Genomic DNA, 71,373 nt, shown 5'->3' with positions numbered 1-71,373 from the left:
CCATTCAGGACATAGGCATGGGCAAAGACTTCATGGCTAAAACACTAAAACCAATGGCAACAAAAGCCAAAATTGACAAATGGGATCTAACTAAAATAAAGAGCTTTTGCACAGCAAAAGAAACTATCATCAGAGTCAACAGGCAACCTATAGAATGGGAAAATTTTTTGCAATCTATCCATCAGACAAATGGCTAATATCCAGAATCTACAAGGAACTTAAGCAAATTTACAAGAAAAAAACAAACAACCCCGTCAAAAAGTGGGTGAAGGATACTAACAGACAACTCTCCATAAAAACCATTTATCCAGCCAACAAACATATGAAAAAATGTTCATCATCACTGGTCATTTGATTTGCATTTCTCTAATGCAAATCAAAACCACGGTGAGATACCATCTCATGCCAGTTAGAATGGTGATCATTAAAAAGTCAGGAAACAACAGATGCTGGAAAGGATGTGGAGAAATAGGAATGCTTTGACACTGTTGGTGGGAGTGTAAATTAGTTCAACCATTGTGGAAGACAGTGTGGCAATTCCTCAAGGATCTAGAACCAGAAATACCATTTGATCCAGCAATCCCATTACTGGGTATATATCCAAAGGATTATAAATCCTTCTACTATAAAGACACATGCACAAGTACGCTTATTGCAGCACTATTCACAACAGCAAAGACTTGGAACCAACCCAAATGCCCATCAATGATAGACTGGATAAAGCAAATGTGGCACATATACATCATGGAATACTATGCAGTCATAAAAAATAAGTTCATTTCCTTGGCAGGGACATGGATGAAGCTAGAAACCATCATTCTCAGCAAACTAACACAGGAACAGTAAACCAAAACACCACATAAGTGGGAGTTGAACAATGAGAACTCATGGTCACAGGTAGGGGAACACTACACATCAGGGCCTCTCGGGGTGTGGAGGGCTAGGAGAGGGGTAGCATTAGGAGAAATACCTAATGTAGATGACGGGTTGGTGGGTGCAGCAAACCACCATGGCATGTGTATACGTATGTAACAAAACTGCACGTTCTGCACATGTATCCCAGAACTTAAAGTGGAAAGAAAGAAAGAAAGAAAGAAAGAAAGAAAGAAAGAAAGAAAGAAAGAAAGAAAGAAAGAAAGAAAGAAAGAAAGAAAGAAAGAAAGAAAGATGGAAGGAAGGAAGGAAAGAAAGAAAGAAAGAAAGAGAGAGAGAAAGAAAGAGAAAGAAAGAAAGACAGAAAGAAAGAAAGAAAGAAAGAAAAGAAAAGAAAAGAAAAGAAAAGACAGTGGAGGGGAGGGGAGGGGAGGGCATAGGAGGTGAAGGGAAGGGAAGGGAAGGGAAGGGAGAAGAAAAGAAATACCCATAAAATAGGAAAGCTGGCTGGTCACAGGAGAAGCATGAAAATATCAAGCAGTGATTTCATATAGTAGCAAGAAAAGAGCTTGTAAAATTAGCTGCAAGAATAAGGATAAGCCTTGACCAATAAGATCCGAACAAGCAGGAAGGGGCTAAGCTGGCTGACACTGAATTGGTCAGACATGGCACTGGGTTTGACCCTTGCCCTACCCCAGGCCTAATTATACACCTATTATGACAGTAAGTCACACATCAGTGCCAGGACGGTTCTGAGAATACCCATATTTAGTATAAAAATAGTTAACACCTAGCCACGTGCAGTGGCTCATGCCTGTAATCCCAACATTTTGGGAACCTGAGGCAGGCGGATCACCTGGTGTCGGGAGTTTGAGACCACCCTGACCAACATGGAGAAATCTCGTCTCTACTAAAAATACAAAATTAGCCGAGTGTGGTGGTGCATGTCTGCAACCCCAGCTACTCCAGAGGCTGAGGCAGGAGTATTGCTTGAACCCAGGAGGCGGAGGTTGCAGTGAGCCAAGATCGCACCATTGCACTCCAGCCTGGGCAACAAGAGCGAAACTCCATCTCAAAACATACATACATACATACATACATACATACATACATACATACATACATACATAAATAGGTGACACCTCAGTTCTAAGAAAACTTCACCATTTTTTCTTAAAATCCTAATGATTATTTCAACTGCTCCTTAGAGATCCTATAAAATTAGAAACCCAAACTCTCTTGTACCTGACTCGCTCTCCTGAATAAGCCCTCTCTTGAGTGTGTTCCTTTGCTTTGCAATAGACACTTCTTGCCTTTTGCTTCATTCTGCCTACTTCCTAAACTCTTTCTTGCAGCGGTGACAAGAATGTGGACACTGGTTGGTGATTGAGTCTCTGGGCACCTGGAGACGACCTAAGCACTATGGCAATAGTCAGTCTAAAAATCACACAGGATATCACAATTCACTCTCTGGTTTTCTTGGGGGAAAAATCCAGTAACTTTGGCCCCATATCCCCAAGGGGCATCACTCAGCACAAACTGAGAAGCAGCAGTCCTACCGCTGAGTTGTAAGTATGTGGCTTTATTCCGGGGTTCTCTATTCCATTCCATTGGTCTATGTCTCGACCTTCATACTGGCATCACGCAGTTTTGCTTACTATTGCCTTACTGTATAAATTGAAGTCAGGTAATGTGATGCCTCCATATTTGTTCATTTTGCTTAGGATTGCTTTGGCTCTTCAGCCTCTTTTTCATCTCCATAAGAATCTCAGGATTCTTTTTTTAATCTTGTGAAAATGGTGTTTGTGTTTTGGTGTATGAAATTTTTAGACTGACGTTTTTAGATTGATGTTTGATGTTTGCAGTTTTTAGATTGCTTTGGGCAGTGTGGTCATTTTCACAATATTGTGTCTGTCAATCCATGAGCACGGGATGTTTTTCTACTTTTTTGTTGTCTATGATTTTTTTCAGCAGTGTCTTGTAGTTCATCTGATAGAGATCCTTTACCTAATGGTTAAGTGTATTCCTAGGTTGTTTTTGTTATTGTCACTGTTTTTGTTGTTGTTTTGCAACTATTGTGAAGGGATGGAGTTCTTGAATTGATTCTCAGCTTGCTTGTTGTTGGTATCAAACAGTGGTACTGATTTGTACATATTAATTTTGTACCTGAGGTTTAAGTGAATTCACTTATCGCATCTACGAGTCTTGGTGGAATCTTTCCGGTTTTCTAAGCACATATGATCACATCATTGGCAAACACAGGTAGTTTCACTTCCTTCTTTCCAATTTCACTAGACTTTATTCCTTTTGCTTAGCAGATTGCTCTGACAAAAATTTTCGGTCCTATGTTGATTACAAGTGGATAAAGTGAGCATTTTTGTCTGCTTGTAGTTCCTAGCAGGAATGCTTTCAACGTTTCTTCATTCAATATGATGTTGCATGTGGATTTGTCATTTTTGGCTTCTATTATTTTGATGTATGTTCTTTCTAGGCATAGTTTGTGTAAGTGTAGTCTATTATTTTACAAGCTCAGATTTGTATTCTGTTTTACCTGAGTGCATTGTGAGATTTGGCATCTATTTTACCTGATATAGGTACAGCTACTCTTGCTGTTTTTGGTTTCCATTGCATGGAATATCTTATTCTACCCCTTCACTTTCCACCTACATGTATGCTTATAGGTGAATTGAGTTTCTGGAAAACAGCATATAGTAGGGTCTTATTTTTTTACTCATTCAAAGACCCTATGCCTTTCACTTGCAGAATTGAGATAAATTATATTCATTGTTTTTATTGATAAAGGCTTAGTGCTCCCATTTCTTTTCTTGTTTTTTGGTTGTTTAGAGACTTCTCTCTTCCATCCTTTTCTTATTGTCTTTCTTTGTGTTTAAGTAGTTTTCTCTTCTGGAATACTTGGAATGTGACTCTTCTGGCCAGAAACCTCTGTGGCTGGGGGCACCTTTGCCAGAGTTTTGATGGGGTTCACTGGGTTCGTTCTGCCCATGCAGCCTGGTAGACTATGCTTGGCTCATGTTTCAGGCCTGGAGCACATGCCTATTAAGGGCGGGTCAGGGCTGGAGTGGTGAGGGGTGTGTGAGTGAGCAGGGGGTCTGGCCACTTTGGACGGTCACCAGCGCTGCTGCTGCAGCAGTGGGATGGGCAGCTCCAGGTGCCAGCATGTGTGCCAGATTTCTGCAAGGCTGCAAATGAATCAGGCACAGCACAAACAGCTTCAATGGTTGTCACTGGAATACACAGTGACACCAACACTGAAAGCTTCGAAATGCCAGGAACTGCAGAACCCCCAAAAGGGAGTCACAGCCCTGGCTCAGGAAGCTCCCACATCTGGGCTCCTGGAAGAGTAGTCGCTCTTCTCTTTTTCTCTTCACCTACAATTTGGTGAGCAAGGGGCATGTTTCAGCTTTATTTGTGTTATTGCTCTTTTACCCCACCATTAGGCGGGTCTCAAGTTTTTGTCCTGTGACCAGGAAGAGTGAAATATGCAGACAAGTGGAGGGTGAGTGAGATAAAGAGGAGCTTTATTGAGCAATAGAACAGCTCAGAGACCCACAGTGGGTAACTTCTTTCTGCAGCCAGGGCGTCCTGATGAGTGTTTAGCTCTGAGCAGAGAGGAGGCCCTGGGGTGGGTGACCCCTCCCTCCTGGCAGGTTATTCCATCATCACCACTGCTCTCAGTAGAGAGGAGGCCCTGGAGTGGGTTGCTGCTCTCTGCAGGAAAGTTATCTCATCATCTCTACAGCTCTCAGCAGAGAAAAGGACCCGGAGTGGGTTGCTTGTCTCTACAGGAAAATCATCCCAACAGTGGGTAGTTCCTCTCTGCCACTGGTCTTCCTAATGTTCTCCCTGAGTCTGGGATTTTTTTGACATCAGACAGGAGAAAGTATGCACTCATTGGGTCATAGGTGGCCATGAGCAGGCACAGAAAAGGCAACACATGTTCCCACTCTGGTCCATAGGACTGGTGGCCCAGCCCACGGGCTTCAGGCCCTCCTTGATCAGAAGGTGGAGCTTCACCAGTGACCCTCACCTTCCTGTCCAGGATTCTGTCTGCCTCCCACCACCAACCATGGAACCCAGGTCACTTGTACCAAGGAGCATCCAAAGACCAGTGCTGATCAGTCCGCAACACCCCTCAGCCTCCCTCCTACACTCATCAAAGCCCAAAGTCCAGAAGGTTCAAGACAGCAGTGGGATGGTGCATCAGCACCGACCCGAGTGTGCACAGACCCACCTGGGCTGTGACAGCATCCAGGCTTGACCACAACCACACTCCAAAAGTAGAGCAAGTGCCATGAGAGATGAGGCAGTGAGAGCGGACACCCCCAAGCTGCAGGAGAAGGGGGGATCTCCTGGACCCTCGAGAGTACTGGGGGACCTCATTTGGCAACTGTGACCTGGACAGCTTCAGTTGCGTCTTTGGAGCTACTGCCCTGCCAACTCAGGAGGACCAGGACTCCCTGTTGTCCCAGGCTCCCATCAGCTCTGAAGTGTACGCAGCTTTGGCTGTGCCCTCTCTCTGTGTTTCCCCACAGAGAGGACAGGTGAGATGCAGGTACACAGCAGCTCTGGCCAACCCCGCACAAACAAACCCAATGCTCCTGGGTGTGGTGTAATCAGCCCCAACTGCATTATCATCCAGGAGCTTGCAGGCTAACAGCAGGCAGTGAGCAGTGAAGTAGAGGCTGTGGTGGAGACTCCAGACCTGGGACAAGGTTCCATTTTGCCATGAGAGGGTGTGGGTGGCACAGTTGGCTGCCTCAGGGAAATGGAGCACAGGCCTGCCTCATGACCCAGTCAAGGGGGGTGCCTCCAGGAGTGGTTCATGGTTCCCAGGCCCAGCAATCGGGCTGGTCACCACTATGGGGGGCGGATCTCAGAAACACAGCATGGGGTGGATCCGCATAGAACCTCCCTTCAAGACCTGGGAGCTTGACACTGTTAGCAGGATGGGCACAGTGGCCAGATAGCTGGCCAGGTCCTTGAAGCAGGTGCCATTTCTGCTTCTCACCCTGGCCCCCTGATGGATGGCCCCAGCTATGCCTTCTGGGCCTGGCATCCGCACATCTTGTGCGAGCGTGGCACCACCCCATTCCTATCTTCTCCTTGGGGCCCCTCTCTGCCCGTCGCTTCACGCCTAACTGAGCTGCTCCCCTTGGGCAAAAAAGTAAGAAAAAAACTGATGACTGAAGAGAAGTAAAGAATGGGTGGAGATCATCTGTATGCCTGTTTTCCCAGCGCTTTGGGAGGCCAAGGTCGGTGGATCACTCGAAGCCAGGATCTTGAGACCAGGCTGATCAACATGGAAAAACCCCATCTCTATTAAAAATACAAAAATCAGCCAGTCTTGGTGGAACGTGCCTGCAGTCCCAGCTATTTGAGTGGTTGAGGCACAAGAATCACTTGAGCCCTGAAGGAAAGGATTGCAATGAGCCCACATTGCACCACTGCACTCCAGCCTAAATGACAAACTGAGACTTTGTCTCCAAAACAAAACAAAGAACAAGAATGGGTGGGAAATACTTAAAATGATCAAATTTTATTTGGTTGCTTTGATGTTCTACAGCTGAAACTCAATCACAGACAAAGTAGTATTTCATTACTTTTCTATCAGTAACTCAATAACTAGATATTTCTGGTGGATAAATTGCTACAACAAGTTAAAGTTTTCATTCAGGTGCTCTTTATTTCTGATATTCCTTGGTAACCATCCTTGCAGGGATAACATTCTCATCACTGTAGAACTTTAGCTTCTCTTTCTGACTCTGTAGGACACGGGTCCCTGAAGTTCTCATTGATGTCACCTCAACATTTTCCTCCAGCCTTGCCCCCTGCTGTTATGTTTTTTTCCCTCACACTGAGCACTTGCCTGTGCTTCCTTTAAGCTGCATGTGGCCTGGACACAGTCACTCATGCCAGTAATCCCAGCACTTTAGGAAGCTGAGGCAGGAGGACCCCATAAGCTCAGCAGAGGCAGGAGGATCCCAGAGCAACACAGAGAAACCCTGTCTCAAATTGTCTTTAATAAAAATTTTGGAATTATTAAAAAATGAAATAAATAAGAAAAGAGAAAAATAGTTTGCACCTACATAGTAGATTTTAGTGTCCAAGTGCCTGGAAGAGAACTTTGGATTTCTCTACCCCACTGGGCATGCCTTCCCTAGCAGCAAAGATGGAGCTCCAGTTCCTCAGATGGTGATGAGCCACAGGAAGGGCAGGGGGTGGGGCCAATGAAGATCCTCTTGGGCTGCCTGACTTCCCTCAGTGTATACATCAGCTCAGCCCGAAGTGGGGTGAAGATCTCCCAATTGATACGAACCAAGGAATTCAAACTCTCCTCAGGGGCAGGATATGTCTCCAGGCTTAACTTGCTCAGCCCACTGGTGTGGCGCAACAGGTCCTTCAGGGCGTCAACAGACATGCAATTTCTGCCAAAGTAGAAGGTGGTGAGCTGGGAGCAGTGGCTCAGGCCAGGCAGGATGGCACTGAGTTGGGAGTAGTGGATCTGACAGCCCTCCAACACGAGGGTCTCGAGAGAGGCAGCAATTTTCTCTGGCAGAGCTCCTAGGGGTTCAAGACTGATGCGGAACAGCAGCACGTAGCTGAGATTCAGATGCTTTAGGTAACCGAGGCTTGGGTACTGGGAGAGACACTTCACATCCTCTTCCAATAGGTTGCCACAAGTTAATTCCAAGTTCTCCAAGGGGTTCTGGAGGCACCTGTGGAGATCAAGAAGTTAGTTCTGGGCAATGGTACCAGTTAGATGAAGGTAGTGGGGAATAACCTCAAGGAAAATGGCTGCGTCAACCAAACACAAGTTTGTTGCCACCATCTGATGATGGTCCTCATGCAAGTTGCTGCATGATAAGGACCCTGATCATTCAGGGGCTGTCCCACTTTAGCCTCAGCCCTTTCACCATTGCTTGTGTGATTTGTTCAAGGCCATAAAATCTCTAAAGCCTTTTTTTTTCATCTTTTAGCAGAAAACTTCATCTCTGGGCCACAGGTACCCGGTGGGAGATGTGCACAAAGAACTCAACTGAGCAAGGTCTAGGGACATCAGCTAGGGCTACATGTCGGCAGGGGCTCCCTGACATGCCTGCATCTGCAAACCAACTGTCACTTTTTACCACTCTCATGCCTACTCCCTCACCTCCATCCCGGAAGCACGCATTTCCCATGTCAATTACCTTTCCTGGAGTTCAAAACAACCTTTTACAGACAGGTAATTAGAGACAGGATCATTTGTGATCACTAAGCTGGTGAGGACAGACCTTCTATTGTGAAATGGACAGGTTTGATGCACTTTCCTTCCTTTCATACCCTCCTCTATTATCTCTTTGACATCATATCAACTTGAAACACACTTTGTAACAGGAAATTCACACGTGCACCCCCAATAGAGCTGAAACCCCCACTAACTAGCTTGTACGTGATGTCCCTCTCTAGCTTCTACCCCAGGTGACCCCTCTGCCCTTATTGCAGTGATCCTGTGATAGCCACTTCAGGACATGGAACACTGAATGGGACAATGTGTTGACATTCTGGTATCCCCTTCACTGTGATGTTGCCACTGGCTGGCACACAGTACATGCCTTCTAGTGTTTGCTGTAACAGAACAAGTCTGTGCTGTGGTCTGCATACAAAGTGCACGATCCTTTCTCACCTGATCAGTTGTTCCAGGTGCCCACTGAAGAAGGTGATCAATTTTATTTTAAGCAACTGGAGGTGTTCCAGCCTGAGGAACACAGAGCTGAATTTGGCGACTAACCATCCCTGGAGTTCATTATCTGATGTGTAATGATGGCACCTGGAGAAAACGAGTTTGCCAAGAGTCTTCATCTCCTTCAGGTAACAACGAAGCTTTCTTATCAGATGTGGCCAGCAGGTGTTGTGAATTTCCAGCTCCTCAATACTATTCAGGTATATTATTTTCTTTTTTTTTATCATACTTTAAGTTTTAGGGTACATGTGCACATTATTTTCAATGACTTTCTGAGATATTTAATCGGCGTTAGATAATTGACCAGCTTCCTACAGCACAGGTGTACTAAACCTCTCCTTTGGTAAACCCACTGGAAGAGGTATCTCAGGCATTCATCCTGGGGTATTTCCTTGAGGCAGATGTCTATGAACACCTTTAAGGGCTGGTGCTCTCCCGTCCTTGGACAGTCCTCTGCTGTCTGCCTCTTACTCATGGCCTCTGTGGAGTAGGACAGGGCCCTGGATTCAGACCATATGGCCCAGAAATTCTCATCAACATCCCGCAAATCCAGCACTTGAAGTTTCCACCTCCTGTGGGTAAAGTAAGGGAGAGGCTCAGAATTTAGAAGGACTCATCCCTGACCTTTGCTTTCATTCTCATCCCATAAATCAGCTGCTCCTGTCCTCAGTGCTCCCTGTTCTCTTTGTCTTTTCTCAATCCCTTTTCCCTTAGGATTCTGACTGGTCCCCACTTCTATTCCCTTTACCTTCCACTGAGTAAAAGCCGGTTTCTGTTCCCACAGTGGACCCTGTATGGTGAGCAGTCCTTTCTCTGAGGATCTGGACAATGGCCAAAGCCTCCCTAAGCTTCCTCGCCAACACCATCAGAAGACTCTGGGCCACACTTGGGTTACTTCTCTGCCTGACCCTGCTGTTCTTTCCCTGGACACCTAAGCCCTATCTACCAGCCCTCCTGGGTCACCTCACCTGGGGCGATCCTTCTGTGTAAGCAGCATATGAAGCCCTTCCAGCAATGCTTTCAACGGCTCCAGATGAAGCGTCTTCATCAGCGATCCCAGAGGGAGGCAGGTGAAAGGCCAGGCCTGCACCATCACTGTCAGAGTCTGGAATTGTCTCCTGCTGAAGGCCTCCATGAAGAGTGGGAGATAGAGCACCCTGGGCAGCTCCTCCACAGCAGAGATGGCCAAGGCCTGGTCTCTTAGCAGGCTCTGCCCTGCCAGCTCCAGGAGTCTCAGTGGGGCCTGGATGCTCATCCTGATGGATCTGCAAGAAAAATCTCTAGAAGACAAATCCAGGGAAAATGTATCACTCTCAGGGCAAACACAATCACCTCATCTTCCCCTAGGACCAATATCATTGCTCTGGTAGAGGTAGAAAAATTACCACTTTACCCCAATTCCACTGTGCTTGGTGGCCTCAAATCTATACTTCTGCTTCTGCTGGTACCAGGAAGAATATCTTCCAAACACCAAGGAGGGAGGGGTCAAAGAGACCATTGACCCATTAATTTTCATCCTTCGCTCCACTGAATGCCTGAACCACTGGACAGTGCCACTGAGGATCCTGAAAGCCAAGCTCTACCTCTTTGAGGAAAAATTTCTTGTCACTTACCACCCTAAAGCATTGAGAATGAGAGTGTCCCGTGGGCCCAGACAGCCTCCATTCTCAGTTCACACCATGAACATGCTGGGGGAACACTAAAGGGACTCCCTAAAATCGATGTCATTATTTTTTATTTTGAAAATTTTCTACCAGAAATGGACCAGGTGCTGTGGCTCATATCTGTAATCCCAACACTGCTGGACACCAAGGCAGGCAGATCACTTGAGGTCAGGAGTTGGAGAACAGCCTGGGCCTACATAATGAAACCATGTCTCTACTAAATATACAAAAATTAAGAATCATTTGACTCCAGAAGGCAGAGGTTTCAGTGAGCCGACATCGCACCACTGCACTCCAGCCTGGGTGACAGAGTTGGACTCTGACTCAAAAATAAACAAATTGATAAATTAATTAATTTAAATATTACCCAGGTGTGGACATGCATGACTGTAATCCTAGCTACTCTGGAGGCAGAGGAAGGAGAATCACTTGAAGCCCAGAGGCAGAGTTTCCAGGGAGCCCAGCTCAGGGCCCTGCACTCCAGTCTGGGTGACACACTCAGAGTACATCGCAGAAAAAAACAAAATAATTCACTGGAACTGTAAAAGTGGTGTGATGGCATTCCACAGCATTTGGAAGGTATGTATAGAAATGCTAACTGTAGCTGGGCATGCTGGCTCACTCCTGTAATCCCAGCACTTTGGGAGTCTGAGGTGGGCAGATCTCCTGAGGTCAGGAGTTTGAGGACAGCATGGCCAACATGGCAAAACCCCGTGTCTACTAAAAATACAAAAATTAGCTGGGCATGGTGGTGAGTGCCTGTAATCCAAGCTACTCAGGAGGCTGAAGCAGGAGAATCACATGTAACTAGGAGGCAGAAATTTCAGTGAGCCAAACCACACCATGGCACTCCAGCCTGGGCAACAATAGGGAAACTCCATCTGAAAAAAAAAATTAACCAGAAACTGTAAAAGTGCTACCATGCTGTTCTAGAGCACTGTAACTCTAAGATGAAGGTTCCTATAGACATCACTTCCACATACTCACAATTACCCACTTTTGGACGGATCCTAGGGGCAAAAATATATCCCACGATCTGAGCAAAACTGCACTCTTGAGATTGCTGTGTGGGATACCTTTAAGGATTTTATGAAAATGAAAGCACACTTGGAGAATCAGAATAACACCAAGTCTATGAACTGTAATTGAAGGGCACAAAAACAAATAACTTCGAATGTCAAGAAATAAAAATTCATCTCACTGTAAATTTTTAATATATTTTTTAAAAACCTGCTTCGATAAGAATTTTAAAATGACAAAAACCAAGCACAAATCACAATCTGATGGATGAAGACAAAACTATATTTAGAGGAAAAATGAAAGCCTAAATCTGTTCATCTCATGAAACAGACAGAAAAATATTGTGTGCCACTTTGGGATGTGTGTCACCGTCCCTGACTGGCTGGCTGCTGATCAGATGGGCATGACCCTAAGCAGGTGGTGACTTATCAATGCTGGACTCACTTTGCAGAGTTCTGGGACCTCTCAGAGAACCAAGCAGTAGCTCCAGGTATGAGTGCTGTGGGTCTCTTCTGTGTACCCTCAGGAGATTTTATGGACCTTTCTAACCCCACCCTTCCCTTCTCAATCACCAGCTTCCAATCAGAAAGTGATACCTGATTAGATCTTGCAGTCACACCCAGTTAATCCTGATTGAGTTTTCAGCTTTCTTCTGACCAACTGATTGAATTAGACACAGATTTATGGAAGTAAAAGAATAAATAATAGAGTGAAAGTCCAAAACTCATTCGTTCATTTATTCCCCAAATACTGATGAAGTTTGGCTAATAGATGACTTTCATAGTGATACAGGGAAGGGATTAATCTGTTCCTGATATTAGACAAAAAAAAAAAAAAAAACCTTAAGGTGTCCTTATTGGAGGATGTTTGGCCACATCAAAATTGTCAAAATGTTTCAGAGCTACAACAGCCTGAAGAAGATAGTGATGTCATTCCCAAGAAAACAGAATAAAAAGCCGTGTATATCGAATGGTCACCTCGGTTTTATGCTATCTAACATAGCAGATCATATGCATATTCAGGTAGAAGAAAGGAACCCCTGAGGGTGTGATCGATCTCAAGACTAAGTCAAGGCTTCACTGAAGGAAATCAGGACAAAGTGACCAAGTGAGGTGCGGACTGAGCGGAATGAGACTAGGTTTTCTAATGGGAACCTGCAAAGGAAACAAGACAATGTAAAACATGGTGGTTATCTTGTGGGCATCTAGATGTCAGGACTGAAAGTCCTTTGTCAAGATTGAGTTTATTTATTGATTGTTTGATTTCCAGACTGGGCCACCATCTGTCACCCAGGCTGGAGTGCAGTGGCATGATTTCAGCTCACTGCAACCTCAACCTTCTGGGTTCAAGCGATTTTCTCACCTTGCCTCCCGAGTAGCTGGGAATTATGGGTGCGCTCCAACATGCCTCACTAATTTTTGTATTTTTAGTTGAGATGGGGTTTCACCATGTTGGCCCGGCTGGTCTCGAACTCTTGACCTCAAGTGATCTCCCCACCTCAGCCTCCCAAAGTGCTGGGATTACAGGCATCAGCCATCTCACACACCCTAGATTGAGTTGAGAAATTCAAAGGAGAATCATCAAAAGAGATAGGTCAGACTCTTAAACCATAACATTGGCTTTCAGAACACAGGGGGCAGGTATAGTCTTGGCCCTACTAGAAGGTAAAGGGTGTTTACCCACAAAAATGATGGGCTCCTCTCAGAAAACCAGCTTGCAAAGATGGAATCTGAGAATGTGAGCTGGAGCAGAGGCCAGAGAGAAGATCGGGGCCACACTTGGGAAGGGAAAGCAAGCAAGCTCAGGCCTCCACTCCCAGCCCTTTGGGAAGCCAAGAAAGGCAGAGTGCTAGAGCTCAGGAATTTGTGAGGAATATGGGCAACGTGATGAGACCCTGTCTCTAATACAAATACAAGATATTAGCCGGGGGGAGGCAGTGTGCACCTGTAGGCCAAGCTGCCCAAGAAGTTGAGGTGGGAGGATCACCTGAGCCCAGTGAGGCTTCTACTTCCCATGCCCCACTTTGTAAACCTGAGGCTGAGGGTGAACTCAGCACCAATAATGGTTGTGAGAATCTGTGTTCACTGAGCATCCACGAGGCACAACAGACGGCTGGTACCGATCATCCCGGACCTCAGCTCTTCCTCATGGAGAATCTAAGGCACGTTGCTATTTTCCCCATTTCTAACCTGATAAAACTGAGACTTGGCCAGAGAAAAACCTGCCCATGTTCTGGCAGCAAATGATTGGCAAACAGGCATGAGCCACCACGGTCAGCCAGAAAAAAGTACTTAATAAATTACCAGCTAACTAAATGCAACACTGCATTAGAAAGTGATAGACAGGCCAGGCTCCGTGGCTCATGCCTGCAATCCCAGCACTTTGAGAGGCTGAGGCAGGTGGATCACCTCAGGTCTGGAGTTCAAGACCAGCCTGACCAACATGGAGAAACCCCATCCCTACTAAAAATACAAAATTAGCCAGGTGTGGTGGCGCATGCCTGTAATCCCAGCAACTCAGGAGGCTGAGGCTGGAGATTCGCTTGAACCAAGAAGGTGGAGGTTGCAGTGAGTCAAGATCGTGCCATTGCACTTCGGCTTGGGCAACAAGAGTGAAACTCCATCTCAAAAAAAAAAAAAAGAAAGAAAACAATATAGTAATATATAATGGCCATTCCAGGAATGCCAGACAATCACAGAAAAATCTAAGTGTAATTCAGCATACTGACAAACTAAAGGGGGAAAAGCAAGGTTCCTACAAAATGCAGAAAGGAATTGAAGAAAAATCAAATTAAATTTATCATAGCATATTTTGGAAAATGAAATGTTGTATGTTGAAAACTTGCATTAAACATCAGATGTAATGGATAAACATTAGCTCCCTTCCTAGTGAGATATGAAACAAGGTAAGACCCTCAGCAACTTAGGATTTGAAGGCATGTAGGTATTTTGGTTAGTAGTAAAGACTCCAGATCCAGCAGATCCAGACTGTTTAATTTAGGTTCAAAACTGGCTCAGTACCATCCTGGCTAACACTCTCTACTAACACTCTCTCCCCATCTCTACTAAAAATACAAAAATTAGCCAGACATGGTGGCAGGCACCTGTAGTCACAGCTACTCGGGAGGCTGAGGCAGGAGAATGGAGTGAACCCGGGAGGCAGAGCTTGCAGTGAGCCGAGATCGTGCCACTGCACTCCAGCCTGGGCGACAGCACGAGACTCCATCCCAAAAAAAACAACTGGCTCAGTGGCCAATGGCTCTGTGGTCTTACCCAACTTACTTAACCTCTGTGTGCCTTAGCTCATTCACATATAAAATGGGATAATAGCAATATTGACTTCACAGAGTGTTATAAGTTAATCTATTTAAGTACTTCGAGCTGGATTTGACATAGGGCAAGCAAGGATATTTTTATTGTTATTATATTTGAAAAATATATTAGTTACAAACTTAGGTGAGAGACCAAGGTCTATGGTAAAAGTGATTATAAGCCTTCATACACCCCTGTTGTTCTGAAAATCTTAATTATAACAAGACCCGGTGGAGTGGCTCACGTCTGTAATCCCAGCACTTTGGGAGGCTGAGGTGGGCGGATCACCTGAGGTGAGGTGGGCGGATCACCTGAGGTCAGGAGTTCGAGACCAGCCTCACCAAAGTGGCAAAACTATCTCTCTATTAAGATACAAAAAATAGCTGGGCATGGTGGTGGACACCTGTAATCCCAGGTACTCGGTAGGCTGAGGCAGGAGAATCACTTGAATCCAGAAGGCAGAGTTTGCAGTGAACCAAGATGGAACTATTGCTCTCCAGCCTGGTGACAGAGTGAGACTCCATCTCCAAAAAAATAATTAATTATAACAGCATGTCCATTCGCTCTCCAAAGTGTCTAGGACTGGACAATTAATTGTCAGGCCTTCTTCTGTAGCACCCTACCCTATAGCATATATGTGGATTAATATAAATACACATACAAAGTTCAAGTATATATTCCATATACTTTCTATATACTTATATTCTAAGAGGTCACATGCAAATTCAAGGCTACGTCAAAGAGTAGAGTGGCTATCTATGGAAAGGGGAGTGGAAGTGAATCATGGTAATAAAAAATAGGTGTAGATATAGATATGAATATGTAGACATACACACACATAGCGGCAAGAAAAGGGAATGTCATGGACCAATGATGACAGTGAGCCATATAAAAAGGCTACAATTTTTGTGATTGTGTGTCCATTTTCAGGATGGGTTGTAGATTACCTTTTTAGATAGGCTGATGCCATAGTCATAGTGAATAAATGATTATAAAATGTGTTTCCTTTCTGGTGCACCTCTGGAGAAACTTCCAATGGTAGGAGAACTCAGTTTACTGGGCAGGTTATCACACAGATAAGATTTTACAGATCTAATGGCACTACCATTAACTTCATTATCCTTGGTATTCTACAAGGGTCGAGGGAACAAATGGTATCTTAAAACTAAAATTAGCTAAATTAACAAAAAATATTGGATTACTTTTTTTTTTTTTGACACAGGGTCTCTGATGCCCAAGCTGGAGAACAGTGGTGCTATCTCAGCTCACTGCAACCTCTGCCTCCTGGGTTCAAGTAATTCTCATGCCTCAGCCTCCCAAGTAGCTGGGATTACAGGCATGCCACCACACCCAGCTAATTTTTGTATTCTTAGTAGATAATGGGGTTTCACCATGTTGCCCAGGCTAGTCAACTCCTGGCTTCAAGTGTTCCGCCAGCCTCAGCCTCCCAAAGTGCTGAGATTACAGGTGTGAGCCACCACACCCAGTAAGACTGGATTACTTTAATATAATTTTTACCACCCCTATGGGAAAATACAGCCAGACTCCTCATAAGGTATTTTCTTTCACCAACTACAATCAGAAGCACTGATCATAAAGTATTTACTGGAGAACCTATGCCTTTGATAATAGAACCTCATGTATCCCCTGCACCTTTTAGCTCTGACCGTGTAACCAGGGGTTCAACTCCAACAGATTAACCATTGCTTAAGTTGCAAAGCCTAAATTGCTCAGGCATGTCTGATGGGAAAAAGGTTTAACCTCTTAACTGTTAACACAGCCTGGCTGACTGTTTGAATTGGCATCACCTGAAACCAGTTGGAAAGGCCATGTGAGCTTGCTCCACTATCCCCAGACTGGGGAGACAGGCTTGGAACTTGTCTCCTGTCTCCCTGTCAGTTAACTATTTTTTATTTTTATTTTTATTTTTTTCTTTGAGACAGAGTCTAGCTCTGTTGCCCAGGCTGGAGTGCAGTTGCGTGATCTCAGCTCACTGTAAACTTGGCCTTCTGGGTTCAAGTGATTCCTGCCTCAGCCTCCACAGTAGATGCGGTTACAGGCATGCACCACCATGCCTGACTAATTTTTGTATTTTTAGTAGAGAGGGAGTTTCACCGTATTGGTCAGCCTGGTCTGGAACTCCTGACCTTGTGATCTGACTCCCTCGGCCTCCTAAAGTGCTGGGATTATAGGCATGAGCCACCGTGCCCAGCCTTTTTTGCTTTTCTCAAACCATGGTGGTGTAGTATTGGGTTCTATGCACTTAGGAGAGTGAGCTCATCATTCAGTAACAATATGACTCAGTACCACGAGACCTTTCAAAGACTATTTCCAGTAGGTGAAGGAGGCTTTCGATGATGATTGGACCTTCATGCCCTACCATTTGGAGATTGTGTCTTTTAAAATGGCCCTAAGGGAAATCTGCCCATGAGCAGCATTGGATGAGACCATACCAGGTGACTTAAAATTAAGGATAACCAAGGAAAAAAGCCTTTCTTACAAGCAGACATCATCACATGGTAGACAGCTTTTTTAAGAAAATGGAACAAAACTCCATTTGATCTCCTTCCATTGACTGAGACTTGGTTTTATTTTGTATTAACACAAAATGATCAAGCCTACATTTTATTTTGTTGGGTACTTTCACCAGTCAAAGCAAACACTTTTTCTAAGTTCTCCTATTCAAAATTTAGCCACTATCACTAACCAAAGCAATTGCTGGCTGTGGAGTCATTTAGATGAATGGGAAGGATCACAACTAATAGTAGAACCTGCTCTCACACACGGTTGGATAATATTTATAATTAAATGACTCGGCACTGAGAAGAAGCTATAGATGCAAATGGGTGGCCTATGACTATTATTGATTTCATTACTGGTAACTTATCTCTATGCATAGGAAACATTAGTGTAACTGGGTCTAATCTAGGTGGTGTCCCAGACTCTTGTTGCCCAGGCTGGAGCGCAATGGCACAATCTCAGCCCACTGCAACATCCACCTCCCGGGTTCAAGTGATTCTACTCTCAGCCTCCCAAGTAGCAGGGATTACAGGCATGTGCCACTACAGCCAGCTAATTTTGTATTTTTAGTAGAGACATGGTTTCTCTGTGTTGGTCAGGCTGGTCTCCAACACCCAACCTCAGGTTATCCTCCAGCCTTGGCCTCCCAAAGTGATAGGATTACAGGCACGAGCCACCGAACCTGGATAGAGAACATTTCTGATGGCTCCATATTGATGGAACTTCAAATAACTCTCTGGTAAATTATTTTCTATAATACTCTTAAATAAAAAATGGAGAAGCTGAGATCCAGATCAGTGTAGACTTTGGTACAGAGTTGGTGGTACCAGGGCTGCCATATCCGGTTTACACCCCAACCTGATATATCAGCAAATCTCTTGGAGTAAGGAAAATATTTCTGAGGAGGGGTTTCACATGAAGTTCAGAAAATTCCTGTGTTTGAAGCAGTCCAAATGACATTTTGTGGCAACAAAATATATGGTCTACTTAACAGAGAAGGAGACTGTGTAAGAAAAAAAAAAAAAAAAGATGTTTATCCTGAAATGAGCAAAGCATTGGGAATGGATGTGAGATTATTTTGGGAGAAAAATAGAAGACGAAGGTTTTGAAAGGAAAAATAAGGAGGATTATATAAATTGTTTTGAAAGACTCATCCTTGGTCCTAATAATCAAAACCAAAGGGGCATCAGTGAAATGTTGGATAGATTCCTCCTCCACCCCCTCAGTAACCCCCAACATGTTTACCAAGTCTTGGTTCACTCCCAGGATCCCATTAAAACACCAAGCTCAACCAAGCCCATCCTCTACCCTCACTTCCCTTTGCAATTTTGACATGATTTTGTTACAGGACCATCAGATTCCTATGCCTGCTGCACAGTAGCTTACCAATATTTTGAGACAGCAGTGTTTGCAGCAGAGTTTAATGATCACAGGGTGGCTAAATGAGAAGCTAGGAGGAGATCCTCAAATTCATCTCCCCAAGGAGGAGATCCACTGAGGGTTTCCAGTGGATCCTGGATAGCAAGGGGCTGGAAAGTTGATATAGGGTTAAGAGGGATGAAGTCATCAGGATGTTAAAACTGCATTCTTTGGTGAGTTGGTGCCTTTTAGGGACCTTCAGATCAGCTGGCATCAGTACTTTCACTGACATGCAGAACGTAAGAATATCTCAAATGGGAAAGTTAATGTTTTACAAGGCTTAAATTGTTGTCTGCAGGGCAGTTAAGGGGAACCGTAATCTAAGGTCTAAATGATTTGGGGACAGTAGGCTGCCAGCAACCATGAGGAAGAAGGTCAGAGAGCAAGCTGAACTCATGGTGAATGCTGAATGTGCTGCAAGCTTGGTTTATTTTTGTTTCTCCCCCTCCATTCTTCACTGATTAAATTTATAAAGTTTATAGGTATCGTTTCAATTTCTTCCAGAGAAGCCTTAACCTAAGCACTGAGACCACTCACGCCCTGAGTGGCACCTCTCTTCCACCAGCACGAGGGAATAAACTGCTACCTTAGGTGATATAAAACCCACAAGACCATTCCATACATGGAGATCTTTATTCTTATTTTGTAGGGACGACTCCTCTGTGTTTATAAAGCTGTTTTAACTAGAAAGCATTTTTATAATTTTGATGTGGCCAAAGATCTCCCCACAACACTACTTTCAGGTTTTATTTTTCTGTCTAATGTCCGGAACAGATCAACCCCTTCCCTGCCTCACACTCAGGACATGAAGGCAACATATCAGTAAAATTCCATCAGTGTTTGTGGATTTCATGAATGAATGCATTTTTTTTTTGACAAAATCTCCCTCTGTCACCCAGTCAGGAGGGCAATGGTGTAATCTCGGCTCACTGCAAACTCAGCCTCCAGGGTTCAAGGGATTCTCCCACCTCAGCTGCATGAGTAGCTGGACTACAGGCAGCCACCATCGTGCCTGGCTAACTTTTCTATTTTTGTAGAGACAGGGTTTCACCATGAGGGCCAGGCTGGTCTTGAACTCCTGACCTCAGGTGATCCACCTACCTTGGCCTCCCAAAGTGCTGGGATTACAGGTGTGAGCCACCTCATCTGGCCTTGACTGAATGAATTCTTGACTTCCACTCTATCCCTAATGCTGTCAATTTCTTAATTCACGAAATGAATATGCATATGTGATATGAAAGGATATCTGGTTCAATCCATTAGTCTTTGGACAGCCAAAAACCCAATCAGGATTAACTGAGTGGAGCTTCAGAAATGCAATCAGATATCGCTTTTTGATTGGAAGCTAGCAGCGGATATGTGGAGGGGCGTGGGTGGGAGTTGTGATTAGAAAGGTCAATAAAAGCTTTTAAGGACCCACAGGACAGACTCAAAGTCTTCAAGCCTGGAGTTCCTGCTTGGCTCTTCCTGATGTCTGAGCACCTTCTAAACTACATCCAGATCTGGTAAGTCACTAATTTCTGGAAGGACACTCCCATGTGACCTACAGTCAGCCGGTCTAGAACGGTGACAGTGCAGCCTACGATGGCACAGAGCTATATCCTATCTTTTTTTCCTTTTTTCATATGAACAGTTTCAAGCTTTGATTTTTTTTCTAAATGCAATTTTGTCTTTATTTCAAAAATGTTGATTGTGCTTTTCTTTACGTCATTTCAGAATTCTTGTTGGGAGCCATTTTGTGAAGAGAGGAAGACTGAGCTGTTGTGGCCGCATTTCTGGCCTCGAGCTGCAGTCAGCTTCTCCACGTAGAACCCGGCAGTAGGAGACTTACAATCGAATCTCTTCTCCCTCCCGCCTCCTGTTTTTGGCTTTTTGAGAAACCTTATCATCCAATACAATGGCCAGCAACATTACCAACAAGATGGATCCTCACTCCATGAACTCCCGTGTGTTCATTGGGAATCTCAACACTCTTGTTGTCAAGAAATCGGATGTGGAGGCGATCTTTTCCAAGTATGGCAAAATTGCGGGCTGCTCTCTTCATAACGGCTTTGCCTTCGTTCAATATAATAAGGAGAAAAATGCCCGGGCTGCTGTAGCAGGAGAGGATGGCAGAATGATTGCTGGCCAGGTTGTGGATATTAACCTGGCTGCAGAGCCAAAAGTGAGTCGAGGAAGCGCAGGTGTGAAACGATCAGCAGCAGAGATGTACGGCTCCTCTTTTGACTTGGACTATGGCTTTCAACGGCATTATTATGATGGGATGTACAGTTTCCCAGCACGTGTACCTCCTCCTCCTCCCATTGCTCTGGCTGTAGTGCCCTCGAAACGTCAGCGCGTATCAGGAAACACCTCACGAAGGGGCAAAAGTGGCTTCAATTCTAAGAGTGGAAAGCAGGGATCTTCCAAGTCTGGAAAGCTGAAAGGAGATGACCTTCAGGCCATTAAGCAGGAGTTGACCCAGATAAAACAGAAAGTGGATTCTCTCCTGGAAAACCTGGAAAAAATTGAAAAGGAACAGAGCAAACAAGAGGTAGAGGTGAAAAATGCTAAGTCAGAAGAGGAGCAGAGCAGTAGCTCCATGAAGAACGATGAGACTCATGTGAAGATGGAGTCTGAGGGGGGTGCAGAAGACTCTGCTGAGGAGGGGGACCCACTGGATGATGATGATAATGAAGATCAGGGGGATGACGAGCTGGATTTGATCAAGAATAATGAAAAAGAGGCTGAGGAAGGAGAGGATAACAGAGACAGTGCGAATGGCCAGGATGACTCTTAAGTACATAGTGGGGTTTAGAAATCTTATCCCATTGTTTCTTTACCTAGGAGCTTGTCTAACAACAAATTTTTCACCAGATCCTCTCCCTTAGTATCTTCAGCACATGCTTACTGTTCTCCCCATCCTTGTCCTTCCCACATTCATTAATTCATATTGCCCTGCGCCTAGTCCCATTTTCACTTCCCTTGACACCCCTAGTAGTTTTCCTAAGTCTTACCCTGTAATTTTTGCTTTTAATTTTGACACCTCTTTATGACTTAACAGTAAAAAGGATGTATGGTTTTTATCAACTGTCTCCAAAATAATTTCTTTTTATGCAGGGAATACAGTTCTTTTCTTTCATACATAAGTTCAGTAGTTGCTTCCCTAACTGCAAAGGCAATCTCATTGAGTTGAGTAGCTCCTGATAGCAGCTCAGAGTTAGAAGTATGTGTGTTACACCCCATATTAGTGTGCTGTGTGGGGCAGTTCAACAAAAATCTAACAATGTATTTTTGTGAATGAGAGTTGGCATGTCAAATGCATCCTCAGAAACATAATTGGTGTTATAGCCTTAAAATGTGTTTTCTAAAGTTGATACTGTGGGTTATTTTTGTGAACAGCTTGATGTTTGGGACCTTTTTCCTCAAAATAAACAAGTCCTTATTAAACCAGCAATTTAAAGAAAAACAATTCTTGGTGGGAGCAGTGACTCATGCCTGTAACTACAACACTTTGGGAGGCCAAGGCGGGAGGATCATTTGAGCCCAGGGGTTCGAGACCAACCTGGGCAACATGGCAAAACCCTATCTTTACAAAACATTTGTTTTGAGGGGTGGGATGGAGTTTCACTCTGTTACCCAGGCTGGAATGGAGTGGCACAATCTCAGCTCACTCCAACATCCACCTCCCAGGCTCAAGCAATTCTCATGCCTCAGCCTCCTGAGTAGCTGGGATTATAGCCACCCACCACCATGCACAGCTCATTTTTATATTTTTGGTAGAGACAGCGGTTCACCATGTTGGCCAGGCTGGTCTCGAACTCCTAACCTCAAGTGATCCACCTGCCTTGGCCTCCCAAAGGGCTGGGATTACACCAGTGAGCCACCAATGCCCTGCCTCTTTTTTAAAAAATTAGATGGGCGTGGTTGAAGAGGAGCAGCCCCTCCACACCTGTGGGTATATCGCATCAGGTGGGACGAGAGACTGAGAAAAGAAATAAGACACAAAGTATGGAGAAAGAACAGTGGGCCCAGGGGACCGGTGCTCAGCATAAAACATGTGAGAAAAGGAATGTGTGTCACAAATAAGTTCAAGGGAAGGTACTCTGCCTGGATGTGCATGTAGGCCAGATGTACGCTTCTCTCCATCCAAGCATCTCAGTGGAGTAGAGAATAACAGAGCAGCATTGCTGCCAACACGTCTCACCTCACACCACAGGGCAGTTTTCCTCCTATCTCAGAATAGAACAAATCTGCAATCGGGTTTTATCCTGAGACATTCCATTCCCAGGGGGAGGCAGGAGACAGAGGCCTTCCTCTTATCTCAGCTGCAAGAGGCCTTACTCTTTTACTAATCCTCCTCAGCACAGACCCTTCACGGGTGTCGGGCTGGGGCATGGTCAGGTCTTTTCCATCCCAAGAGGCCATATCTCAGGCTATCACATGGGGAGAAACCTTGGACAATACCTGGCTTTCCAGGACAGAAGTCCCTGTGGCTTTCCACAGTGCATTGTGCCCCTGGTTTATGGAGAATGGAGAATGGCAATGATTTTACCAAGCATATTGCCTGTATACATATTGTTAACAAGGCACATCCTGCACTGCCCTAGATCCCTTATACCTTGATTCCATACAACACGTGTTTTTGTGAGCTCAAGGTTGGGGCAAAGTTACAGATTAGCAGCATCTCAGGGCAAAGCAATTCTTCAGGGTACAGGTCAAAATGGAGTTTCTTATGTCTTCCTTTTCTACATAGACACAGTAACAGTCTGATCTATCTTTCTTTTCCCTACACATGGTGGCATGCATCTGTAGTCCCAGCTATTTGGGTGGCTGAGGTGGGAGGATCCCTTGAACCCAGAAGATTGATGCTGCAGTGAGCCATGCTCACACCACTGCTGTACTCCAGCCTGGGCAACAGAGTCAGACTCTGTCGAAAAAAAAAAAAATCTTAACCAAGCAGTTAAAAAAAATCCAATTAATTATAATCAGTAGGCAGATCCCAAATTCCTCAAAAAGGGAGAGAAAGAGTTTAGAAGGCTCTACATGCTAGCATCCCATTCAGACTGTTTAATCCTACCATTGTGGTTTTGTAAGAAAAACAGTCTTAAAGATTTCCAATAATTCCCACAATGGCCATAAATTAACCTGGGTGTCATTTTCCCATCAGCTTAAAAAGGCACATGAGAGGACGGGCACGGTGGCTCACACCTGTAATCCCAGCACTTTGGGAAGCCAAGGCAGGTGGAACACCTGAGATCAGGAGTTCGAGACCAGCCTGGCCAACATGGAGAAACTCCATTTCTACTAAAAATACAAAAAATAGCCGGGCATGGTGGTAGGCACCTGTAATCTCAGGTACTTGGGAGGCTGAGGCAGGAGAAACAGTTGAACCCAAGAGGTGGGGGTTGCATTGAGCCAAGATAGCACCTTTGCACTCCAGCCTGGCCACAGAGCAAGACTCCATCTCCAAAAAATACTACTACTAATAATTATAACAGCATGTCCATTCACTCTCCAAAGTGTCCAGGACTGGACAATTAATTGTGAGGCCCTCTTCTCTAGCACCCTACGCTATAGCATATATGTGGATTAAAATAAATACATATAAAAATGCAAGTATATATTCTATATACTTTCCATATACTTATATTATATAAGGTCACATGCAAATTCAAGGCTAGGTCAAAGAGTAGAGTGGCTATATATGGAAAGGGGAGTGGAAGTGAATAATGGTAATAAAAGGAAACACATAGATCTAGATATAGATATGAATAGGTAGACATACACATATATAGCTGCAAGAAAGGGGGTTGTCATGGACCAATGATGACAGTGAGCTGTGTAAAAAGGCTAAAATTCTTGTGATTGTGTTTCCATTTTCAGGATGAGTTGTAGCTTACCTTTTTAGAAAGGCTGATGATGCAGTCATAGCAAATAAGTGATTATAAAATGTGTTTCCTTTCTGGGGCAATTCTGGAGAAATCTCTAATGGTATGAGAATTCAGTTTACTGGGCAGGTTATCACACAGATAAAATTTTTCAGATCCAATGACACTAGCATTAACTTCATTATCCTTGGTATTCTATAAAGGTTGAATGAACAAATGGTATCTTTAAACTAAAATTAGCTAAACTGACAAAGAAAACTGGATTATTATTATTTATTTTTGAGACAGAGTCTCTATTGCCCAGGCTGGAGTACAGTGGTGCTACATTGGCTCACTGAAACCTCTGCCTCCCAGGTTCAAGGGGTTCTCCTGCCTCAGCCACCTAAGTAGCTGGGATTACAGGCACATACCACCACACCCAGCTAATTTTTGAATTTTTGGCAGAAGCGGGGTTTCACCGTGTTGGCCAGGTTGGTCTCGAACCCCTGACATCGGGATCTGCCTGCCTTGGTCTCCTAAAGTGCTGGGATTATAGGTTTGAGCCATCACACCTGGCCAAATCTTTTTTTCTTTTCTCAAAGATGGTGTCATAGTATTGGGTTCTATGCACTTAAGAGAGTGATCCCATCATTCAGTAACAATATGAATCAATACTGCAAGACCTTGATGCAGAATTTCAAAGACTATTTCCAGTAGGTGAAGGAGGCTTTCAGTGATGCTTAGATCTTCCTGCCCTAGCATTTGGAGATTGCATCCTTTAGAAATGACACCAAGGGAAATCTGCGCATGAGCAGCAATGGATGGGACCGTACCAGATGACTGAAATTTAAAGATATCCGAGGAAAAGCCTTCCCTAGAAGCAGACATCATCACATGGTAGACAGCTTTTCCAAGACAATGGAGCAAGACTCCATTTGATCTTCTTCCATTGACTGAGACTTGGTTTTGTTTTGTATTAACACAAAATTCTCAAACCTGTATTTTATATTGTTAGGTACTTTCACCACTCAAAGCAAACACTTTCTAAGGTCTCCTGTTCAAAATGTAGCCACTCTCACTAACCAAAGCAATTGCTGGCTATGGAGTCATTTACATGAAAGTGAAGGATCACAAATAATAGTAGAACCTGCTCTCATACACAGTTGGGTAGCAATTGAGGATGAAAACTTCATGATAAGGTTTGTTATCCTTCCTTTGGAAGGTTGGTTAATATTGATAATTAAATGACTTGGTACTGAGAAGAAGCTATAGGTGCAAATGGGTGGCCTGTGACTATTATTGATTTCATTACTGGTAATTTATCTCTATGCCTAGAAAACATTAGTGTAACTGGGTCTAACCTAGATAGTGTTCCAGACTCCCACTAGAATCAAACTCTTTGGTTTGACACGCATTATGTAGATGGGAATGCTATAGATATCGACATAGACATAGAGTCAGAACATGACCATGTTACCCTCTGCCATATAATCAGAGAACTTACTGAAACTAGGCATTGGTTCATTGGAAACTCTAGAGGCAAATAGAATGCATCTATAGATCTACTGTATGAAATAATAGTTTTATTTACTGGATGCATCAATACTCAGGACATATTTGGAGAGGAAACTATTCTTTCTTCAATGGAGATGGCATGCAAGGATTACTTTATAAAACACACAGAAGTATTTTTTCTTCCCACCCCAATTCCAACCATTACTGTGCAAGCTCTTGTCAATAGACATTAAGGCAGTTGAGGCAGAAATAATTACATAAAGCTTCATTGGAAGCTGAATGTCAGGATCCACCTGGAAGACACACACTGACAAAATGAGTGTTTTCCAAAGTCTGTTACAAGTTGGAATGCTTTTATAAGAAAGGTTGAAAGAAGGGAATGGGGCTCCTCCTATCAGTTGTTTTTTTTTTTTAATTTCCTTTTGTTTTATCCTGGCAAGGCTCTAATAGAGTTGAGCTTTTTTGTTTTCGTTTTTTCCATTGGAAGGGACAATACAGAGGTTACAATCATTGACTTTAGATGACAACATGACAGGCAAAAATATTTTCCTTGCAAGACAACCAGCAAAACTTCATGATCAGAATCAAATCAGTGTCCTTCTCACTGTCACTGGGTGAAGCCTTCATCAGTACTTGAAGAGTCTCAGGCACTCATGAAGTCAAGATCAGATTCTTTACTCAGGGACAGGATGTAAGCCAATCATAAGACCTTCCACAGATGATTAATTTGGAAGTCTACCTAATGTGACCTGCAGGTTTTCACTGGCAATATGCAGGTGCAGATATGACAAAGAATAATCCTGACCTTCATATCACCCCTAGCTGATGAAGATTGGGATTCTTTTGTCCCTTTCTCTCCATAAAACTAGGTTACTCATCTTGTGTGGCAACAAAATATATGGTCAACTTAACAGAGAAAGAGACTCCACAGGAAAAAAAAAAGGATTTTTATTACGAAATGAGCAAAGCCATGGGAATAGATGTGAGATTATTCGGGGAGGTAAAGGAAGACAAAGGTTTTGAAAGGAAAAATCAGGAGAATTACATAAATTTTTTTGAAAGACTCATTCTTGGTCACAAGTATGAAAACCAAGGGAGCCTCAGTGCAATGTTGGAAAGATTCCTCCTCCACCCTCTCAATAACCCCCAACACATTTACCAAGTCTTCGTTCACTCCCAGGATTCCATTAAAACACCCAGCTCAACACTGACCAGCCTCCACCTTCACTTCCCTTTATAATTTTGACATAAATTTGTTACAGGACCATCAGGTTCCTATGCCTGCTGCACAGTAGCTTACCAATATTCTGAGACAGCAGGGTTTGCAGCAGAAAGTTTAATGATCACAAGGTGGCTGAATGAGAAGCTGGGAGGAGATCCTCAAATTCATCTCCCCAAGGAGTACTGAGGGTTTCCAGTGGATCCTGGATAACAAGGGGCTGGAAAGTTGGTATAGTTTGATGGCAATAAGAGGTATGAAGTTATCACCATGTCAGAACGGCATTCTTTGGTGAGTTGATGCCTTGCAGGGCCCTTCAGATCAGCTGGCGTCAGTAGTTTCACTGACATGCAGAACCTGAAAGAATATCTCAAATGGAAAAGCTAATGTTTTACAATGCTTAAATTGTTGTCTGCAGCGTAGTTAAGGGGAATTGTAGTCTAAGTTCTACACGATTTTGGGACAGTAGGCTGCCAGCAACCATGAGGAAGCAGGTCAGAGGGCAAGCTGACCTCCCGGTGAATGCAGAATGCCCTGCAAGCCTGGTTTGTTTTTGTTTCTCCCCCTCTCTTTTTCACTGATTAAATTTATAAAGTTTAGAGATACGGTTTCAATTTCTTCCAGACAAGCCTTAACCTAGGCCCTGAGACCACTCAAGCCCTCAGTGGCACCTCTCTTCCACCAGCATGAGCAAATAAATTGCTACCTTAGGTGATATAAAACCCACAAGACCATTCGATACATGGAGATTTTTTTCTGATTTTGTAGGGATGATTCCTCTGTTTTTATAAAGCTGTTTTAACTATAAAACAATTGTATAATTTTAATTTTAAATATAATTATAATTATAATTTTAATTTTAATTTTAATTTTAATTATAATTTTAATTATAATTATAATTATAATTATAATTTTAATTTTAATTATAATTTTAATTTTAATTTTAATGTGGCCAAAGATCTCCCAACACTACTTTCAGGTTTTGTTTTTCTGTCTAATATCCGGAACAGATCAAACACTTCCCTGCCTCAAACTCAGGACTATATAGGTCATATATCAGTAAAATTCCATCAGTGTTTGTGGAGTTCATGAATGAATGAATTCTTTTTTTTTTTTTTTTTTTGACAAAGTCTACCTCTGTCACCCAGAACGGTGTGAAATGGTGCAATCTTGGCTCACTGCAACCATTGCCTCCTGGATTCAAGTGATTCTCCCACCTCAGCCTCCTGAGTAGCTGGATTACAGGCACCTGCCATCATGCCAGGCTAATTTTTGTGTTTTTGTAGAGATGGGGTTTCACCATGTTGGCCTTGCAGGTCTTGATCGCCTGACCTCAGGTGATCCAGCCAACTTGGACTCTCAAAGTGCAGGGATTACAGGTGTGAGCCACCTCACCCGGCCTTTAATGAGTGAATTCTTGATTTCCACCCTATTCCTAACACTGTCAATTTCTTGATTCATGAACTTAATATGGATAGCTGATATGAATGGATATCTGATTCAATCCAGTAATCTGGGGACAGCCAAAAACCCAATCAAGATTAACTGGGTGGAGCTTCAGAAATGCAATCAGATAGCACTTTTTGACTGGAAGCAAGCACTGGATAGATGGAGGGGTGTGGGTGGGAGTTGTGATTAGAAAGATCAATAAAAGTTTCTGAAGACCCACAGGAGAGACCCAAAGTCTTCAAGTCTGGAGTTCCTGCTTGGTTCTTCCTGAGGTCTAAGCACCCTGCAAACTCAGTCCAGATCTAGTAAGTCACTCATTTCTGGAAGGACACTCGCATCTGACCTATAGTCAGCCGGTCTGGGATGGGGACAGTGCAGCCTATGATGGCACCGAGCTATATCTGTCTTTTATATATATATATGAACAATTTGAAGATTTGAATTTTTTCCTCTATTATAGGCAGTTTTGTCTTTATTTCAAAAAATTGGATTGTGCTTTGGTTTATGTCATTTCAAAATTCTTGATGGGAGCAATGACCCATGCCCATAACTTCAACACCTTGGGATGCCAAAGCGGGAGGATCATTTGAGCCCAGGGGTTTGAGACCAACCTGGGCAACATGGCAAAAACACATCTCTACAAAACATTCTTTTTTTGAAGAGGGGATGGAGTCTCACCCTGTTGCCAAGGCTGGAGTGCAGTGGCAAGAGCTCAACTCACTGCAACCTCTTCCTCCCAGGCTCAAGCAATTTTCATGCCTCAGATTCCTGAGTAGCTGGTATTACATCCCTCTGCCACCATGCCTGCTTAATTTTTGTATTTTTAGTAGTGGTGGGGTTTCACCATGCTGGCCAGGTAGCTCTCAAACTCCTGACATCAAGTGATCCTCCTGCCTCAGCCCCCTAAAGTGCTGGAACGACAGCCGTGAGCCAATGGTGGTCACCCTCTACAAAATATATATATCTTTTAATTTGCCAGGCAGGGTAGCATGCATCTGTATTCCCAGCTATTTGGTTTGCTGACATGGGAGAATCACTTGAGCCCAGAAGACTGAGGCTGCAGTGAGCCATGCTCACACCACTGCTGTACTCCAGCCTGGGCAACAGAGTAAGACCCTGCCAAAAACAAAAACAAAAACAAAAGCAAACAAACAAAAAACCTTAACCAAAGAGAATCTTTGACCTTAATTTTAAACCAATCACATCCTCACTGTAATTCTTCCTCCCGAATGGAGACATGGGTGTGGGGGTGCATGCCTGTAATCCCAGCTACGTGGAAGGCTGAAGCATGAGAATTGCTTCAATCTCAGAGGCGGAGGTTACAGTGAGCTGAGATGGAGCCACTGCACTCCAGCCTGGGCGACAAAGTGAGACTCAGCTACACCCACACCAAAAAAAATTAGATTATACCACGCAGGTGATCATTGGATACATGAAGATTTCTATTGTGTTTTCTTGGGGACTGTCAACTTCGTCTTTGAAAACTGTTTTAACTCTGAAATATTTTGATAAATTTGATGTGGCCAAGGATCCCTCAACAAAGATACTTTCAAGTTTTCTTTCTTTCTGTCTAATATCAGGAAGAGATTCAACACTTCCCTATCTCACACTCAGGACTATGAAGGACACATATTAGTAAACCTCCATGTTTGTGGAGGGAATCAGTGAATGACTCCTGGACTTTCACCCTATCCCTAAATCTTTCACTTTCATGGATGAATATCTAATTCAATCAGTTAATCTGGAAGAAAGCCAAAAATCCAATCAGGATTAACTGGGTAGAGTTTAAGAAGTCAAATCAAATGTAGTTCTCTCTCTCTCTCTTTTCTTTCTTTCTTTTTTTTTTTTTTTTGAATCTAGCCTATTTCACAGGCTGGAGTGCAGCAGTGTATTGTCAGCTCACTGCAACCTCTGCCTCCTGGGTTCAAGCGATCCTCCTGCCTCAGCCTCCCTAGTAGCTTGGACTATAGGCGCGGACCACCGCACCTGGCTAATTTTTCTAATTTTGGTAGAGGTAGGGCTTTACCATGTTGGCCGGGCTGGTCTCAAACTCCTGACCTCAGATTCTCCACCTGCCTCTGCCTCCCAGAGTGCTGGGATTACAGGTGTGAGTCACTGCACACAGCCAAAGTGGTTCATTTTGAATATGTGTGAGAGGTGTGTATTGGAAACATCTGTGTCTTGCCAATGATGCATAACACTGTCACATAGCTTTCAAAGCTTCTCGCTGAAATTTTCAATAATAAGACCAGGCAGAGGCTCATGCCTGCAATCCCAGCACTTTGGGAGGCCAAAGTGGGTGGATTGTTTGAGTCTAGGAGTTCAAGACCAGCCTGGACAACATAGTGAAACCCACTGTCTTTACAAAAAGTCAAAAAATAAAAGATTAGCTGGGTACGAGATCTGAGCTTCAGAGATCCTCGGTAATATTTGCCAGTGCTATGAGTTTAGTGGATCAGTGGCTAATAATTCATGGACTAGGAGGGATCTTGCCTGCTCTTTAGAAGTGGGGACACATTCTTCATGGTACCAGAAGGGTAGAACTATGTCTCTGTGGCCACTTATTGCAGAAAGGAACTGGAGTAAACTGAGGGCTCTTTCACACATGCTAGAGAAATGACTTTGGCCCTGGGAGAATTGGGGGTTGCAGGGGATTGGCCTGAGGAACTTGCCTTTTTGCTGGATTGTGCTGTAGAGTTTTTCCTTGCAGATTTGTCAGAATGAGCCTCCAGTCCCCATCCAGACTCCTGGAGCTGGCAGGGCAGAGCCTGCTGAGGAACCAGTTCTTGACTATCTTCACCCTGGACAAGCTGCCCAGGGAGGTCTCCCCTCTGATGTTCATGGAGGTCTTCAGCATGAGATGTTGTGAGGCCCTGAAGCTGATGGTACAGGCCTGGCCCTCCCTTCACCTCCCTCTGGGATCCCTGATGAAGACACCTCATCTGGAGACCTTGCAAGCTGTGCTGATGTGATTGATACACTAGTGTCCCAGAAGGTTTGCCTCAGGTGAGGTGACTCAGGTGGCCTGGTAGGAAGGGTCCAGGCTTCCAAGGAAGGGACAGCTGGCTCAGGAGGAGTGGCAGTGTGTGGGAGGTAGGGTGGCTCAGAGGCTTCTGATGGTGCCCATGAGAGGCCTTGGCCGTTGCCCAGATCCTCTGGAAAAGGACTGCTCACCATACAGGGTCCACTGAGGAAACAGGAACCTGCTTCCTCCCAGTGGAAGGTAAAGGTACTAGAAGTGGGTACCACGCAGAATCCAAGGGGGAACAGGATGGAGAAAAGACAGAAGGAGGAGCACTGGGACAGGAGCAGCTGACTCATGTACTGGATGTGGAGTGAAAGTTCAGGTCAAGGGTCGGTCCTTGCCTACATTCTGAGCTTTTCCCCTATGTTACTCACAGGAGGTGGAAACTTCAAGTGCTGGATTTGCGGGATGTTGATGAGAATTTCTGGACCATATGGTCTGGAGTCAGGGTCCTCCCCTGATCCCCAGAGGCCATGAGTAAGAGGCAGACAGTGGAGGACTGTCCAAGGATGGGAGAGCACCAGCCCTTGAAGGTGTTCATAGACCTCTGCCTAAAGGAAAGTACACAGGATGAATGCCTGAGTTACCTCTGAAGGTGGATCCACTACAGAAGAGGCCTAGTGCACCTGTGTTGTAGTAAGGTGCAGAATTACTGAATGCCCACTTCAAGTCTACCATTGAGATTATTTCCCACCCCCTCCTCTAATTGGCACCATTGCCCATAACTAACTTCTTGCTCTCCCCAGCCTCAAGAACCCCTTGGGGGCCTTTCTGTCATGCTTACCTAACTGATCGGGACATGGAGTGTCTGTCTCACTACCCAAGCCTCAGTCAGCTAAAGGAGCTGCATCTGATTCATATCCTAATGTGGACCACCAATCTTGAACCCCTTGGAGTTCTGCTGGAGAAAGTTGCTGCTACTCTCAAGACCCTCGTCTTAGAGAACTGTCGGATCCAGGACCCCCAACTCAGGGTCCTCCTGCCTGCCCTGAGCCACTGTTCCCAGCTCACCACCTTCTACTTTCATGGAAATGAGACCTCCATGAATGCTCTGAAAGACCTGCTGCGTCACACAGGCGGGCTGAGCAAGTTAGGCCTGGACATGTACCCTGCCCCTCTGGAGTGTCTTGACAACAGGGGTCATGCCAATCGGGAGATCCTCGCCCCAATTTGGGCTGAGCTCATGCGTACACTCAGGGAAGTCAGGCAGAACAAGAGGATCTTCTTTGGTCCCACCCCCTGCCCTTCCTGTGGCTCATGGCCATCTGAGAAACTGGAGTTCCATCTTTGCTCCTAGGGAAGGCCTGGTTAGTGGGATGGATAAGCTTTCTTCCGGACACTTGGGAACTAAAATCTTGTACATGGGTGCATTTTTTTATTTTAATTTACTTTAATTTTTTATATTTTTATTTTATTTTATTTTGTTTTTGAGACAGAGTCTCACTCTGTCCCTCAGGATGAAGTGTAGTGGCACAATCTCAGCTCATGGCAAGCTTTACCTCCTGGGTTCAAGTCATTCTCCTGCCTCAGCCTCCCAAGTAACTGGTGTTATGGGTGTGTGCCCCAAGCCCAGCTAATTTTTCTATTTTTAGTAGAGACAGGGTTTCACGATGTTGGCGGAGGCTGGCCTCTAACTCCTGACCTCAAGTGATCTGACCGCCTTGGCCTTCCACAGTGCCAGGTTTACAAATGTGTGCTGCCGGGCCCCGTCAGCCGTTTCTTAAAGGAAGCACACAGCTGTGTGTTTCAGGCACGTGCTCACCGTGAGTGGAAAAACAAAGGTGACTCAGCTGGGGGCAGGACGGGGTAAAAATGCTGACTTGGAATCAATGCGCCCTTCAGGGACCTGTGTTCTAGACTCAGAAATGGAGCCTGAAGTTCTAGAGTGATGCAAGAGTTACCACTGCAAGGATGGTTTTTTAAAAATGTCAAAAATAAATGGAACCTGAATGGAAACTTTCTGGTGTCTTCCACGATTGATCAACCTGTTTTAGACATTTATGTAACAGAAGTCTCTAGAAATCAGCCTCCTGGGTTCAAGCAACTCTCCTGCCTCAGCCTCCCGAGTAGCTGGGACTACAGGGAACCGCCACCACACCTGGCTAAGTTTTGTATTTTCAGTAGAAAGGGGGTTTCACCATGTTGGCCAGTGTGGTCTCGAACCCCTGACCTCAAGAAAAGCACTTGCCTCAGCCTCCCCAAGTGCTTGGATTGTAGACATGAGCCACTGCACCTGGCCTGATATTCTGATACAAGCATAAAATGTGTAATATTCAAATCATGGTAACTGGGATATCCACCATCTCAAGAATTTATCATTTCTTTCTGCTAGCAACATTCCAATTCCATTGTTTTAATTATGTAGAAATTTGCTACGAACTATTGTCAACATGAGTTGCCCTATTGTGCTACTAAACCCTGGATCTTATTCCTGTCTGTGTTTTTGTTCCCATTAACCATCCCCTTCTTATTCTCTATTTCCCAGTACCCTTCCTAGCTTCTGATAACCGTCATTTTACTATTTTTAAGTTTCGTGTTTTTTAAATCCCAAATATGAGTGAGAACATGCCATGTTTGTCTTTCTGTATCTGGCTTACTTCACTCAACATAACGCCCTCCACTTCCTTCCATGTTGTCGCAGATGACTGGATTTCCTTCATGTTTACGGCTCAATGATATTCTGTTGTGTGTATTTACCACATTTTCTTGATCCATTCATCTGTTGATGGACACTTATGTTGATTGCAAATTTTGGCTATTGTGGATAGTGCTGAAATAAATAGGAGAGTGCAGGCTGAGTGCAGTGGCTCATGCCTGTAATCCCAGAATTTTGGGAGGCTGAGGCAGGTGGGCTACTTGAGGTCAGGAGTTCGAGACCAGCCTGACCAACATGGTAGTGTAGATATCTCCTGGATATATTTCTTTTTTTTTTTTCTGGATATATATCCAGCAGTGGGATTTATGGTTTATATGGTAATCCTATTTTTATTTTTTGAAGGAAACTCCATACTGCTTTCCATAGTAGCTGTATGAATTTACATAACTACCAATGTTGTACCAGGGTTCTCATTTCTCCATATTCTTCACAGCATCCATTATTTTCTGTTGGTTTTTTATGGGTGAGCTCCCCTTACTATTAAAACTCAAATCCAGTTTGGTGTAAACACAGAAACCCTGCTAGAGTTGCCTGCCACCTTTGAAACAGGCCATTGGAATGAAAATTGTCCACCTATGCACCAGGTCTCTATTGGACGGAATGCTTTGTCCCAGAGGTTGTTCACATTAGAGGACATTTCTTTTTTGTTTTTCTTTACTTTTCTGCCTTTTTTTTTTTTTTTTTGAGGTAGAGTTTCACTACTGTTGCCCAGGCTGGAGTGCAATGGTGGGATCTCAGCTCACTGCAGCCTCCACCTCCCGAGTTCAAGTGATTCTCCTGCCTCAGCCTCCCAAGTAGCTGGGATTACATTCAGGCACCACCACAGCTGGCTAATTTTGTATTTTTAGTAGAGACAGGGTTTCTCCATGTTGGTTAGGCTGGTCTCTAACTCCCAACCTCAGGTTATTCCCCCACCTCAGCCTCCCAAAGTGCTGGGATTACAGGCATGAGCCACCACATCTGGCTAGACGACATTTCTGATGTCTCCATATTGATGGAATTCAAAATAACTCTCTGGTAAATTGTTTTCTATAATAGCCTTAAATAAAAATGGAGAAGATGAGATTAAGATCATTGCAGACTTAGGTACAGAATTGGTGGAAACCAGGGCTGCCATATCCAGTTTACAGCCAATATATCAGCAATCCCTTGGAGAAAGGAAAATATTTCTGAGGAGGGGTTTCACATGAAGTTCAGAAAATTCCTGTGTTTCAAGCAGTCCAAATGACATTTGGACCATTTTTAGGAAAGTATGGCTTTTTATTAAGTGACAACATAGGGGTGAGATTTGCTTTCTCCGTTAAGGTGATGCGTAAAGCTTTCTCTGGAGGGAGAGAAAACCCTACAGTTTCCTGACCTTCCTTAACCTGAAATGCTTGTTTCCCTAGAAGCAGAAATTGATCATATTAGAACCCAAACTCATACCAACCTTGACCTTCATGAAGTACTCAAGTGTTTCTGCTCTTCTTCTTCATGTGATGTAGAAAGTATTAAAAGTGATGAGTTTAGGTCGGGCACGGTGGTTCACGCCTGTAATCTCAGCACTTTCAGAGGCCGAGGTGGGTGCATCACCTGTGGTCAGGAGTTCCAGACCAGCCTGGGCAACATGGTGAAACTCTGTCTCTACTAAAAATACAAAAACTAGCTGTGTGTGGTGGCCTGTGCCTGTAATTCCAGCTAACTGGGAGACTGAGGCAGGAGAATCACTTGAACCGGGAGGCAGAGGTTGCAGTGAGCTGAGATCGCACCATTGCACTCCAGCCTGGAAAACAAGAGTGAAACTCCATCTCAAAAAAAATTAATTAATAAATACATTATAAATAAATAAATTAATTAATTAATTAATGCTTTAAAGAAAAAAGAAATAAACTTTGCCTACAAGTTTCAAATGCAATCGAATACCTCTTAAATTTTGATGTGAACCGACCAGGCATGGTGGCTGAGGCCTGTAATCCCAGCACTTTGGGAGGCCGAGGCGGGCAGACCACAAAGTCAGGAGATTGAGACCATCCTAGTTAACATGGTGAAACCCCGTCTTTACTAAAAATACAAAAAATTAGCCAGGTGTAGTGGCATGCTCCTGTAGTCCCGGCTATTTAGGAGGTTAAGGCAGGAAAATTGCTTGAACCAGGGAGGCAGAGGTCGAAGTGAGCTGAGATCGTGCCACTGCATTCCAGCCTGGTCACACAGCAAGACTCCATCTCAAAAAATAAATGAATAAAATAAATAAATCAATAAGAATATTGTGACAGGAACCAACATTGCTCAACTTGTACACTAATGTCTTACAAAATCCTTTCCTTGTCACCTTCAAATCCCCATTTCAAGTGCTACACTCTGCATAACTCTACCACTTTGTTGCCATTTCCTGATGATGGAGAAGACCATACATGTGTGTGTGTGGCATCAGAACTATTGACTCCTCCTATTGATGTTTAAGATATTCCATTACACAAACCTGGGTTCATACTTTTTGTTGATAGATCTTATGCCAAAAATGTAGGCAAAAAATGCCAAGCAGGAAATGCTATCAGTTCTGAAGATGAATTCATAGAGATGGAAATTCTTTCAGAATTTATTTTTCCAGCTTTTTTCTTTGTTTGTTTGTTCGTTTGTGTTTGTTTGTTTTGAGACGGAGTCTCGCTCTGTCACCAAGTTGGAGTGCAGTGGTGAAATCTTGGCTGACTGCAACCTCCGCCTCCTGAGTTCAAGTGATTCTCCTGCCTCAGTCCCTCCAGTAGCTGGGACTATGGGTGGGTGCCACCATGCTCAGCTAATTATTGTATTTTTATCAGAGACAGGGTTTCACCACGTTGGCTAGGATGGTCTCAATTTTTTGGCATCGTGATCTACCTGCCTTGGCCTCCTGAAGTGCTAGGATTACAGGTGTGAGCCACCACCGTGCCCGGCCTTTTTTTTTGTCTTTTGAGATGGAGTCTCACTCTATTGCCCGGGCTGGGAATGGGACTCCTCCTATCAATTATCTTTTTAAATTTTCTTTTGTTTTATTGACCTGACAAGGTTCAAATAGAGTTGAGTTTTTGTTTTTGTTTTTTCCATTGGAAGGGACAATACAGAGGTTACAATCATTGGCTTTAGATGACAAGATAAAAGAATAAAACATATTCCTTGCAAGACAACCAGCAAAACTTCATGATCAGAATCAAATCAGTGCCTTCTCACTGTCAGTGGGTGGAAACCTTCATCAATACTTGTAGAGTTTGAGGCACTCATGAACTCACGATCAGACTCTTTACTCAGGGACAGGATGTAAGCCAAGCAAAAGACCTTCCACAGGTGGTGAATTTGGAAGCCTGCCCAATGTGACCTGCAAGTTTTCACTGGCAATATGCAGGTGCAGATATGACAAAGAATAACCATGACCTTTACATCACCCCCAGCTGTTGAGGAATGGGATCCTTTTGACCCTTTCTGTCCATAGAACCAGGTTGCTCATCTTGTGTGGCAACAACATATATGGTCTACTTAACAGAGAAGAAGAATCTGTAAAAAATAATGTTTATTATGAAGTAAGCAAAGAAATGGGAATAGCTGTGAGATTATTTGGGGAGATAAAGGAAGTTGAAGGTTTTGAAAGGAAAAATAAGGAGGATTATACAAATTGTTTTGAAAGACTCATCCTTGCTCATAAGGATTAAAACCAAAAGGGCATCAGTGCAATGTTAGATAGATTCCTCTTACACCCACTCAATAACACCCAACACGTTCAGCAAGTCTTGGTTCACTCCCAGGTTCCCATTAAAAACCCAGCTCAACCCTGACCAGCTCCACCCTCACTTCCATTTGTAATTTTGACATGACTTTATCACAGGACCATCAGGTTCCTATGCCTGCTGCACAGTAGCTTAGCAATATTCTGAGACAGCAGGGTTTGCAGCAGAGAGTTTAATGATCACAGGGTGGCTGAATGAGAAGCTAGGAGGAGATCCTCAAATTCATCTCCCCAAGGAGTACTGAGGGTTTCCAGTGGATCCTGGATAGCAAGGGGCTGGAAAGTTGGGATAGTGGTAAGAGGGAAGAAGTCAACAGGATGTAGAAACTGCATTCTTTGGTGAGTTGGTGCATTGCAGGGCCCTTCAGATCAGCTGGCATCAGTAGTTTCACTGACATGCAGAACCTGAAAGAATATCTTAGATGAAAAAGTTAATGTTTTCCAATGCGTAAATCGTTGTCTGCAGGGATGTTAAGGGGAACTGTAATCTAAGGTCTATATGATTTTGCAACAGTAGGTTGCCAGCAACCATGAGGAACCAGGTTAGAGAGCAAGAAGACCTCCTGATGAATGCTGAATGTGTTGCAAGCTTGGTTTATTTTTGTTTCTCTCCCTCCCTTCTTCACCGATTAAATTTATAAAGTTTATCGATGTGGTTTCAATTTCTTCCAAAGAAGCCTTAACCTAAGCCCTGAGACCACTCACGCCCTCAGTGGCACCTCTCCTCCACCAGCACGAGCATGTAATCCGCTACCTTAGGTTATACAAAATCCCGAAGACCATTCAATACATTGAGATTTTTATTCTGATTTCGTAAGGACGACTCCTCTGTTTTTATAAAGCTTTTTAAAGTATAAAGCATTTTTATATTTTGATGTGGCCAAAGATCTCCTAACAACACTACTTTCAGATTTTATTTTTCTGTCTAATGTCATAAACAGATCAAATCCTTCCCTGCCTCACATTCAAGACTATGAAGTTCACATATTAGTAAAATACCATCAGTGTTTGTGGAGTTCATGAATGAATGATTTTTTTATTTTTTGACAGAATGTCCCTCTGTCACCCAGACTGGAGTGCAGTGGCACAATTCTGGCTCACTGCAACCATTGCCTCCTGGGTTCAAGCAATTCTCCTGCCTCAGCCTCCCAAGTAGCTGGGTTTCAGGTGCCTACCATCATGTCCAGCTAATTTTTGTATTTTTGTATTTTTGTAGAGACAGGGTTTCACCTTTTTGACCTGGCTGGTCTTGAACTTCTGACATCAGGTGATCTACTCACCTTGTCCTTCCAAAGTGCTGGGATTACAGGTATGAGCCACCTCACCCACCCTTGAATGAATGTATTCTTGACTTCTACCCTATCCCTAACACTGTCAATTTCTTGCTTCACGAACTGGATATAGATATGTGATATGAATGGACATCTGATGCAATCCATTAATCTGGGGAGAGCCAAACACCCAATCAGGATTAACTGGGTGGAGCTTCACAAATGCAATCAGATATCACTTTTTGATTGGAAGCTAGCAGCGGATATGTGGAGGGGCATGGGTGGGAATTGTGATTAGAAAGGTCAATAAAAGCTTCTAAAGATGCACAGGAGAGACACAAAGTCTTCAAGCCTGGAGTACCTGCCTGGTTCTTCCTGAGGTCTGAGCACCTTCTGGACTACATCCAGATCTGGTAAGTCACTAATTTCTGTAAGGACACTCCCATCTGACCTACAGTCAGCTGGTCTGGGATGTTGACACTGCAGCCTACGATGGCACAGAAGTGTATCCTGTCTTTTTTTTTTTATATGAACAATTTAAAGCTTGAATTTTTTCCTCTAAATGCAGCTCTGTCTTTATTTAAAAAAAGTTGATTGTTGTTTGGTTGATGTCATTTCAAAATTCTTGAAGGGAGCAGTGACTCATGCCTTTAACCCCAACACTTTGTGAGGCCAAAGTGGGAGGATCATTTCAGCCCAGGGGTTTGAGACCAACCTGGGCAACATGACAGAAACCCTCCTCTACACAACGTTATTTTTTTTGTGAGGACGGGGATGGAGTCTCACTGTGTTGCCCAGACTGGAATGCAGTGGTACGATCTCAACTCACTGTAACCTTTACCTTCCAGGTTCAAGCAATTCTCATGCCTCAGTCTCCATCCTCAGAAGCTGGTGTCAGCCATCTGCCACCATGCCTGGCTAATTTTTGTATTTTTAGTAGAGGAGGGGTTTCACCATGCTGGCCAGGTTGGTCTCCAACACCTGACCTCAAGTGATCCACCTGCCTTGGCCTCCCAAACTGCTGGGATTAGAGCCGTGAGCCACTGGTGCTCGGCCTCTACTTTTTTTTTTTTTTAATTAGCCGAGCATGGTGGCATGCATCTGTAGTCCCAGCTATTTGGGTGGCTGGTGTGGGAGAATCACTTGAGCCGAGAAGATTGAGGATGCAGTGAGCCATGCTCACACCACTGCTGTACTCCAGCCTGGGCAAAAGAGAGAAGCCCTGTCCAAAAAACAAAAACAAAATCTTAACGAAAAAGGATCTTTGACCTTAATTTTAAACCAATCACATCCTCTCGGTAATTCTTCCACCTGAATGGAGATATGGGTGTGGGGGTGCATGCCTGTAATCCCAGCTACGTGGAAGGCTGAAGCATGAGGATTGCTTCAATCTCAGAGGCGGAGGTTACAATGAGCTGAGATGGCGCCACTGCACTCCAGCATGGGGCACAAAGTGAGACTCAGCTTCACCCACACCAAAAAAATTAGATTATACCACCCAGGTGATCACTGGATACATGAAGATTTCTATTGTGTTTTCTTGGGGACTGTCATCTCTGTCTTTGTAAAACGTTTTAACTCTGAAATATTTGATAAATTTGATGTGGCCAAGGATCCCTCAACGAAGATACTTTCAAGTTTTTTCTTTTGTCTAATGTCAGGAAGAGATTCAACCCTTCCCTATCTCACACTCAGGACTTTGAAAGACACATATTAGTAAAACTCCATGTTTATGGAGTGAATCACTGAATGAGCCCTGGACTTTCACCCTATCCCTAATTCTTTCACTTCGATGGATGAATATCTAACTCGATCAGTAAATCTGGGAGAAAGCCAAAAATCCAATCAGGATTAACTGGGTAGAGTTTAAGAAGTCGAATCAAATGTACAAATGTAGTTCTCTCTTTTTCTCTCTCTTTTTTCTTTTTCTTTTTTTTTTTTTTTTTTTTTTTTTGAATCTAGCCTATTTCCCAGGCTGGAGTGCAGTGGTGTATTGTCAACTCACTGCAACCTCTGCCTCCTGGGTTCAAGCGATCCTCCTGCCTCAGCCTCCCTAGTAGCTTGGACTATAGGCACAGACCACCGCACCTGGCTAATTTTTGTAATTTTATTAGAGGTAGGGTTTTACCATGTTGGCCAGGCTTGTCTCAAACTCCTGACCTCAGATAATCCACCTGCCTCTGCCTCCCAAAGTGCTGAGATTACAGGAGTGAGCAACCTCACCTGGACTTGAATGAATGTATTCTTGACTTCTACCCTATCCCTAACACTGTGAATTTCTTGCTTCATGAACTGAATATAGATATGTGATATGAATGGACATCTGATTCAATCCATTAATCTGGGGAGAGCCAAAAACCCAATCAGGATTAACTGGGTGGACCTTCAGAAATGCAATCAGATATCACTTTTTGATTGGAAGCTAGCAGCGGATATGTGGAGGGGCGTGGGTGGGAGTTGTGATTAGAAAGGTCAATAAAAGCTTCTAAAGACCCACAGGAGAGACCCAAAGTCTTCAAGCCTGGAGTTCCTGCCTGGTTCTTCCTGAGGTCTGAGCACCTTCTAAGCTACATCCAGATCTGGTAAGTCACTAATTTCTATAAGGACACTCCCATCTGACCTACAGTCAGCTGGTCTGGGATGGTGACAGTGCAGCCTACGATGGCACAGAGCTATATCCTGTCCTTTTTTTTTCTTCATGTGAACAATTTGAAGCTTTGAATGTTTTCCTCTAAAAACAGTTCTGTCTTTGTTTCAAAAAAGTTGATTGTGCTTTGGTTTAGGTCATTTCAGAATTCTTGAAGGGAGCAGTGACTCATGCCTTTAACCCCAACACTTTGGGAGGCCAAAGTGGGAGGATCATTTCAGCCCAGGGGTTTGAGACCAACCTGGGCAACAAGACAAAAACCCTCCTCTACACAACGTTTTTTTTTTTTTGAGGATGGGTATGGAGTCTCGCTGTGTTGCCCAGACTGGAGTGCAGTGGCACAATCTCAACTCACTGTAACCTTTACCTCCCAGGTTCAAGCAATTCTCATGCATCAGTCTCCATCCAGAGAAGCTGGTATCACAGCCATCTGAAACCATGCCTGGCTAATTTTTGTATTTTTAGTGGGAGGGGGGGTTTCACCATGCTGGCCAGGTTGGTCTCAAACACCTGACCTCAAGTGATCCACCTGCCTTGGCCTCCCAAAATGCTGGGATTAGAGCCATGAGCCACTGGTGCTTGGCCTCTACTATTTTTTTTATTTTAATTAGCCGAGCATGGTGGCATGCATCTGTAGCCCCAGCTATTTGGGTGGCTGGTGTGGGAGAATCACTTTAGCCCGTAAGACTGAGGATGCAGTGAGCCATGCTCACACCACTGCTGTACTCCAGCCTGGGCAAAAGAGAGATACCCTGTCCAAAAAACAAAAACAAAATCTTAACATAAAAGGATCTTTGACCTTAATTTTAAACCAATCACATCCTCTTCCACCCAAATGGAGAAATGGGTGTGGGGGTAGATGCCTGTAGTCCCAGCTACGTGGAAGACTGAAGCATGAGAATTGCTTGAATCTTGGAGGCTGAGGTAACAGTGAGCCGAGATGGCACCACTGCACTCCAGCTTGGGCGACGAAGTGAGACTCAGCTCCCTCAACACCAAAAAAAATTATGCCACCCAGGTGATCACTGGATACATGAAGTTTTCTATTGTGTTTTCTTAGGAACTGTCATCTCTGTCTTTGAAAACTGTTTTAACTCTGAAATATTTTGAGAAATTTGATGTGGCCAAGGATCCCTCAACAAAGATACTTTCAAGTTTTCTTTCTTTCTGTCTAATATCAGGAAGAGATTCAACCCTGCCCTATCTCACACTCAGGACTATGAAGGACACACATTAGTAAAACTCCATGTTTGTGGAGTGAATCAGTGAATGAGTCCTGGACTTTCACCCTATCCCTAAATCTTTCACTTTGATGCATGAATATCTAATTCGATCAGTTAATCTTTAAGAAAGCCAAAAATCCAGTCAGGATTAACTGGCTAGAGATTAAGAAGTCTAATCAAATGTAGCTCTCTCTCTCTCTCTCTCTCTTTTAAATCTAGCCTATTTCCCAGGCTGGAGTGCAGTGGTATAATGTGAGCTCACCGCAACTTCTGCCTCCTGGGTTCAAGTGATCCTCCTGCCTCCGCCTCCCTAGTAGCTTGGACTACAGGTGCAGACCACTGCACCTGGCTAATTTTTGCTGTCTTAGTAGAGGCAGGGTTTTACCATGTTGGCCAGGCTCATCTTGAACTCCTGATCTCAGATGATCCACCTGCCTCAGCCTCACAAAATGCTCAGATTACAGGTGTGAGTCACTGCACCCAGCCAAAGTGGTTCAGTTTGAATATGTGTAAGAGGTGTGCATTGGAAACATCTATCTTGCGAATGATGCATAACAGTGTCACATAGCTTTCAAAGCTCCTCACTGAAATTTTCAATAATAAGGCTGGGGCGCAGGCTTACACCTATAATCCCAGTATGTTGGGAGGCCAAGAGGGGTAGATTGCTTGAGACTAGGAGCTCAAGACCAGCTTGGACAACATAGCGAAACCCACTGTCTTTACAAAAAGTCAAAAAATAAAAGATGAGCTGGGTGTAGTGATGCATAACTGTGGTCCCAGCTACTTGGGAGGCTGAGGAGGAAGAATCCTTTGAGCTGGGAGGTCAAGGCTGCACTGAGCTGAGATCCCACCACTACACTCCAGGCTGGGTGACAGAGCAAGACCCTGTCAGAAAGAGAGAGAGAGAGAGAGAGAGAGAGAGAGAAAGACAGAGAGAATGAGAGAAGGGATGCAGGGAAAGAAGACAAGAAAGAAAGAAGGGAGAGAGAGAGGGAAAGAAGGAAAGAAGAAAGAGAGAGAAAGAGAAAGCAAGCTTAAGTAATGAAAAGAAAACAAATAGAACCTGTTCTAGGGATGCCCCATGAATGTTCCCAACAAGCTTATTTGTAGGAACTGAAAATGTGGGCATGTAGGCTTGTGACACTCCCATTCCCATTGTTTTAGAACCTTGAGTAATTAGTAGTTTCCCCCAATGGTAGGAGGGGTTCACTTTCAGGTTCTTCCACACTCACTAGTCACTGGATGGAGCACTGGATAGAAAGGAAGGGCTAGTGGTGGCCCTGCTTCCTCACTGTTTCGGAGACACTCATGCTGATGCAGCAGGGGCAGAATGCTGGCTTAATGGCCACTGAGTACAGAGCAGAATTGGAGTAAACTGAGGGCTCTTTCACCATTGCCAGAGCAGTGACTTTGGCTATAGGAGAAGATGAGATTGCATGGGCTTGTCCTGAGAGTGATGCCTTTTCTCTGGGTTTGTCCTCTGGAAGTTTTCCCTGCAGATTCATGAAGATGAGCATCTGGACTCCACCCAGACTCCTGGAGCTTGCGGGGTGGAGCCTGCTGAGGGACCAAGCCTTGGCCATGTCCACCCTGGAGGAGCTGCCCACGGAACTTTTCCCCCCACTGTTCATGGAGGCCTTCAGCAGGAAACACTGTGAGGCCCTGAAGCTGATGGTGCAGGCCTGGCCCTTCCGCCGCCTCCCTCTGAGGCCTCTGATAAAGATGCCTTGTCTGGAGGCCTTCCAAGCTGTGCTCGATGGGCTTGATGCACTGCTTACCCAAGGGGTTTGTCCGAGGTGAGGTGGCCCAGGTGGGCTGGTGGGGAGGGCCCAGGTGTCCAACCGAAGGAACAGCTGGGTCATGAGAAGTGAGGAGGCCCAAGGGGGGATGGTGGTGGTGAGGAAGCCGAGAGGACTTGGCCATTCACCAGCTCCTCAGGGAAAGTACTGCTGACCATGCCAGGTCCATGGAGGTAACAGGAACCTCTCCTCTAATGGCACTGAAAGGCACCATGAAAAGTGAGAACTGGGCCAGGCACGGTGGCTCATAATGTAATCCCAGCACATTGGGAGGCTGAGGTCAAGAGTTGGAGGCCAGCCTGTCCAACATGGCAAACCCCAACTCTACGAAAAATACTAAAATTAGCTGGGCATGGTGGTGGGTTCCTGTAATCCCAGCTACTTGTGAGGTTGAGGCAGGAGAATCATTTGAACCCAGGAAGCAGAGGTTGCAGTGAGGTGACATCACACCACTGCACTCCAGCCTGGGCAACAGAGGGAGACTTGATCTAAAAAAAAAAAACAAAAAATGTGGAAGTGGGTAGGATCCAAGGGGAAAACAGAGTGAAGAAAAGTCAGAGAGAGGGACAAGAAGCAGGGAGGGGAGGAGCTGCTATCCAGGATGTGGAGTTTTAAGTTCAGAAACGAGTTCTTAAATTCTGAGTCTCACCTCTATTTTCCCACAGGAGGTGGAAACTTCAAGTGCTGGATTTACAGGATGTCTGTGAGAACTTCTGGATGGTTTGGTCTGAAGCTATGGCCCATGGGTGCTTCCTCAATGCCAAGAGGAACAAAAAAGCAGTGCAGGACTGTCCAAGGATGAGAGGACAGCAGCCCTTGACTGTGTTCGTAGACCTTTGGCTCAAGAACAGGACTCTGGATGAATACCTCACCTACCTCCTTCTATGGGTCAAGCAGAGGAGAGATTTACTACACCTATGCTGTAAGAAGCTGAAAATTTTGGGAATCCCCTTCCGCAATATCAGAAGCATCCTGAAAATGGTGAACCTAGACTGTATCCAGGATGTGGAAGTGAATTGCAGGTGGAAACTGCCCATCCTGACACAGTTTACCCCATACCTGGGCCACATGAGGAATCTTCAGAAGCTCGTTCTCTCCCACATGGGTTTCTCTCGCTATGTTTCCCCAGAGCAGAAGAAGGAGATTGTTACCCAGTTCACCACTCAGTTCCTCAAGCTGCGCTGCCTCTAAAAGCTTTATAGGAACTCTGTTTCTTTCCTCGAAGGCCACCTGGACCAGCTGCTCAGGTGAGGGAGGGTGGTGAGCTTTCTCTGCAGACCACAGCAGAGCCTGTTACAGTAAACGCTAGTGGGCATCTACTGTGAGCCAGCCTATGAGGATGTAACAGTGAAGGGGACACTAGAATGTCCATGCATTGTCCTGTTGGCGGCCCTGTCCTGAAATGGGTATCACACAACCATCCCAATAAAGGCAGAGGGATCAGCTAGGGGAGATGCTATGGAGAGGCTGCCATAATAGGAAGCTAGCTACTGGGGGGTTCAGATCTAGTGAGGGTGCCTTTCTGAATTCTTCCTGAGGAAGTGTGTCTAAGTTAAGATGATGAAAAATAGGCCAGGGACGGTGGCTCATGCCTGTAATCCTAGCACTTTGAGAGTCTGAGGCAAGTGGATAGCTTTAGCCTAGGAGTTTAAGACCAGTCTGGGTAACATCCCAAGACCCCTGTCAGAAATGAATAAATAAAAGTAAAAACAAAGAAGATAACTTTTTTTTTCTGAGATGGATTTTCACTTTGATCATCCAGGCTAGAGTGCAGTTGTGACATCTCAGCTTGCAGCGACTTCTGCCACCCAGGTTCAAGCGATTCTCCTGCCTCAGCCTCCTGAGTGCCTGGGATTACAGGCGTGAGCCACCACACCTGGCTAATTTTTATATTTTAAGTAGAGACAGGGTTTCACCATGTTGGCCAGGATATTCTCCAACTCCTGACTTCACGTGATCCACCCACCGTGGACTCCCAAAGTACTGGGATTATAGGCGAGAGCTACCATGCCCAGCCAACAAGATAATTATTAAGAAGATGACATGAAGTAGGGAAGTGAAGTGGGCACTGAAGAGGGGAATGCTCCGCAAACTTGCACATGTCAGAAAATGAGCTTTGTGCCCCATAGTTTGGTGAACATGAATGATCCCATCTCTAATTCCCTGTTGTAAAAGTTTCTTTTGAGCTCCAGGTAAATTAATTACCTAGGCAATGCATGATTCTGAAACAGAGGGTCAGGGAGCAGGCACAAAGAATGGTGAAAGTGATAGATGCTTTGCTGATGATACAGGCTTGTCAGGGACGCCTGCAGCCCGCCCACCCCAGCTGATGTTGCAGGATCCTGCCTGGGTTTGTCCTTTATGCCTGAATCTCCACTGGGCTCCTGTGGCCCAGGGATGTGGTTTTCTGCCTGACAGATGAGGAAAGGGAGCTTTAGGGATTCTGTGAACTTGATCCATTCCTATAAATGATGGTGAAATGACTCAGCCTCAAATGGAATTATTTTTTCTCCTTTTTTTTTTTAATAGAGTCTCGCTCTGTCACCCAGGCTGGAGTGTAGTGGCATGATCTCTGCTCACTGCAACTTACACCTCCTGGGTTCAAGCGATTCTTCTGCCTCAGCTTCCCAAGTAGCTGGAATTGCAGGCTCCCACCACCACACCTGGATAATTTTTGGATTTTTAGTAGAGAGGAGGTTTTGCCATGTTCAGCAGGCTGGTCTCAAGTAATCCACCAGTCTCAGCCTCCCAAAGTTCTGGGATTACAGGTGTGAGTTACTGGGCCGTGTCTAACGTGGAATTGACCTCGGTGGCAAAGCTCTTCATCACGCATCATCCTAAGTGTTGACCATCAGGCCATCAGAATGACCCTGGACTTGGGCAAAAAGGTCTCCATCCATTACCTTGAAGCCATTCCCCACCACCCTCCACTCACCCCTATGATTCCCCAGAATTAACTTCTTACTCTCTCTCCCCAGCTGTCTGAAGACCTCGTTAAAGGTCCTCACAATAACTAACTGTGTGCTTTTGGAATCAGACTTGAAGCATCTATCCCAGTGCCCGAGTATCAGTCAACTAAAGACCCTGGACCTGAGTGGCATCAGACTGACCAATTACAGTCTTGCGCCTCTCCAAATTCTCCTAGAAAATGTTGCAGCCACCCTCGAGTACCTGGATTTAGATGACTGTGGCATCATAGACTCCCAAGTCAACGCCATCCTGCCTGCCCTGAGCCGCTGCTTTGAGCTCAACACCTTCAGCTTCTGTGGAAATCCCATCTCCATGGCCACCCTGGAGAACCTGCTGAGCCACACAATCATACTCAAAAACTTATGTCTGGAGGTGTATCCTGCCCCGCGGGAGAGTTATGGTGCTGATGGTACTGGCTGCTGGAGCAGATTTACTCCGATTAGGGCTGAGCTGGTGAAGAGAGTGAGGGACTTAAGGCACCCCAACAGGATCTTGTTCTGTACTGACTACTGCCCTGACTGTGGCAACAGGTCATTTTATGACCTGGAGGCAGATCAATACTGCTGTTGAATGCCTGCCTGTTTGGATGGATATGTCAAACGCTTTCTTCTGGACACTTGGAAACTAAAACCTAGGTCTTAGGTACATCCTAAAGGGAGCACGGAACCCATCGTTTCACACATGGGCTCTGAAAGTGGGAAAGGAAGGGTGATCAAGCAGGGGCAGGACTTGGGGGAAATGTTGCCATGGATTCGATGGGACTTTGGGGACCTGTGTCCTGTAGAGTCGAAAATGGGAATCTGAATGTCTAGAGTGGAGGCTTGAGAATACTTGAGGGAGTTACTCTTGCATGGATGGTTGTAAAGAAACAATGAGAAATAAAGGAAAACTGATCAGAATCTGTCTGGTGCCCTCTATTATTAAGTAACCTGTTTTCCAGTTTAAGCCTCAGGAATCTTCAGTTATTGATGGAAAAAACAAAAGGCAATGACTGAGTTGTCCAATCAATAAGATGCAGCCCAAGAAAATCAAGGCATTTAAATGAAATTTGGTTATTGTAATCAGTTTCCTCCCATTCTTTTATTTGAGACAGAGTTTCACTCTTGTTGCCCAATCTGGAGTTTAGAGTGCAATGGTGCCATCTCAGTTGACTGCAACCTCCACCTGGGGTTTAAATGATTCTCCTGCCTCAGCCTCCAAAGTAGCTGGGATTACAAGCATGCACCACCATGCCCAGCTAATCTGTGTATGTTTAGTAGAGACAGGGTTTCCTCACTATGTTGGCCAGGCTGGTCTCAAACTCCTGACTTTGGGTGATTCATGCAAGTAGGCCTACCAAAGTGCTGGGATTACAGGTGTGAGCCACTGTGTCAGGCTTTTGTTTTTGTTTTTGTTTTTTAATGGTCTTCTGTCACTCAGGCTACAGTGCAGTGGCACAATCATACCTCACTGCAGCCTCAATTTCCTGGGTTCAAGCGATCTTCCCACCTCATCCTTCTGAGTAGCTAGGACTACAGCTGTGTGAGCCACCACACCTGGATACTTTTTTTTAGTAGAAACAAGGCCTCGCTGTCTTCCCCAGGCTGATCTGGAACTCCTGAGCTTGTGATTCTCCTGCCTTGGCCTCCCAAAATGCAGGGAGTATAGGCGTGGACCACCACGCTTGGCTTGGCCTCCTCCAGTTCTTCACTTCTTTAGATGTCTGTTAACTCCTTGTTAGTTTCTGTGGCTGTTCAGTGGGTTAATACACACTAGGTGGACACCAAAGGCCTGGAACATTACTGGGCAAGAACAGTGAGCCAATCCACATGGAAAGCACCCTCTTCTCAGGGTCTTTCACCGCTAGCCAGATGCTGAGACCCTGCCCACTCCCTGTGAGTCTCCACATGCTTCCAGAAGCCTTAGTTGGTGGATGTCAGCTTCACTGCACAAGGAGCCACTCTCTTCCCGCTGCCCTGGAAGGAGATGTCCATATTGTGTATTAGCTGGAGACTCTGGGCCGCACCAACCCTTGTTCCCCTGATGACCAGCAGCCCTTCTTGAATTAAACTGGTTGTAGCCAGTAAAGACAGCCACATTCCCTTTAAGTAAAATACTAAAACTATACAGGCATGTAACACTTTTTAAATATTTCCATCTGACATTTTAAAAGTTACATGTTTTTGGGGAGCTAGGTCAGATTGAGGAGAGATTTTTCTCATAACACCTCCCCTCTCTCCCTATGAAGGAAGAGACTAGTGCAGCGTGTTCTGGAATCTGACATCATCAAAGGATGGATAACGATCAAGGGCCTGTGGGTGATGAGTGACCTTCCCTGTGCTGAGGAAGCCTGCATAGTGGCCACCCAAGTGAAGGATCCTGCTGAGTACTCAGGGGCTGGTGTTGCTGTCAGGGATGTTAGCCAAGAGCCTCGGCTTCCTGTAAAATGAGGATGATGATGTCCAACAGCTTATGGGACCTTGGTAGGATCCAATGAGATGGTTCATGTTTAGGGCTTGGCATGGTGTTTGGCATACAGTAAGATCAATACATCTTGTTCTTTTTTCTCTTCTCAGCAGAAGTCCCAGCATTTTTCATCTTTCAATCTCACCTCCTTTTCATGATAATAGAGAGGCAACAAGAACTCAGGGCATGCAATGGGGCTCAACTTCTACTCTCTGCCACAATTTCATCATGATTCCCCCAAAGAGCAGAGCCCCAGGAGCCAGCAGGCGGCAGGGTTGGCATTTCTGGACTGGATTCATTCATAATAAGATCAAAATTTCAAATCCGTATGTCTCGGGTGCCATCTGCTGATAGATCAGACCAGATGGTATAATTGAGTGTTGCAAGGATTATATTTTATGGTGTTTTTAAAAATGTACTATTATGAGCCAGGTGCAGTGGCTCATGCCTGTAATTCCAGCACTTTGGGAGGCTGAGGCAGGTGGATCACCTGAGGTCAGGAGTTTGACACCAGCCTGACCAACACGAAGAAACCCCTTCTCTACTTAAAATACAAAAATTAGCCAGGCGTGGTGGCGCACGTCTGTAATTGCAGCTACTCGATAGGCTGAGGCTGGAGAATCGTTTGAACCTGGGAGGTGGAGGTTGTGGTGAGCTCAGACTGACCATTGCACTCCAGCCAGGGCAACAGTAGCAAAACTCCGTCTCAAAAAAAAAGATAAAATAAAATTTATTATTATGGCCAGGCATGGTGTCTCACACTTCTAATCCCAGCACTTTGGGAGGCCAAGGCAGCCTCAGGATTTTGAGACCAGCCTTGCCAACATGGTGAAACCCCGTCTCTACTAAAAATACACAAAATTTGCTGGGAGTGGTGGCATTCGCCTGTAATCCCAGGTATTCAGGAGGCTGAGGCAGGACAATCACTTGAACCCGGGAGGTGAGGGTTGCAATGAGACGAGATCGCACCACTGCACTCCAGCCTGGGTGACAGAGCATGAAAAAAAATTTACTATAATGTGAATACTATTAGAGTATAAATATTTGTGTTGTAATTTATGTATATGAAAGATTAGAACTTTTAAAGAATGCAACATGATATGTTAAGAATGGTTAATGGCCAGATGTGGTGGTTCATGCCTGTATTCCTGGCACTTTGGGAGGCCGAGGTGGGCAGATCACGAGGTCAGGAGTTCCAGACCAGCCTGGCCAACATGATGAAACCCCGTCTCTATGAAAAATACAAAAAATTAGCCTGGCGTGGTGACAGGCGCCTGTAATCCCAGATAGTCAGGAGGCTGAGGCAAGAGAATCGCTTGAACCTGGGAGGCAAAGGTTGCAGTGAGCTGAGAATGCACCACTGCACTCCAGCCTGGGTGAAAGAGGAAGACTCCGTCTCAAGGAGGGTGAGTAAAAGAATACTTAACTTGGTTTGAAATGTCAAAACAAATGAGATTTTAAAAACCAATTTTAAAGACACTGAACAATAATCATTCCTTCTTTAAAATATATTTAGAATAATACAATTTTAGCTTTGAAAGGAAACATTACAGTTTTTTAAAATATTGAGTTTATTTTATTTTATTTTATTTTGTTTTATTTTATTTTATTTGGAGACAAAGTCTCACTCTGTCGTCCAGATTGGAGTGCAGTGGCATGATCACGGCTTACTGCAGCCTTGAACTCCTAGGCTCAGGTGATCTCCCTGCCTCAGTCCCCCTAGTAGCTGGAACAACAGTCATGCACCATCACGCCTGGCTTATTTTTGTATTCTTAGTGAAGACCAGGTTTCACCATGTTGCCCAGACTGGTCTTGAAATTCTGGGCTCAAGCGATCCACCTGCCTCGGCCTCCTAAATTGCTGGGAGTGAGCCCTTATAGGCATGAGCCACTGCACCCAGCCTTGAGTTTATTTATTTATTTATTTTGGAGATGGAGTCTCACTCTTTCACCCAGGCTGGAGTGCAGTGGTACGATCTCAGCTCACTGCAACCTCTGCCTCCAGGGTTCAAACAATTCTCCTGTCTCAGCCTCCAGAGTAGCTGGGATTACAGGCATGCACCACCACACCTGATTAGTTTTTGTATTATTATTTTTTTTTTTTTTTAGTAGAGACAGGGTTTTGTCATTTTAGCCAGGCTGGTCTGGAACCCCTGACCTCAGGTGATCCACCCACCTCGGCTTCCCAAAATGCTACGACTATAGACGTGAGCCACCACGCCCAGCCTATTTTTTTCTTTATAGCAGCTTTAGATTCACAGAAAAACTAAGCAGAAACTGCAGAGTTCTCATCTACCTTCTTCCCCCTTCAATACACAGCACCCCCACAAGATCAGCACCCACACCAGCACAGAGCATTCGTCACAATCAATGAGCCACAGGGACACATCATTATCACCCAATGTCCATAGTTCACATGAGGGATCGTTGCTGGTTTTGTACATTCTATGGCTTTTAACAAAGGGATAATGACATGTATCTACCATTAGAGCATCATGCAGAGTAGTTTTGTTTCCTTAAAAGTCCTCTGTCCTCTTTCCATTCATCCCATTGTACTCCAAATGCCTCGCAACCACTTGGTTTTCTACCATCTCCATAGAAAAAGGCAGAAGCCTTTTCTGGAATGTCTAACAGGAGGAGTCTTTTCACATTGCCTTCTTTCACTTGTACAATAACGTGCATTTAGGAATCTTTCATGTCTTTTTATGGCTTCGTAATAGTTCACTGACCAGATGGATCACAGTTTCTTTATCCAGTCACCCACTGAAGGGCATCTTTCTTGCTTCCAAGTTTTGGCGATTATGAATAAAGCTGCTATAAACATCCAGGTGTGGGTTTACTCACTTCGTTAAATACCTGGGAGCAAGATGACTGAATCGTAGGGGTATGGTATGGTTTACAAGGATTTTTTCTTTCTTGACAATCTCACTTGTTCGATATTGCTGCTAAAGGTCAGGAACTTTGTCTCAATCATCCTGTGGTCCCACTGCTGAGCATGGAACCTGGCACTTGGTAGCAAATGCTGTTGACCACATGATGCATGGAAATGTTTATCATCAGTATAGCCACTAAATTGCTAACGTGGGGACGTCAACAGTAGCTCGCTACCAATAATACAAATAAGTTGGATTATGGAAAAAATAGCCCTTGTGATACTGTGGATACTCCATGTGTATCATGAAAGTACAGCAATTGGCCAGGTGCAGTGGCTCACATCTGTAATCCCAGCACTTTGGGAGGCTGAAGTGTGTGGGTCACTTTAGGTCGGAAGTTTGAGACAAGCATGGCCAACATGATTGAAATCCTGTCTCTATTAAAAATACAAAAATTGACTGGGCGTGGTGATGCATAGGTGTAGTCCCCACTACTTGGGAGACTGAGGGAGGAGAATTGCTTGAACGCAGGAGGTGGAGGTTGCAGTGATCGAAGATCATGCCATTGCACCCCAGCCTAGGCAACAGAGTGAGACACCATATCAAAAAAAGAAAAAGAAAGAAAGAAAGGGAAAGGAAGAAAGAAAGAAAGAAAGAGAGAAAGAGAGAGAGAGAAAAACAAAATGAAACAAAACAAGAAAGTCCAGCATGGTAGGAGGTACATAGAGGTACATGAGGGCGACCTTCATTTGTTTTTCATCCTTTTTCCCTTCTCTGGACAGCATTCTGAATGCAAAACATTCCAAAACCACAGAGCAAACATCTCCTATAATCTTCCCCTTATCCCAGACTTCTCTTCACAGTGTATGTGCTAGTGTCTTCCAGACTTTTGTATGACTTGCTATACAGAAGATCAGATCAAATGGGCATGTCCCTAAAAAGTGGTGACTTGGCAGTTCTGGACTCACTTTGCAGGGTGCCAGGACCTCTGTGAGAATCAAGCAGTAGCTCCAGGAGCCAGGGCTTTGGGTCTCTTCTGTGCATCTTCAGGAGCTTTTATTGACCTTTCTCACTACAACCCCCTTCTTGACTACCAACTTCCAATCCGAAAACAACATCCAACTGGATCATGAACTTCCACCCAGTTAACCCTGATTGAGTTTTCAATTTTCTTCTCATGAAGTGATTAAATTAGATAGGCATTTATGAAAGTGAAAGAAGTAATAACAGGATGAAGGTCTAAAACTCATTTATTCACTTATTCCACAAACACTGGTAAAGTTTGACTAATATGTGACCTTCACAGTGATACAGGGAATGATTTAATCTGTTTCTGACATTAGAATATATATATATCTTTATTGGAGAATCTTTGGCCACATCAAAAGTATCAAAACATTTCAGCATTAAAGCAGCTTTAAGAAGACAGGGATGTCATCCCTAAAAACACAATAAAAATCTCAGTGTATCCACTGGTCACCTGGGTTTTATGCTACCTAACATGGTAGATCATATGCCCATTCAGGTGGAAGACAGGAACTACTGAGGGTGTAATTTTTCTCAAGGTTAAGGTCAAGGTTTCACTGAAAGAAATCAGGCCTACATTACAAAGTAAGGTGAGGGCTGGGCTGGATGGGACTAAGTGTTCTAATGGGACCCTAGGAGGGAACCAAGACAACATAAAACATGGCAGGTATTTTGTGGGCATCTGGACAAAAGGATTGAAAGACTTTTTTTTTTTTAGATTGGGTGTCACCCACGGTGGTGTGCAGTGTTGCAATCTTGACTCACTGCAACCTCTGCCTCCCAGGCTCAAGCAATCATCCCCTCTCAGCCTTCTGAGTAGCTGGAACTTCCAGCATGTGGCAGCATACCTGGCTAATATTTTGTATTTTATGCAGAGAAGAGATTTTGCTACATTTCCTGGGCTAGTCTCAGAATTCCTGGACTCAAGTGAACCATCGTGCCCAGCAATGTTATTGTGGTTTTAAATGACAGATTTTCTTTGTTTTTAAGAAAACCACAGAGATATGCCATATGCTATTTTCTTTTCTTTTTTTTTTTTAACTTTGAAATGAAGTCTCACTCTGTCACTCAGGCTGGGGTGCAATGGCATGATCTCAGCTCACTGCAACCTCCACCTCCCAAATTCAAGTGATTCTTCTGCCTCAGCCTCCTGCGTAGCTGAGATTACAGGTGCGAGCCAACACACCCAGCTAATTTTTGTATTTTTAGTAGGGTTGGGGTTTCACCATATTGGCCTCACTGGTCACGAACTCCTAACCTCAGATGATCCACCTGCCTTGGCCTCCCAAAGTGCTGGGATTACAGGCAAGAACCACCATGCCCCATCATATATGCTATTTTCTATTAATTTTTTTAGTAGTGATGGGGTCTTTACTACCTAGTCTGGTCTTGAGGCAGAAATTTAAACACAATAATAACAATAAATACTACATTCATTTACTCCAAGAAAAGTTACAGACAAAGCTATAAGAAGGTCATAGTGACCTAGTCTGAGAAGTAAAAGCCAAGGCCCAGAATGTGTCAGGCAAAGGTAAAACAAACAAACAAACAAACAAACAAAAAAACAAGTTTTCCTCTGCCTAGCAAGCTCATTTCAAGGACAGTTATAAGATAATGCTGTTGGAGAAGTTGAAATGAAAGGAATAGGCTCCAGACACCCACTGCTCCAGAGCAAGGGTGATTAAAAAAAAAAAAAGAAAAATGGCAAATGTCTGTATTTAGCCAGTTCTTCTTTTTTCTTTTGATGCAGCTACAAGGCCACCAGCTATGCAAGGCCACAGTTATGTAATAGATTACATTACCTGTCATTGTATGATTAACTGCCATTGTTTTGCTTCTGTAAGCCTGCTTATAAAAATCCTGCTCAGTCTTTGTTCAATGCTCAGCTTTTTGGATATGAATCCACTGAGCCAGTGTGTACCTTAAAAAAAAAAATCCTCCTGTTTTCCCATATCAGTCTCTCTGGTCCTCAGTTTCTCAGAACTTTTTGGTGAGCCAGACAGGAGGAGTGGAGATGACAGGTTTACTTTCTCCTTTTCTTGTGGGGATGGAGCCCAGGGTCAAGGGAAACCTGTGACTCCAGGCGCTGCTGGGAGAACTTCAGCCCAGAGGGGAGATCGGCTCTCCTGTGACCTGGTGCCCCCACCCAGCAGCACAACAGAACCTGAGGGGCTACAGGATGATTCCAGGAGCAGTGTGATTCCTTCAGGACTGCAGTAAAGTTTTGGGACCAAAGACAGGATCCGTCCCATAAGGACGGAAGGGGAGCCTGATCGCCTCCAAGTGTGTAACTAGTAATCTGACCCAGAGAGGCTGGAGGTGGTGACAGAGGCTCGCCAATTCAGATGAATCTCACACCCTACCTGGCACACAATGCAAGAGTGGCTCCCCAAGTCGGTTAGGAAAAGAAAACTGGAGGTGGTGAGAGTGGCTCACAACCCCAATTAGGAACACACGAACTGGGAGTGGTGAGGTGTGTGAAAGTGTGTGAAAGATACAGTTCAGGGAGGAACCAATGTGGGAGTGGCATGGGGAGTCACAGATCTCTTAGCATGGTCTGTGTGCTCCAAGCGAAGTGTGGGGCCAACGTGCACCAGTGGCGAACCGCATACAGCTAATAGGAGCTGCCCCACAGCTCAGAGTTATGGTGGGAATAAAACCCTTTCTTAAGCCAAGTGGCATCTGAAAAGTCCCATAATAGGAGATGATCTGGTGGGTCTGAGGCAAAAGGAAGGGTGGGTGTGCTGCATCGTAAAGCGAGGAAATAGGAGGAAAGTCATCAAAACACACTCCATTGGGGTGCATGTTACAAAACTTTAATAAAGGTTTTGCAGGAGATTATGGAGTTATGCTAACCTCCTAGAGATTGAGAACTCTCTGTGAATTCAAATGGCCTTCTTTTGGTGTTGGATGGCCAACCAAAGGAACTATAGATAGGGAAATAATTGACTGTGTATTTAAGGTGGTGACAGGGGTTGGAGGACAGCCTGGGCACCCAGATCAATTTCCTTATATTGACTTACGGTTAAATATAGCACAGACAAGACCAGCAGGGTCCAGCTCTGTTTAGCCAGTTAGTGCAAAACACTTGTGGCCAGAGCCGTGCCAAAAATGAAAGTAAGAACAGCTTTACAGGCAGACACAGAGTTAAAGGCAAAGTCCCAGAGGGAGCAAAAAAGCCAGTTTTGCAGGAGCCACCAGAGGGAATAGAGATTCCTACTCCATATGTCCCAGCCTAGCCTCCTTTACCGAGGCCAACAGCCCCCCAGGAACCAGATTCAGGAGCTAGCACACCCAAAGTCTCACCCCAAAGGAAGGATCAGAGGCTTGAGAGGCCAGGGAAGGAAGTCAAGATGGTTAAGCAGGCCATCTCAGATCTAGCCATGCTTGAGTTATGCAAATGCATCTCAGGGAGATGGGAGGACCCATTTATTATGATGACCAAGGCCAAGTCAGGTGGGGGAAATGGACTTTCATCTATCATCCCTTTTCAACCATTGATCTCTTGAACTGGAAACACCATACTCCCTCCTATATGGCAAAGCCCCAAGCTCTTATAGATCTGATGCAGTCCATCTTTCTGACACACAATCCAACCTGGCCAGACTGCAGGCAGTTTTTTCTCCCACAGTTTAATGCTGAGGAGTGTCAGAGAGTAACACAGGCAACTCTCTGCTGGCTAGAAGCCCGCTGTTCTCTCTCTACACTTTGTCTCTGTGTCTTATTTCTTTTCTCAGTCTCTCATCCCACCTGATGAGGTATACCCACAGGTGTGGAGGGGCTGGCCCCCTTCCTTTAGGGGCAGCAGGATTCTGCCACATCTGGATTCCAAATTTTTCAGTGATGGCTAAGGCATTATAAGAAGCCACAAAATCAGAGAAAAAGAGCCCCTCCTTTGGGAAATTAATCAGGAAATAGCATTCAAACAGCTCAAGGAAGCTTTAGGTCAGGCCCAACCTTAGGACTACCAGATATAATTAAGCCTTTCTTTCTATGTATTCATGAATGAAAAGGAATGGCTATAGGGGTTCTGACTCAAATTATAGAATCATGGCATTGCCCAGTGGCATATTTATCCAAACAATTGGACTCTGTGGTGCTAGGATGGCCTCCTTGCCTTAAGGCATTAGCTACCACCATCTTGTTAACACAAGAAGCTAGCAAATTAACTCTGGGACAGCAGCTAACTGTGCGGGTGCCACACTCAGTTATAACTTTGATGGACCAAAGAGGGCATCTTTGGTTATCAAACCCGAAAATGACTCAGGTCTTCCTTGTGAGAACCCTTACATTATTTTAGAAACAGTGAACACCTTAAACCTGGCTCCTCTGCTCCCAGTCTAACCGGGGGCTCCCCTCCATGACTGTGTTGCAACAGTAGATGAGGTGTTCTCCACTCGGAAAGATCTTGCAGACAGACCTCAGAGACCCGGATGTTGAATATTTCACAGATGGAAGTAGTTTTGTGCTAGAAGGGGTTCAAGATGCCAGATATGCAGTAATAACATTGGACTTAGTAGTAGATGCTCTGCCTCTGCCTACTGGAACATGAGCTCAAAAGGCAGAATTAATAGCCCTGACAAGAGCACTGTTTCTAGCAAAAGAGAAGAAGGTCAATATTTACACTGATTCTAAGTATGCTTTTACTATGTTGCATGTACATGAAGTTATAGACAAAGAGAAAGGGCTTTTAACAGCTGGAGGCAAAGAAATCAAGTACAAAGAAGAGATTCTACAGCTCTTAGAGGCTGTATGGCCTCCAGGAAAAGTAGCTTTAATGCACTGCAGATGGCACCAAAAGTCAGGGACACCAAAAACCAAAAGAAACAGAAAGGCAGATAGAGAGGCAAAGAGGGGAGCAATGATTACATCACATTTTAAAGAGGAAGCCTTAGCTATGCTTCTCCTCCCAGAAGCTCCTCTCCAAGAAGACCCAAGTTCTACTCCAAATGAAAGAGCCTGGTTTGCTCAAGAAGCTGGAAAATATATTAAAGGAGGGTGGTGGAAATTCTTCAATGGGACATTAGCCATTCCAGAAATGTTAGCTCCTACGTTTCTGAAGCAAATTTATCTAGGAACTCATATGGGAAAAAATGGCACTGGAAACATTACTGAAATGCTGTTTCTATGTGCCGTGGCCATCATTTGAGCTGTTTGTAAACAATGTTTAACCTGTGCTCAGAACAACCCGTGACAGGGGCCCACTCAACCCCCAAGAATTCAGGAAGTAGGAACCATGCCTTGTGAAAACTTTCTTATAGACTTTACCAAACTACCCCATGCCGGAGGCTATCAGTATATGCTGGTGCTTATTTACACCTTTTCAGGATGGGTTGAAGCTTTCCCCACCAGAACAGAAAAAGCATGAGAAGTGACTAAAGTACTGCTAAGAGACATTATCCCCATGCTTGGACTGCCTCTAACTTTAGGGTCCGTTAATTGCACGGCATTTGTAGCTGAAATAGTGCAAGATTTAACAAGACTGCTAAAAATAAAATGGAAGTTACACACAGCCTATCAGCCGCAAAGTTCAGAAAAAGTGGAATGCATGAACCAGACACTCAAGGAGCTACTGAAGAAATATTTCCAGGAAACCTATCTGAGATGGGATCAGGTCTTGCTATGGTCCTCCTCTGAGTCAGGTGCACCCTCACCAAACAAACTGGATATTTGCCCTATGAGATTTTGTTCAGTCAGCCTCCCCCAGTCATGAGTCAAATTAAAGGTGATCTCCTTGAACTAAGAGAATTAACCTTAAGAAAGCAAATGCAGGCATTAGGGACAGACTTGCAAAGTGTCCATGGGTGGGTACAGGAAAGAATGCCTATAAGCCTGACAGACCAGACACACCCCTTTAAACCTAGTGACTCTGAGTTAAAAAGTTGAATTAAATTCTCTAGGACCCATATGGGATGGGCCCTATTCTGTAACCTTTTTTTTGTTGTTGTTGTTGTTGATGCAGAGTCTTGCTCTGTCCCCCAGGCTGGAGTGCAGTGGTATGATCTCAGCTCACTGCAAGCTCTGCCTCCTGGGGGTCGCACCATTCTCCTGCCTCAGACTCCCAGGTAGCTGGGACTACAGGTGCCCGCCACCATGCCCGGGTAATTTTTGTATTTTTTTTTTTAATAGAGATGAGGTTTCACCGTGTTAGCCAGGATGCTGTCCATCTCCCAACCTCGTGATCCACCCGCCTCAGGCTCTGAAAGTGCTGGGATTACAGGCGTGAGCCAACACACCCAGCCCTATACTGTAATCTTGTGTACTCCCTCTGCTGTTAAAGTTGCAGGCGTTGTGCCTTGGATCCACCACAGTTGGCTGAAACCGAAGCTCAGGACAAGTGGACCAGCCAGCAGGACCCAGATCACCCAACTCATCCTGAGATGAGACACAGCTGATCCTGAGATGAGACCAAGCTGATGCTAAAGATGACTGCCCTGCTCTGGTCACTCCAGAAGCTGACCAGTCTACGTACAGCTGAAGGTTGAGGAGACAACAAGCCCTGCTCTAGTCACACACTGGAAGCTGACTAGTCTACGCACGGCCGAAGCTTGAGGACTCATCAAGCAAATAAACATAGTTAGAAATCTTAGGACTAGTAGTTTTCCTTGTAATACTGTTTTCCTATTGTTCACTGAAACCTCTGCTTCCTCAGTTCAAGCAATTCTCCTGCCTCAGCCTCCCAAGTAGCTGGGACTACAGGCACAACACCACACCCAGCTAATTTTTCTATTTTTACTAGAGATGAGGTTTCACCATATTGGCCAGGCTGGTCTCAAATTCCTAACCTCATGATCCACATGCCTCAGCCTCCCAAAGTCCTGGGATTACAGGTGTGAGCCACTGCGCCCAGCTGTCCTGCTTCTTTCTAACTGGGGATCTGCTCCCCACACATTCTCCTCTGTGTTCCTCAGGCCACGAATATCTCTGAGGTCCGTGAGTGTGAGGTCTCTTGCAGGTGCCATTCTTTCCTTTCTCTCAGGACTTTTTTTATTGGTGTGTCTCTGGGCCATAAGGAATGTGAGCCTGTGAAGAACAGGCCGGACTCTGCAGGACACAGAGGCCCTGGAGAGGCAGACAGTGGAGCAAGCAGGGGCTGAATTTACCTCGTTTTTACCCAAAGGAGGCTCCTAACCACTGTCGCCACTGACACAGTGGCTCCAATAGAAAGAAAATAGGGGATGACTCCACACATTTCCTTGAGCAGCTAGAAAAAAAAATCCCTGTTGATATTCATATTAGTAGAGTACTTTTGGTAGTGTTAGTACTTGTATTAGTAGTAGTACTAGTATTAGTGTCAGTACCTGCATTAGTATTAGTAGTGGTCTTGTTTAGCTGATGAAAGCTTGTTTCTCTCTCCTTCTGGGATAAAAACTCAAGACACCCTGGGGATCTCGAGTGCATGGACCAGGGAGTCTGAAGGAGTTTGTTCTTTGGATGTGAACCCATGGGAAGTGGGTGTGTATTCTGTAGCCAAACTCACTGACCTCTTTGATTAGAGGAGACAGAGGGGGCTAGCACCCACCCCCAGGCCTATGCTTCCAGGAACACTTCTCTCTCTTTCCATGTGTGTGCCTGAGAGGGTTCCTGGTTCTCACCCATCCCCATTGGCTCTTCTACAGGTGATGTGTCTACTGTATACCTACAGGTGACCTTGTGTAGAAAGAAATCCAAGAACACACATGGGGCCACACAGAGTGAGACTGCCTCCAGGCAGGCACAGGAACCCCGAGCTTCTGAGGCACTATGAGCGCCTGAGACTGGGGCACTCTCATGGAGACAAATGCATGGGGCTTTAGAAGAGGCTGGGTTGGAGGGAGCAGAGGAGGGCATGGATGGATTGCAGGGGTCCCTGGAAGCTTCAGGGCCAGAGGCACTTGGGAGTGGGGAAGGCATCATGGAGAAAAAGGTCAGGGCTCCTTCCATGCCCTGAGGTCACAGCAGGTCTCCCTCTCTCCCAGCTTCTCCCTGGGCTCTTGTGTCTGGAGTCAGGGCTGGCTCAGCTGGGGTTCTTTGGTGAGTGGGAAGGACATAGGGCACTCAACGTCTCAAGTGCAAATTTTAACATAATCCTCAATGAGAGGTTTCGCCCAGTAGCCTCCCGTCCACAGATCCCATGTCTTCTTGCTGGACTCCTGAGGGGGTTGCCCAGCCAGGGACACGAGGCATTTTACTTCTCCCTGCCAAGTGAAAAACCATGTTAATCTGTGAGGCCAGCTCTGTCCTGGAGAGTTGTCACTTTCTAGGTGCTCACACCACACACACATATATATATATATACATACCATGAGGTCATTGACACTTACAAGGGGGCGAACCAGGGATGTCAGGATCCACGGGGCCCCACCCAGGGGCTGCTGGGAAGGCACTTTTGTCCAAGGAGGTACCCCGGCCTGAACCTCAGCTGTTCCCTTTTTTTTTTCCTTCCACAGGTGCCTCTACCTCTCCTTTCAAGCCTTATCATCCTTTCTGGGCCTTCTTGCCCCATTGGGGTAAAACCGCGAGTGTGACATGCACCGTGGGTGAGCACCAGGGACGCCAGGATCACCAGGGCCCTGTGCAGGGTCTGCTGGGAGGGCACTTTCATCTGTGGGGGGACCCAGGCACCCCTTCTCTGCCTCGCCATTTTTTTCCTTCCACAGGTGTCTCTACCTCCCCTTTCAAGCCTTATCTTCCATCCTGGGACGTCTTACCACTTTGGGGTGCCCCCCATGGGTGTGACATGCACCTTGGGTGTGAATCAGGGATGGAACTAACCCTGGAGCCCTGTGCAAGTGCTGCTGGGAAGGCACTTTAGTCCATGTGGGGACACAGGCCCCCCTCCTCTGCTGCACGTATTTTTTACCTTCCACTGGTGCCTGTTGCTGCTTTGGGTTTCCCCCTAGTGGGAGAGACAGGCATCGTTGGGGCGAACCAGGGACACCAGTATCCCCAGGACCAAGCTCAGGAGCTGCTGGGAAGTCACTTTCATCCATGGGGGGACCCATGCCCACCTCCTCTGCCGTGCCGTTTTTTATTCCTTCCACAGGTGCTTCTACCTTAAGCTTCAAGCCTTCTCTTCCATTCTGGGCCTTCTTGATGCTTTGGGGTGCCTCCCGCAGGTGCAACACGCACTGTGGGTGTGAACCAGGGATGCCAGGATCCCCCGGGCCCTGTGCAGGGTCTGCTAGGAAGGCACTTTCATCCGTGGGTTGACCCAGGCCCCCCTTCTCGACTGCGCCATTTTTTTCCTTCCACAGGTGCCTCTACCTCCCCTTTCAAACCTTATCTTCCCTTCTGGGCTTTCTTGCCCCTTCCGGGTGCCCCCACCACCATGACAGGCAACGTGGGTGTGATCCAGGGATGCCAGAAATCCCGGGGACTCCGTAGGGGCTGCTGGGAAGGCACATTCTTCTGTGGGGGGACCCAAGCACCCCTCCTTTACTGTGCCCATTTTTTTCCTCCACAGGTGCCTCTACCTCCCCTTTCAAGCCTTGTCTTCCTTTCTAGGCCTGCTTGAAGCTTTGGGGTGCCCCCCATAGGTGCGATACGCAGCGTGGGTGTGAACCAGGGATGCCAGGATCCCCAGGGCCCAGTGCAGGGTCTGCTAGGAAGGTACTTTCGTCCGTGGGTGGACCCAGGCCCTCCATCTCAGCCCCACCATTTTTTTCCTTCCACAGGTTCCTCTACCTCCCCTTTCTAGCATTAACTGCCATTATGGGCCTTCTTGGAAGTGCTGGGAACTGCAGAACCACAAAAAGGGAATCACAGCCCTGGCTCAGGAAGCTCCCACGTCTGGGCTCCTGAAAAGAGTAGTAGCTCTTCTCTTTTTCTCTTCACCTACAACGTGGTGAGCAAGGGGCGTGTTTCAGCTTTGTTTGTGTTACTGCTTTTAGCCCCACCATTAGGCGGGTCTTGTCCTGCAACCAGGAAGAATGAAATATGCAGACAAGTGGAGAGTGAGCAAGATAAATAGGACCTTTATTGAGCAATAGAATGGGGAAGGGGGGACCTCCTGGGCCCTCGAGAGCACTGGGGGACCTTGTTTGGTAACTGCAACCTGGGCAGCTTCAGTTGTGCCTTTGGAGCTACCGCCCTGCCAACTTGGGAGGACCAGGACTCCCTCTTGTCCCAGGATCCCATCAGCTCCAAAGTGTGCACAGCCTCAGCTTTGCCCTCTCTCTGTTTCCGTGCAGAGGCGACAGGTGAGATGCAGGTTCACAGCAGCTCTGGTCAACCCCACAGAAACAAATCTGAAGCTCCTGGGTCTGGTTTAATGAGCCCCAACTGCGCTCTGATCCAGGAGTTTGCAGGCTAACAGCACAAAGTGGGGAGTGAGGTCGAGGCTGTGGTGGAGACTGCGGACCTAGGGGCAAGTCCCATTTAGCCATGAGAGGGTATGGGTGGCACAGTTGGCTGCCTCAGGGACATGGGGCACAGGCCTGGCTGACAACCCAGCCAAGAGGTGGTGCCTTTAGGAGTGGATCATGGTCCACAGGCCCAGCAATCGGAAGCATCAGGCTCTGTGCTCGCCCCTCTTGGGGGCAGATCTTGGAAATGCAGCCTCAGGAAGATTCACACAGAACTCCTTTTTAGACCTAGGAACTTGATACGGTTAGCAGGGTGGGCACACAGTTGATGCATAGCTGGCCAGGTCATTGACCTTGGTGCCATTTCTGCTTCCCAACTCAGGGCCCTGGAGCATGGCCCCAGCTCTGCCTTTGGAACCTGACAACCACACTTCATGTGCAAGCACGGCACCACCCCAAGCCCATCTTCTCCTCATGGCCCCTTTCTGCCTGTGCCTTTGTGCCCGACCGAGCTGCTCCCCACAGTCGAAAAAGTATGAAAAAACAGATGAATAAAGAGAAGTAAAGGATGGGTGCAGACCATTCGCACACCTGTAATCCCAGCACTTTGGGAGGCCAAGGTCGGCGGATCACTCAAAGCCAGGAATTCAAGACCAGCTTGGTCAACATGGCAAAACCCCGTCTCTACTAAAAATACAAAAATTAGCAGGCTTGGTGGCACGTGCCTGTACTCCCAGCTACTTGAGTGGTTGAGGCACGAGAATCACTTGAGCCCCGAAGGAAAGGATTCCAGTGATCCCAGATTGCACCACTACACTCCAGCCTGAATGACAAAGCAATATTTTTGTCTCCAAAAATAAAAAAAAAAAATGAAATAAAAGAACAAGAATGGGTGGGAATTACTCAAAATGGTCTAATTTTATTTGGCTGCTATGATGTTCCACAGCTGAACCTCAATCACAGACAAATTAGTGCCTCATTATTTTTCCATCAGTAACTCAATAACTAGAGATTTCTGATGTATAAATCCCTAAAACAAGTAAATCAATTACAGAGGACACCAGAAAGTTTTCATTGAGGTTCTCTATTTCTGATGTACAAATCCCTAAAACAAGTAAATCAATTACAGAGGACACCAGAAAGTTTTCATTGAGGTTCTCTATTTCTGATGTATAAATCCCTAAAACAAGTAAATCAATTACAGAGGACACCAGAAAGTTTTCAATGAGGTTCTCTATTTCTGATGTATAAATCCCTAAAACAAGTAAATCAATTACAGAGGACACCAGAAAGTTTTCATTGAGGTTCTCTATTTCTGATATTTCTTGGTAATCATCCTTGCAGGGATAACATTCTCATCACTGAAGAATTTTAGTTTCTTTCTGACTCTGTAGGTCTCATTGACTCCACCTCAATATTTTCCTCAAGTCTTGCCCCCTGCTCTTAGGATTTTTTCCCTCGCACTGAGCACCTGTCTGAAACAGAGCTCTGTGCTTCCTTTAAGTTGCACATGTGGCCTGGGCACAGTCGCTCATGCCTGTAATCCCAGCACTTTAGGAGGCCGAGGCAGGAGAATCCCATGCGACCAGCAGTTTGAGACCTGCTGGGGCAACATAGTGAAACACTATCTCAATTTTTTTGTAATAAAAATATTGGAATTATTAAAAAAGGAAATAAGAAAAGAGGAAAATAACTTGCACCTACATACTAGATTTTAGTGTCCAAGGGCCTAGAAGAGAACTTTGGATTTCTCTACCCCGCTAGGCACGCCTTCCCTAGCAGCAAAGATGGAGCTCCAGTTCCTCAGACAGTGATGAGCCACAGGAAGGGCAGGGGGCGGGGCCAATGAAGATCCTCTTGGGCTGCCTGACTTCCCTCAGTGTACACATCAGCTCAGCCTGAAGTGGGGTGAAGATCTCCCAATCGACATGAACCAAGGAATTCAAACTCTCCTCAGGGGCAGGATACGTCTCCAGGCTTAACTTGCTCAGCCCACTGGTGTGGCGCAGCAGGTCCTTCAGGGCTTCCATAGACATGCAATTTCTGCCAAAGTAGAAGGTGGTGAGCTGGGAGCAGTGGCTCAGGCCAGGCAGGATGGCACTGAGTTGGGAGTAGTGGATCTGACAGCCCTCCAAGATGAGGGTCTCAAGAGTGGCAGAAACTTTCTCCAGCAGAGCTCCGAGGGGTTCAAGACTGATACAGAACTGCAGCATGTAGCTGAGATTCAGATGCTTTGGGTAAGCGAGGCTTGGGTACTGGTAGAGACACTTCAAGTCCTCTTCCAATAGGTAGCCACAAGTTAATTCCAAGTTCTCCAAGGGGTTCTAGAGGCACCTGTGGAGATCAAGAAGTTAGTTCTGGGCAATGGTACCAGTTAGATGAAGGTAGTGGGGAATAACCTCAAGGAAAATACCTGCTTCAACCAAACACAAGTTTGTTCCCACCATCTGATGATGGTCCTCATGCAAGTTGCTGCATGTTGAGGAACCTGATCATTCAGGGGCTGTCCCATTTTAGCCTCAGCCCTTTCACCATTTCTTGTGTGATTGGGTCAAGGCCACAAAATCTCTAAAGCCTTTTGTCTTCACCTTTTAGCAGAAAACTTCATCTCTGGGCCACAGGTACCCGGTGGGAGATGTGCACAAAGAACTCAACTCAGCAAGGTCTAGGGACATTAGCTGGGGCTACCTGCTGGCAGGGGCTCCCTGGCCTGCCTGCATCTGCAAACCAACTGTCACTTTTTACCACTCTCACTCCTACTCCTTCACCCTCCATCCCAGAAGCATGCATGTCCCATGTCAATTGACTTTCCTGGAGTTCAAAACAACCTTCTACAGACAGGGAATCAGAGACAGGATCATTCATGATCACTAAGCTGGTGAGGACAGAGCTTCTACTGTGAAATGCACAAGTTTGATGCACTGTCCCTCCTTTCATACCCTCTTCTGTTACCTCTTTTACATCATATCAACTTGAAACACACTTTGTAACAAGAAATTCACACGTGCACATGCAGTAGAGACAAAACGCCCACTAAGTACCTTGTACATGATGTCCCTCTCTAGCCTCTACCCTAGGTTACCCCTCTGCCTTTATTGAAGTGATCCTGTGATAGCCACTCCAGGACATGGAGCACTGAATGGGACAATGTGTTGACATTCTGGTGTCCCCTGCACTGTGCCATCGCCACTGGCTGGCACACAGTACACATCTTCTAGTGTTTGCTGTAACAAAAAAAAAGGCTGCGCTGTGGTCTGCAGAGAAAGGGCACGATCCTTTCTCACCTGATCAGCTGTCCCAGGTGCCCTCTGTGGAAGGTGACCATATTCATTTTAAGCAGCTGGAGGTGTTTCAGCCTCAGGAACATAGAGCTGGTTTTGGCGACTGAGCATTCCTCATGGTAATTGACGTGTAAGGATGGCACCTGGAGAAAAATGAGTTTGCGAAGATTCTTCATCTCCTTCAGGTAACAATGAAGCTTTCTTATCAGATGTGGCCAGGACACATAGCAAATTTCCAGCTCCTGAGTACTATTCAGGTGGATTATTTTCAATGATCTTCTGAGATATTCAATCGACGTTAGATAATTCACCAACTTACTACAGCACAGGTGTACTAAACCTCTCCTTTGGTAAACCCACCAGAAGAGGTATGTCAGGCATTCATCCTGGGGTATTTCCTTGAGGCAGATGTCTATGAACACCTTCAAGGGCTGGTGCTCTCCCATCCTTGGACAGTCCTCTGCTGCCTGCCTCTTACTCATGGCCTCTGGGGAGTAGGACAGGGCCCTGGATTCAGACCATATGGCCCAGAAATTCTCATCAACATCCCGCAAATCCAGCACTTGAAGTTTCCACCTCCTGTGGGTAAAGTAAGGCAGAGGCTCAGAATTTAGAAGGACAAATCCCTGACCTTTGCTTTCATTCTCATCCAATAAATCAGCTGCTCCTGTCCTCGGTGCTCCCTGTTCTCTCTGAGTTTTCTTGGTCCCTTTTCTCTTTCAATTCTGACTGGTCCCCACTTCTATTCCGTTTACCTTACACTGGGAATAGGCAAGTTTCTGTTCCCACAGTGGACCCTATATTGTGGGCAGTTCTTTCCCTGAGGATCTGGGCAATGGCCAAGGCATCCCTGAGCTTCGTCACCAGCACCACCAGAAGACACTGGGCCATCCTTGGGCTACTTCTTTGCCTGACCCTGCTGTTCTTTCCCTGGACACCTGAGCCCCATCTACCAGCCTTCCTGGGTCACCTCACCTGGGGCGATCCTTCTGTGTAAGCAGCATGTGAAGCCCTTCCAGCAATGCTTTTAAGGTCTCCAGATGAAGCGTCTTCATCAGCGATCCCAGAGGGAGGCGGGTGAAGGGCCAGGCCTGCACCATCACTGTCAGAGTCTGGAAGTGTCTCCTGCTGAGGGCCTCCAGGAAGAGTGGGAGGTAGAGCTCCCTGGGCATCTCCTCCAGGGCAGAGATGGCCAAGGGCTTGTCTCTCAGCAGACTCTGCCCCGCCAGCTCCAGGAGTCTGGATGGGGCCTGGATGCTCATCCTGATGAATCTGTAAGGAAAAACTCTAGAAGACAAATCCAGAGAAAAGGCATCACTTTCAGGCCAAACACAATCACCTCATCTTCTCCTAAGGCCAATAGCATTGCTCTGGTAGAGGTAGAAAAATTACCACTTTACCCCAATTCCACTCTGCACTTGGTGGCCACAAATCGATATTTCTGCTTCTGCTGGTACCAGGAAGAATGTCTTCCAAACACCAAGGAGGGAGGGGTCAAAGAGACCACTGGCCCATTAATTTTCATCCATGGCTCCACTGAATCCCAGTACCACTGGAAAGTGTCACTGAGGATCCTGAAAGCCAAGCTCTACCTCTTTGAGGAAAATTTTCTTGTCACTTACCGCCCTAAAGCAATGAGAATGAGAGTGTCCTGTGGCCCCAGACAGCCTACATTCTCAGTTTACACTATAAACATGCTGGGGGAACACTAAAGGGACTCCCTAAAGTCAATGCCATTATTTTTTATTTTGAAAAATTTCAACCAGAAACTGACCGGGTGCTGTGGCTCATGTCTGTAATCCCAGCACTGTGGGAGGCCAAAACAGGCAGATCACTTGAGGTTAGGAGTTCGAGAACAGCCTGGCTTATGTAATGAACCCTGTCTCTACTAAATATAAAAAAATTAAAAATCATTTGACTCCAAAAGGCAGAGGTTGCAGTGAGCCGAGATCCCACCACTGCACTCCAGTCTGGACAAAAGAGTTAGACTCTGTCTCAAATAATAATAATAATAATAATTAATTAATTAAAATGTTAGCCAGGTGTGGTGGTGCAGTCCTATAATCCTAGCTACTCTGGAGGCAGAGGAAGAAGAATCACTTGAATCCCGGAGGCAGTGTTTTCAGTGAGCTGAACTCAACACCCTGCCCTTCAGCCTGGGTGACAGAGTGAGACTCCATCTCAGAACAAGAGAAAAGAATTAACCAGAAACTAAAAGCGATGTGATGGTATTCTAGAGCATTTGGAAGGTAGGGATAGAAATACTAGCTCTAGATGAGGCACAGTGGCTCACTCCTGTAATCCCAGCACTTTGGGAGTCCAAGGTGTGTGTTTTTATTTTGAAAAACTGTAGGAGAAATTATAAAAGCAGTGTTGCAGTAGTCTAGAGCACTTGGAAGGTAGGAATGGAAACACTAAGTCTGAGGAGAAGGATGCAATACCATCCCTTCCGCGTACTCACAATCACACACTTAGGGACAGAGTCTAAGGGAAGAGATAAATCCCAGGTTCGGAACAAGTCTCTTGAGAATGGTGTACGGGAGATCTAAGATTTCTGTAAAATGAAAGCCTGACTAATAAAATCACAATACCACTAAGTGTGTGAACTGTAGCTGACAGGCACAGAAACCAACAACTTCACATGTCAAGACATAAACATCCATCCATCTGTAAATTTTTAATATTTTTTTTTAAAAAACTGCTTCAATAAGAATTTTGAAATGAGGAAAATGAAGCAGAAATCAAAATTTGAGGGATGAAGTCAAAACTATATTTGGAGGAAAAATCAAAACCTACATCTGTTTAATCTGAAAAAACAGACAGGAAATTCTCTGTGCCACTTTGGGCTGTGTGTCACCATCCCTGACTGGCTGGCTGCAGATTAGACGGGCATGTTCCTAAGAAGGTGGTGACTTACCAGATCTGGACTCAGTTTGCGGGGTGCTGGGACCTCTCAGAGAACCAAGCAGTAGCTCCAGGCACCAGGGCTTTGGGTCTGTCCTGTGCAAACTCAGGAGCTTTTGTTGATGTTTCTAACCACACCCTCCCCTTCTCAGTCACCAGCTTCCAATCAGAAAGTGATACCTGATTAGATCCTGAAGTTCCACCTAGTTAATCCTGATTGAGTTTCACACTTTCTTCTGATTCACTGATTAAATTAGATGTGCATTTATGAAAGTGAAAGAATAAATAACAGGGTGAAAGTCCAAAACTCATTAATTCATTTATTCCCCAAACACTGATGAAGTTTGACTAACATGTGACCTTCATAGTGACATGGAAGGTTTAATCTGTTCCTGAAATTAGAAAGAAAAAAACCTGATGATATCTTTATGGGAGAATATTTGGCCACATTGAAATTATCAAAACGTTTCAGAGCTAAGACAGTTTTAAAAAGACGGTGATGTCAACCCTAAGAAAACAGAATAAAAAGCTCTGTTATCCAACAGTTACCTGGGTTTTATGCTTCCTAACAGGGCAGGTCATATGTGGGTTCAGGTTGAAAAGGGAACCACGGAGGGTGTGATTGATCACAAGACTAAGGTCAAGGCTTCACTG

At 45.2% G+C, this 71,373-nt stretch overlaps 2 protein-coding genes, 1 long non-coding RNA gene and 3 pseudogenes across 4 annotated transcripts; 4 read left to right on the top strand and 2 right to left on the bottom strand.

Annotated features, from left to right (window-relative positions):
* Positions 1-7,051: 7,051 nt before the first annotated feature.
* On the bottom strand, positions 7,052-9,869 carry LOC115931091 (PRAME family member 2). Of its 2 annotated transcripts, XM_031002979.3 has the most exons (4): positions 9,583-9,869; positions 8,878-9,186; positions 8,558-8,827; positions 7,052-7,610 (listed from the first exon to the last, which is right to left on the bottom strand). In XM_031002979.3, the coding sequence occupies exons 1-4, from the start codon at positions 9,867-9,869 to the stop codon at positions 7,052-7,054; spliced, it is 1,425 nt and encodes a 474-aa protein (XP_030858839.3). The 2 variants fall into 2 exon arrangements, with proteins under 2 accessions (XP_030858839.3, XP_055208978.2); XM_055353003.2 differs by lacking the exons at positions 8,558-8,827; positions 8,878-9,186; positions 9,583-9,869 and adding an exon at positions 8,082-8,212.
* A 10,561-nt stretch (positions 9,870-20,430) lies between these two features.
* Positions 20,431-21,391, top strand: LOC129533082 (heterogeneous nuclear ribonucleoprotein C-like 1). The gene has a single exon (XM_055384791.2). It carries the CDS (start codon positions 20,446-20,448, stop codon positions 21,325-21,327), a length of 882 nt encoding a protein of 293 aa, XP_055240766.2. The 5' UTR covers positions 20,431-20,445; the 3' UTR covers positions 21,328-21,391.
* Positions 21,392-31,300: 9,909 nt separating this feature from the next.
* Positions 31,301-32,902, top strand: LOC129533081 (PRAME family member 10-like; annotated as a pseudogene).
* Positions 32,903-39,631: 6,729 nt separating this feature from the next.
* LOC134758530 (PRAME family member 15-like) lies at positions 39,632-48,474 on the top strand (annotated as a pseudogene).
* Positions 48,475-50,201: 1,727 nt separating this feature from the next.
* On the top strand, positions 50,202-50,672 carry LOC129525080 (uncharacterized). The gene is made up of 2 exons (XR_008669134.2): positions 50,202-50,366; positions 50,463-50,672. It is a non-coding gene; the product is annotated as an uncharacterized lncRNA (long non-coding RNA).
* Positions 50,673-66,309: 15,637 nt separating this feature from the next.
* Positions 66,310-69,077, bottom strand: LOC101147625 (PRAME family member 1-like; annotated as a pseudogene).
* Positions 69,078-71,373: the final 2,296 nt, after the last annotated feature.

Source organism: Gorilla gorilla, chromosome 1 (assembly GCF_029281585.2).
Source record: "Gorilla gorilla gorilla isolate KB3781 chromosome 1, NHGRI_mGorGor1-v2.1_pri, whole genome shotgun sequence".
Taxonomy (NCBI): Eukaryota; Metazoa; Chordata; class Mammalia; order Primates; family Hominidae; genus Gorilla; species Gorilla gorilla.
This window is presented reverse-complemented; position numbering and strand designations above follow the sequence as displayed.

Bases quoted from the DNA above. Each gene is read 5' to 3' on its own strand.
- LOC129533082 (XM_055384791.2), top strand. From the start codon at position 20,446: ATGGCCAGCAACATTACCAACAAGATGGATCCTCACTCCATGAACTCC.
- LOC115931091 (XM_031002979.3), bottom strand. From the start codon at position 9,869: ATGAGCATCCAGGCCCCACTGAGACTCCTGGAGCTGGCAGGGCAGAGC. The intron at 8,828-8,877 runs GAAAATAATGTG...GATAAAAAAAAA, and splicing joins AAATATCTCAGAAAGTCATT to GAAAATAATATACCTGAATA. The intron at 7,611-8,557 runs GTGAGAAAGGAT...TGATCTCCACAG, and splicing joins CACCTGGAACAACTGATCAG to GTGCCTCCAGAACCCCTTGG.